General features: G+C 40.0%; 1 protein-coding gene across 2 annotated transcripts; it reads right to left on the reverse strand.

Annotated features, from left to right (window-relative positions):
• Window positions 1–5,502: 5,502 nt before the first annotated feature.
• Window positions 5,503–51,836, reverse strand: ZCCHC4 (zinc finger CCHC-type containing 4). Of its 2 annotated transcripts, none has more exons than XM_028090027.2 (13): window positions 51,708–51,836; window positions 50,809–50,927; window positions 49,735–49,817; window positions 36,868–37,143; window positions 36,119–36,199; window positions 26,975–27,047; window positions 22,882–23,032; window positions 21,579–21,679; window positions 14,327–14,448; window positions 14,047–14,122; window positions 12,431–12,482; window positions 11,764–11,908; window positions 5,503–7,941 (listed from the first exon to the last, which is right to left on the reverse strand). In XM_028090027.2, exons 1-13 carry the CDS (start codon window positions 51,832–51,834, stop codon window positions 7,791–7,793), a joined length of 1,557 nt encoding a protein of 518 aa, XP_027945828.1. In that variant the 5' UTR covers window positions 51,835–51,836; the 3' UTR covers window positions 5,503–7,790. The 2 variants fall into 2 exon arrangements, with proteins under 2 accessions (XP_027945828.1, XP_027945836.1); XM_028090035.2 differs by having other exon boundaries at window positions 5,504–7,926.
• Between the last annotated feature and the right edge of the window lie 13,183 nt (window positions 51,837–65,019).

Consider the following 65,019-nt stretch of genomic DNA (forward strand, 5'->3'; position numbering starts at 1 on the left):
CCCCATCCCTCCCATCCCCCTCCACTCTAGCAACCCTGTTTGTTTCCTGAGATTAAGAGTCTCTTATGGTTTGTCTCCCTCTCTGGTTTCATCCCATTACATTTTTCCCTCTCTTCCCCCATGAGCCTCTGCCTTGGTTCTCAAATTCCACATATCAGCGGGCTCATATGATAATTGTCCTTCTCTGACTTATTTCCCTTGGCATAATACCCTCTAGTTCCATCCATGTCATCGCAAATGGCAAGATTTCAATTTTTGATTGCTGCGTAATATTCCATTGTATATATATACCACTTCTTCTTTATCCATTCATCTGTCAATGGACGTCTAGGCTCTTTCCATAGTTTGGCTACTGTGGACATTGCTGCTATAAACATTGGGGTGCACATGCCCCTTCGGGTCACTACCTTTGTATCTTTGAGGTAAATACCCAATAGTGCAACTGCTGGGTCGTAGGTTATCTCTATTTTCAACTTTTTGAGGAACCTCCATACTGTTTTCCAGGGGGGCTGCACCAGCTTGCATTCCCACCAAAGGAGGGTACCCCTTTCTCTGCATCCTCGCCAACATCTGTCATTTCCTGACTTGTTAATTTTAGCCATTCTGACTGGTGTGAGGTGGTATCTCATTGTGGTTTTCTATTTCCCTGATGCCAAGTGATGTTGCGAACTTTTTCATGTGTCTATTGGCCATTTGGATGTCTTCTTCACAGAAATGTCTGTTCATGTCTTCCGCCCATCTCTTGATTTGTTTTTTGAGTGTTGAGTTTGACAAATTCTTTATAGGTCTCGGATACTAGCCCTTTATCTGATATGTCATTCACAAATATCTTCTCCCATTCTGTCGGCTGTCTTCTGGTTTTGTTGGCTGTTTCAGAGGCAACATTTCTAAGGTGAGAATGGACTTGCCTTTATTATTCATAAAATGCATTTTTAGGCATTATTTAATGTTCTGGGGTGGCAGTAATGGATAATCTGGATGCTAGGGTGGCGGGGGGATGGGGTAGGCAATATTCATCCACCTAACATTCTTACGGAAATTGAATGCCCATTTTCTTGAAACTTATCCTGATTATGAACCCTCATATAACACATGAGAAGGACTGTTAATAGGGGTATACACTCAGTACTACCAGACAGAGGAGAGTAGTGCATTCACAGAGGAGAATTTCCCAGAAGGTATTATAGCCCAGGAAACAGCATAGCAGTGGAGTTCCACATGTGGCCAGGAAACAGCAGATGATTTTATGTGGCCATAGCACAGGTATACTGGTGGGACTGGGGGACACTGTGAATTATCCAAAGTAGTCATAGGACAAAGTAGCCACTAACACAGTGTTTCCAGCCTTTTCTTTTCCCACTGACCCATAAAGGATATTTTGGGCCTTACTCCTTTTCTTTGCCTTCCCCGTTCTCTAAGGAAAACATTGCTTTGGCAAATTGGTTTACTTATGCTTCTGTGGCACAGAATCAAGAGGAAAAGGGAAGAATACCCAGGTGCTTTTTAAGGAGGCAAGGGCAGGAGATAGAAATGGTATAGGATTGGCTTTGGAATGGCCAGGCAGCTGTCAACAGATTTATGGGGGGAGGGGGGCGCATATTGTTGGTTGCATCACACTGGTTCATTGGTTATTCAGGACCTGAACTCATGTGACAGGGGTGATGACTGGAGGTGTAAAGATGGGCAGGAAGACTAGTTAGGTGGCGGTGGGGGAGTCACAATTCCAGACGTTTCTGAAGTAGAATACTAAGAACTGGTTATTGATTAGACTGAGGGAATGAAAGCACGGGAATAGTCAAGACTAAGGTTGGGATATTTGGGTATGCAGACTCAGGGAACAGAGAAATGGTTGTTGCTGGATCAGAGCAGAGGTAATGAGGAAGTATGAAGGGGAAGGGAGGGAAAGCAGACCAGAGGAGAGGAGTTGAGTGAGGACTATGTTCAGGTGGAAGTGTGTGCACATCTGTGATGACCAACAGGCACCTGGAATGGCAGGTTCGAAAGGGAAAAGTCGGAGCCTGAGCAAAGATGTGGGAATCACTGTATACAAGAATGGGAGATGGAACTATGTGGGATGTGACTAATCTAGGCCATGTGAGAGGCTGTTATTGTGAGAGGTCTATTTTGAAGTCATAAAATAGGTGAAACATACAAAATAAGAAATTGACCGAATTTGCTGGAAAGAGATAAATGTAGAAAATTGGTGTTAGAATCTCTTGCCCTACCATGGTTGCATTTATTAGGTAACAAAAAATCCCAACTTAAAGTGGCAGAAGTAATAACTAGAATGTATTGGCCCATGTAAATTACAAGTCCAGAAGTAGGGCCAACTTCAGGTCAGGCTAGATCTAGCAACCTGGAGTCATCAGGGTGTACATCATCCTAAGTCTGGCTCCCCACGTGGTCACTGGAAAGCTATCAACAGCAACTGGATCTACATGCATCTGCATTCAGAGAGAGAAAAAACACCTCTTCACCAATCACAAGACTGAAGTCCTGAGTTTTGCTGTAATTAGACCAACCCCTATCATGAGCCTACCTGAAATGAGTCACAGGTAAAGGGTATGGAATTATGCCCAATTAAAAGTCCTCCCCAAGAGCTGGAGAGGATTGCAGTCATCTCTCTCCCAAACCCCACGGCAGGCACATGATGGAGAGGATGGGAAAGATCCTGCTGATGCAACCAATCAACACTGTTCAATAGGACAATCAATCACAATTACCCAAGTTTTAAGTACAAAAGGCATTTGGGAGATGGTCCCTCCTGGCAGAGAGTCTAAATTTGGGGTGTTTTGTTTGTCTCTGCAAAAGAAATTCAGAGACCAACTGATGAAATTCCAATCCAAAGAAAGAGGTTCTAGTAAGAGCTGCAGACCCAGTATTCATATGTCTAGAAATTTATCCTAAGGAAACAAAAGATTTGGTCATAAGTATGTTTAGCATAGGGTTGTTTACAAGAGTGAAAAAATGCAAACAACTTAGATGTCCAACCATAAGACATTGATTTAAGTCTGATTTCTCCCACTCCTCGCCCCTACATTCACAGGTGAAGAAACTGGCCCATCTCCTCAGGCTCAGTTTCTTAGAGACCAGCAGCTATTACGCTTCTGTCTGCAGTGGTACTAAGCAACTAAATAGTGTGAGAATCTTGTGACCGTCCAGCTAACGGGATAAAACTCATTCCTCAGAGCTCTGAGATACGCTTGCTCACGCTGGGTGCTGCTTTCCCTCTTGCTGAGTTAACATTTATACTAAACCGCCTGAAATCAAATTGTCAAGATCTTATCTGCACTTGATTGCAATGACCTTGGCCGACCCTCGACTAACGTGACCCCTGTCCTAATGTCCCAATTAAAATCCCATCAAATAAGTGAAATTGGATTTTCCTTTGCAGTCTGGGCAAGCTTTCCTTACCTAGGCAGCTCTAAGCGTATTAGCTTCGTCCTCATGTGGCACAGTTAAGGTTTTGAGACCTCAAGCAGTATATGACATGGCATTTCTCTTCACTCAGTCCCGATTTACGAGCAGCTACCACCTGGTGGGCGAGGAAATGTGTCAACCTGGCCACCTGCTTCCTGGGGTCGTTGGGGGGGGGGGGGGGATCGGTGAAGTCACGTGGGCAGCAGTTGGTTGTCTCGGACGTCACTGTGTGCAATGCACAGCTCTAGGAGCTAGAGAACACACACCACAGTGTCCGCAGGCCCCTGCTACCAATGAGCTTCTAATCTGTACAGGGGAAATAAGCACAAAAAAGTCGATCTAATACAGAGCATACTTTAAGTACCTTAAAGAAGAAGAAATGAAAAGACACAAACACACATATTTTTATTTCACTGGCAAGATATATACTATTCCAGTGGAGACACCAACAAGGACATTGTGAAGGAGATAGCATCACATCAGGACCTTTTGTGGGCTGTGATTTTACTTTAAAAATTAGTCAAACTTCTCCTAGATGCCTAGTATTTTGTAGATGACTTTGAAGGGACCAGACATCAACCTAAGTGTTTTTCTTAAAATAACTTTGGAAGCTGAATTATTCTAAGCTTAAAGGCTGTCAATCTTGCTCACACAGCACATCCCAACCTTAAACACACATCTAAACCCTCAGTATCAAGACAGTCTTCCTACTGACTCTAAATACCTGCCAATATTGTTTAGGTCTGTCTTCCTTTTTTCAGTCCTTATAGGAAAGAGAAAAGACCAAGGGGAGCCTGGGTGGCTCAGTCGGTCGATCTTGATCTCAGCTCAGTTCTTGATCTAGGGGTCATGAGTTCAAGCCCCACATACTTAACAAAAATAAATGAATAAAAATGAAAAATAAATACAAGAAAGAGCAAAGACCAAGTCCTCTCCATATCTTAGGCATGCCTACTGTTAAGAATTGACTCGTATCCTCTAAATCCAAATGCTGAGGCCCTAGCCCCCAGTACTTCAGAATGGGACTGAATTTGGAGATGGGCCTTTAAAATGGAAATTAAGGTAAAATAAGGCCATTGAGTGGGCCCTAATCCAATCTGACTAGTATCCTCGTAAGAAGAGGAAATTTGGATACAAGAGATACCGGGGAATCATACACACAGAAGAAACACCATGGGAAGAGTGAGAAGGTAGTAAGCTAAGGAGAGAGGCAGCAGAAGATCCAAACTTGCCAATACCTTGATCTTGGACTTCCAGCCTCCAGGACTGGGAGAAAATAAATTATTGTTATTTAAGCCGCCAGTCTCTGATATTTTGTTATGGCAGCCCTAAAACTAATGCACCCACCATCTGGAAACTTCTAGAAAATTCCATGCTTTCATCAAATTTTTATTGAGCACCTATAATGCATGAGAGATATAAGATGGTATAAAATGGGTACTGACATTAAGAAACTGAAATCTTTGGGGGAAGTAGAATCTGTAAATCTAATCACAGAATAATACATGAAAAGTGCCTCAAATGTGGTTGCCGAACACCCAGGCTTCAGAGAGGAAGGTACCGGCTGGTAGCGGGGACTCAGGCAAGACTTCCCAAAGAGAGTGGGACTTGGGCCAGGGCCTGAAGGCTCCCTAAGACTTTAATACATGGCATATGGAGGGAAACACTCCAAACAGAAAGAAGAGGGTGAGATGAAAACAGTGGGGCATACTGAAGAAATAAATTAGTCTAAATACCAAACTAAATGTAAGAAAAACCTGAAATCTGATCATTCAGGGCCTACAAAGTAACTCTGGATTTCCTTAAATTTTGTAACGTAAGCAAGAAGGGCAATGAAATTTAGCTGTAATAATTTAAGAAAAACATCCTTTTAAAAAGCTTAGAAAGTTTTATGTGTCAAATTTAGGGATTTTCCTCTATTACTGTTTTGAGTAGGTATCTTAATGTTCAGATATGCAGATTTCTAATTAGAACAAATGACTTCATCTCCCATCCCACTTTACCTCCCAGAGACATTTTTACATCCTATTAGTTTACGCCCTGAGAAAAGAAAATCCTTAAAATTAGTATTAATTGAACAAAGAACAGAATCACCAAATTTCTTTTTTTTTTTTTAAGATTTATTGATTGGCAGTGGGGTGGGGGGTGGGTAGGAGAAGAGGTAGAGAAGCTCAAGCTGACTGCCCGCTGAATGCAGAGCCCAACATGGGGCTCAATCTCACAACCCTGACATCATGACCTGAGCCGAAATCAAGAGCTGCTTAACCAACTGAGCCACCCAGGGGGCCCCAGAATCACCAAGTCTCTTATTTTTAACTTCCTAAGCAGTTAAAGTTTTAAAGTACATAATTCCTGATTATAAGTAATACCCTATTTCAATTCTAAGGAGTACTTTTTTTTCACATTTCAGTATTTCTGAAAACAGGATACCCCTAAAATTTAATACACAAAATTAATGAGCTATGGGGTTCCTCCCCCTGAAAGGCTACAATCACATCAACAGTGCATTTTACAACTGACGGTACCTTAGAACTCAGGAAATGGGGTGATGATAACCCCTGGCCAGCAGGACCCAGTTCTTCAGGAATCATGGTCCCTCAGGTGTCTGAGTTTCAGGGGAGATTTCAAGAGATTTTACCATGGTTTTGGGGGACAACATGAAAGTCAGGTAAAGTCTAGGCCTGTGGCTGAATCGGGGGTGGGGGGAACACTCACAATGATTCTGCAAAGGGTTCATATCTCACCCAGTCACCTCTGAATCCATCCCTCTGATCACCATAGCAACCCACGTGGAAAAGGGGGCAAGGGAAGGGTTTTCTGATGCTTGTTAAGTCCAGGGGGCTTAGCTCATCTTTTGATGCCGCCAGATATACGCCCCTATCCACTGATCAGGGCCACGCTTGTGCCTTCCACATCAAGCATCAAACAGTCCTAACTTTAAGACCAGACAGAATTTCCAGGCCAGATGGGGTGCAGCTCTTGTACCCTCACTCCCAGGGCTCTAGCTAAGCCCAAGCAAGCATGCCTCCAAACCTGCTCTAAAGCAGCTGTTTGGGAATAAGAGAAAAGTCATTATGCAAATGCAAGCAATTCAAAAGTATGCAATCTGAAGGTGATCATGTCAGGTACCTAGCAGAGAAATGGGGAGACGAACTGTTTGTTCTCAGAGTTCAAGCCCAGTCCCTTCCCTGCTATGATCCTGGACCACCAGATGATTACCATGAGGGCTCCAGCTATCTGCTGGTTAACATTTGTTAACATTTCTCACCAACACAACTGAGAGCCAGGCGCATGTGCCTCATTTAACGTCACCCCGAAAACAAGCCTGTGGTATAACTACTGTTATATAATAAAATAATTACATAATAACAAAGAAACAGGCTGCGAGTGAATGACCTGGTCAAGGACAGAGTCAGGAAGGGTTCGTCCCAATAGGGATGAGAGGTTTTAATCCCCAAACTCTCCTGCCTTCTGCTATTACTTTTACAAAGAAATAACCTTACTGCTTAGGTTAAAAGACACTGAGATGACACAGCAAGTCATAACTCTAAATGTCTCATTCATCCTACAACATTTAAATGACTCTATTACATCAAAGGATACTGTAAAAAGTACTTGAGAAACAAATATTTAATAATAAAATCATAATTATAATCTTTATATCTTTAGCTTTGTCAAAACTCTTCCCATTATCTTTGTCTAAAAATAATTGTTCAGGGGAGCCTGGGTGGCTCAGTTGGTTAAGCAACTGCCTTTGGCTTGAGTCATGATCCCGGAGTCCCGGGATCAACTCCCGCATCGGGCTCCCTGCTTGGCATGGAGTCTGCTTCACCCTTTGACCCTGCCCCCTTTGTGCTCAATCTCTTTCTCACTCTCTCTCAAAATAAATAAAATCTTTAAAAAAAAAAATAATTGTTCATTGTACTTTTCTTTGCAAGTGGGGTTTACGTCATCACACAAAGTTTTGATATTTAACTTAAAACATTTCTGGACCTAATTTAACATACTCGTGTTCAATGTAAACAAGACCTCAAGTTTTCACTTTCATTTTTCTTCTGACACTTTCTGCAAAAGAACACGCTTGCCCATTTTTCAAAAGAGGCCAAAATCATATGATTGGGTGAGATTTAAAGAGAGAAAAAAAGGCACACAGAGAGATCTGGTCAACCAGTTCAGGATGCAACACCTCCCCAGGTCCCCAGAGAGGCTGGAGAAGGGTCCATAAACCAGCAAATACCACCTGCCTATTATCTGCCTTAGAAAGGTGCATACCTTTGAAAGCAACAGAATTTAAGTCCAGTGTGGCACTTTCAGAAAATGGCATCAAAGGTTGGACTATAAATCTTTCTTATTCTCAAGTCACTGGACATTTAAGAGCAAAGATATTGATGGGCTCTTTCTCTCCTGTTCTTCTTCCTTGTAACAGATGTATGATTCATGGATTGTCCTTTAGTGGTCCCCATTTTCATCTTATTACTTTTTCTTTGCTTCTGCTTTCTGACAGCTCTGAAAAACAAGGTGCTAAATTATTTTGTAGAATAAGCATAGTGAATTATGTAATTATGTTGGAATTTAATTAACCAGCTGACCAAATAAGAAAACAGAAGGAAAAGAATTTACTGTATCATAAGCATAAATCCTCAAGATCCTAACCATAATAACAAGGAGACAGTGAGAGGCCTGACTAAGCAAAATGCTTGAGTAAAGATATTTCTTTGAAAGACGGTTACTACAGATTTATTTGGGACAAACCCACCACAGAGGTAAAGAGTCAAGCCAGGAAAAACCACTGCTGTGCTGAACCATATGGTAGCCTCTAGCCAGTGTGTGGCAACAGAGCACCTGGGATGTGGTGAGAGCGAGGAGCGAGTTAGAAGTGCTCTAAATGTAAAATGCACACCAGATGTTGAAGAAAGAATGCAAAGTATCTTGGCAATAATTTTTATGTTGATTGTGTGTTCAAATAACATTTGAGATATATATTAAATTTTAAAAATAGGAAAGCCCGTGAGTTAGGAGGTTTCCTTGCTATTGTTTTGGTTTCAGTGCATCTGTATGGCTCAGCTCAGCACTTCGGTCTCCAAATCCTGGAATGACGTTTTTCAGGAAAAGGACCAATACATTTGGCAGTTAGCAGAGGCAGAGATATGAAATAGCACAATGCACAAATGGACAACACTTACAGAGGCCCATCTTATAAGCCCTAAACTAATTTTCCTTTCCTTTCCTCAGTGGGTCTAAAAGTCTGGACAGGTGCCACACAGGATGTCCACATTTTGTGGTCTTTGTCTTCTTGAAAGCCTAGCTTCACAATGAACGAGCTGGAACTCACACTCTGAAGACACTAAACCACACCAGGACAACACAGATCCTTAGCTTTTGGTGCTCTCTGAACTAAGTTACAGACGATCTACAACTGAGAAAGATTACTGGTCTGTTCGTTCACTTTTTCCAAGCCGGCAGAATCATGCAGTTTATCATACGGCACACCGAGGAAAGGGCTGGGGCTGCCAGCACCAGCAAACCTGGAAAATCCCCACGGGTAACTGGCGATATCATAGATTCACTTCTCCTAAACCCCAAGTCCTGGGGAAAAGCTTACTCTTTATCTTTCCAGGACCCAAATCTGCGATTCATAAGCAGAATATAATCCCTCCACGGAGCAAACTCTGGCCTCACTTTTGGTTCACACAACATACATAGCAAGTGTTGGAAATACAAAAATGAGTGGGCATCATCTTTGACCCCAACGATCTGGGAGACTGAGACAAGGCAGATGTCACCTTTCATTTTCCTTCCCCCAACTCTTTTTCTGGGGAAGAAACTGAGGCTATGAAATCCTCCAATGAGGAAGTAGCAGAACCAGCTTGATTCTAGAACCTGTGCTCTTAATTACCTTGATACTATATAGTCTGCTATAAATTATTCAGATATATAATGTGCTAAGCATATTGTAATCACTAAACAAATATTAGCTATTATTAGGGGCACCACATGACTATTCTTCAGAATTTTGCTTGACAACTTTCCCTTTTTCCATATTTAGATTTTGGATTATAGACTATCAGTTCAAAAATAAAACAAATACCACAGCCATCTTTATACTCTTCTGTGTATGTTACGTAAATCTCCTTTCCCTCCAGCCATTATTTTAAGAAGGCTAATGCCCTGGTAAGTGATGACTTAGCAAATTTAATGAAGTAGAATCTCTTGATGGCACAGTCAATGAAGCTGTGTATGTATACAAAATTTAAACACGTTTTCTTTGGCTTTTCCACTTTTAAGAACTAAACATGAACCAGACCTCACTAGTAGATATGTAAACAAAAGCAAAAGAAAATATTCATTTTAATATGAATAAACAAACTTTCCAGAGATAAAGTCTGTCAACGGAGTATAAATTGAACTGCCTGAGTATAAATCAATTCATTGTTTTGTTTTGCCTTAAAATTGAACTGACCTAGTGTTTGTCCTCTAAATTATAGGTATTTATGTACTGATAAAAACGATTAACCACAAGAGGGAGCCAGCACCATTCCAGTTCAGGAGAAAAGGCAAATTAAACTCAAGAAAAACAAGTTAATATAAGAGAGCTATGAGATATCTTTTATGCCACATATGCTAAAAAGATGATTAGAATTATTTTTTACTATTGTAAAGAAAAAAACATTTTGCCTTGTCAATTTCATTAGGAAAATTTTTTGAAAGCAATACCCGAAGGTAACTGTTCACAGGAGTTTAGGAGTCTTTTCTGAGAGAAAAAAGTAATACTATTTAAGATTTTTCAGGTATACTGCATCCTAATGGATTTGCTCCTTGAATTAAACTTGATAAAATCTAATACTGAAAGATACTAAATGGTTTCCTTCAATGAAAACAATAGAATACCACCAAGCCAACTAGCCCAGGCTATGGAGGACCAACAAAGAGCCTACAATACATTACCAAAATACAAATTCAGTTTCCCTGTATCATAAGATCACAGACTAAAAGTCTGAGCATGTCACTAACTCTGTTTGCAACCAGAATTACCCTGTACCTGGTGCAATAATCCCAGACTAATAGCTTATTAGGTGGTCCTCTATTCTTAAAGGTTTCTTTTTTTTTTTAAGATTTTATTTATTTATTTGACAGAGACAGACACAGCTAGAGAGGAAACACAAGCAGGGGGAGCGGGAGAGGGAGAAGCAGGCTTCCTGCAGAGCAGGGAGCCCGATGCGGGGCTCGACCCCAGGACCCTGAGATCATGACCCGAGCCGAAGGCAGACGCTTAACGACTGAGCCACCCGGGCGCCCCTATTCTTAAAGGTTTCTAAGAAAAATCTCTTATAAGATTCTTCAATACACTTCTTAATTTAGAAACTTCCATTTCTACCCTGGATTACTTAGTGGAAATAATTGTTTAAAGTAAATTTGATGAAAAGTAATGGAAAAATAAAACGCTAGGTAGAATTCAAATGGCTGGGCCTTAATGGGAAAAACTAACTGCCACTGACCAAAAAAAAAAAAATGAACAAATGGAAAAGAATTCTAATACAATCATAAATAGTTACAGTAACATCAGATATTTCTAATACTAAGAAATTATTTTTATCACAAGTTATAAGATAGCTCAAAAATTTTATGCTGATCCCAATTCTCACATAATGTTAAATTTGGCTATCTGGTTTTCATAACAATAAAACAAGAAGTCTCAACTATCATCCCTTTTAGTTGTTTTTTTTTAAGCGTAATCATTCACATGAGCCCAGCTGAAATAGCAATGGTTTTTCTAAATATGCTGTTGTCATTGGTATAACTTTGTTCTGAGTGATAACCAACACCAAATATTGGTGGAAGAGGTGAAAATAAGCATAGAAAAAAAGAGTAAAAATTAAAATTTTACATATTTAAATAGTCAATGTTTCTTAGAAGGTCTGATATAATTGAAAGAGATAACTTCATTTTCCGAAGTGTTCACTGTGGGACTACACACTACATTCCAACTGAAATGCCTTCTCCAGCCTCGCCTGCTGTCACACGTCTGCATCTGATCTGTCCTGACTTAAATATCATGTCTGTCAATAGAGGCCGGACTCTCCCCACAAATTATAATTTCACATGAACCACAGGAGATAAAAAGTTAATCAGTTTCTACCTTCTACTTTGGTGATTTTCATGTCTTACCTGTAAAATGTTAAGCTCTTTCACTCATCTTCGTGCCCTCCCACCCCCTCATCTATGGAAACAGTAAGTAACAGTAAAAACAGCAAATAATTCAGCACTTCTGAATCCTCTATTGTATACTTTTGTGGAGGACACACAAGGAAAATTTCTTCTAGGCAATAAAAGAATTCAACTTACTTGTTCACTTTCTTAGATGCAGCGATCTTAGGACAAGTACTACGTTTGTGGTCTAATTCACCACAAATAAAGCAGCCATCTTTAGGGCCCCCGCAAGAATGATCTGGAAGAGCACAGTGACTACAGATGCTACAGTGGATCCAGGCTATAAAATAAAAATTAAGTTTTAGAAGAAGTTCATTTAATACAATTTTTCATTTGATCAACCTTTATGACAGGGAAGCATGAATAGTGTTTACTTCAAATATTGTGACTGGTCTGCATAGCTGGTTATAATTTGGCTAAAGATGCCAAGGTTAAGAGGTTGGAATCCCACATAAAGCAACTAACTTCTTTCTGATACATGGCAACCAATGCAGCCCTTCTTCAATGAGTCATGAGCAGAGAGCCCCACTGACACAGCGGGGTCTGGCTGAGTGACACAAAGCCCTAAAAAAATGAGCCAAACCAAATGCCACACTGGAACAGGTTACAAAGTCATGTCTCCCTATGAAAGAGAGAGTGTGTATTTTGGTAACTGCCAAAATTAAAAAGCAAGTAAATCAATGCAGGTCTTTATATTAATTTTTTTTCTCTCATAAATACAATTAAATAAAAATCCCATTTAGGTGAAGAAAAACTCTGAAATGTTTGCATAGGATCTCAAACACTGAGTCTAAATACTTACAAGGTTTTACACACTTTTTGCAGAGAAAGCAATGGTTCCATTTCCTGCCATCCTACAAAAAGAATTTTTAAATCATGTTTAATGTATCATTAAAAATCAAGTTCTACAATTAAAAATTAAAATGTCTTATTAAAATCTGTGTAAATTATTCATTCCTTACTTCTCACTTTCCTTCACAATTAAATACTTTGATTTTAATCTATGCATTTCTCCACTCAACTCAAATGCCTCCTTGATGGGCCCCAATTTCCTTAACTGGAAAACTAGGGGATTTATCTACATGATCTTGAACGTCCACTCCAGTTCAAGCAACCCAATCGGCACAAAGAAGGACTCGATGAAAATTTCAAGAGAATTAATGATTCATAACTTTTACTTGTCTGTGCAGCATAATCCTTAATGAAATTCATATTTGAGAACTTTATATAATTTAAAAAGATACAGATTATAGGATACTGTTTGGATAATGTTAAATCTGTGAAATAAAACTACCTAGAAAAGTATATAAGACACTTACTTACATGTCCAGTTTAACGGGTCTTATAAAGTACACACTGATGAATCCCAACAGGTCAAGAGCACACTGTCAGGCCCCTAGACGCTCCTGCGGGTAGCCCTTCCCAATCCAGCATTCCTCTTCCCCACCAAGTAACACCTACTCTGGTTTCTGTGATCGTCACTTCCTTGCTTTTGTTTATTTTTACCACTTATGTGGTAAATAATAAAGTTTTGTTTTCCTCATTTTGAGCTTTATAAAAATGACCTGGGCATAATTTTTTTTAAATAAAGAACACAGATAGTATCTAAGCTGATTGAAAATACACGTAATCAGATGTGCTACCACAGTTAAAAACAAGTATAACCAATAATAAAATTGTAAAGTTATGCAAAATGTACCTTATGATAGTTATTAAAATACAGCCTTTCCTTTGGAGAATCATTTGTGCGTATTAGCCAAACTAAACTTCACCTGTTCTTTCTGACTGGATTTAGTTAAAATAAATAGGCCACCTTACGGGTCATCCCACCTCCTTAAAACAATAAGTAGGAGGTATGTCCCTGTCCTTCCTGACCTGTAAAAACTGGAGAGTACTTATCTACTAGGGCTTTGTGCAGAGTGACTCAGTTAATCCATGTACAGCCCTTAGGGAAGGTCCTGGCACATAAAAAGTGCACAGTATATGTTCTTTATTATTTCATCACAATAGGGACGGTATCTCATAGTTCAGTTCCTTATTTGAAACATCTTAATTTTACCCTCAACAAAGGTTAGCACTCACCTCATGCCTTATTTGAAATATTCCTGATTTTAGCAGTCATATAGTACCTCACATAAAAGTGAATTTAGGGGCTCCTGGGTGGCTCAGTCGGTTAAGCATCTGCCTTCAGCTCGGGTCATGATCCCCGAGTCCTGGGACTGAGCCCCGCTTCAGGCTCCCTGCTTAGTGGGGAGTCTGCTTCTCCCTCTGCCCCTCCCCCCAGCTTGCGCGTGTGCTCTCTCTCTCTCAAATAAAAAAAATCTCTTAAAAAAATAACATTAAGCAAATGTAATGAAACAAGTAAGCTAAAATAAAATGAATATATGTGAATAAAAATGCATTCTGTAGAAACTATACCTTGGAGGTACAAGAATTACAGTGCTCACAGTGTTGATTCTCTAGGGAAACATATCGTTGACACAGAGGGCAAAATCTAAGGAGGAAAGAAAGACTTAAGTCAGCTGCATATTTTCAAGAAGATTCACAGAGCAGATAAATGTCACTTGTTATAAAAATGGAGTGTAATCCAAATACAATTCAAAATTAGAGACCAAATTTAAAGGTAGCAGAAGAACTATATGAGTCGATATTAAAAGCATTTTCCTGTTGGATATATGGAGCCCCACTAGGATCTTACCTGTACCCTTCTTCGCTAGGAAGGATTATTTTGTTGGGTGGAATATTGGTGAAAATACGCACAGGAGACTGTTTTCGACCTGTCTTCCCATGTTTATAAAGTGCATGATTATCATAATCTACCTAGAAAGTTTAAAAAATTGAAAAAGAAAATTTACTCAAAGGAGTAAAACATCTATGAAGATTCTTTAACCAATAAAGAACAAGCTGATGCCAAGAAAGGAATTAAACCAAAGTATTTAAGAAGAAATTCTTAAGAGCAAGAGTTTACTTATTAATCAACAAAGAGGCCTCTATAGCAGTGAAATTTCATTATAAAAAAGGTAAACTTTGTTATAAATTCATATTGCCTGGTCTTAAGAGAACAACTATAATCTTTTATCCAATACAACGGACTTCACAAAGAAGGCCTATTATGGAATTACAAGTTCGGCTTTTGACGCTAAAGAATTCCACCCTTGAAGATGTGTGATGCCTCGGTGGGGGCTTTTCATTTTTGTGTGTGAGATGGGCTACTTGTCAGTTCGCAGGTCACTGAGTCTCAGTACAGCCTTACTCTGACGCCCCCCACCATTCACCATTTGACCCCTCACGTCCTGGCCGAGCACAGGGTTGGGGACCAGAGAGGCTCTGCCACTCACCTGTTGCGCCGTGAGGCAAATTTACATAATTCTCACCTGGAAATGGAGGTTACTGAGCCCTGCCTCAGAGATCTGGGAAGGTTACGTGAGACAATGTGTGTACAATGCCCAGTTCAGGGCCTGGCATACGGTAGAGACAGAAAGATGCAGATGAAGGGAGAGCTTCACAGCAACAGTTGTGACTATTTTGGACACTGACCTCTCCTCAAGACCCCTACCTCAGCTTTCAGCCTTGGCAGATCATCCTGAAAGGAAGCTGGAGCTAACAGGCTCAATGTCTATTAGCTTCTTGCTCTCGTCTCCTTCTCCAACCTCTCTGCTATCCACACACGTTCTCACTTTGGTTTTAAGCCTGCTCTGAATCCGCCTGGTCACTAAGTCCATCTTTCTTTAGAACACTAATTCTCCAAGTGCAGGTACTGGATCAGCAACATCAGCGTCGCCCCTGAGATCTTGTTAGAAAAGCACATTATCGCCCCACCAAAGGACCTCATAATACAGACTGGGGGTCAGGCCCCGCAATCTGTATTCTTAACAAGCCCTCCTGGCACACTAAAGTTTGAGAACCATTGTTCTAGATTATCCACAAGAATACGGTGAGATTTTTATGAAGTAAGTAAAGGTAGAACCCAACTTTCAAATACGTTATAATGAACTATTTAGATTCTAAACAAGAATACGCTTAAGAATTTTTCAAAAGAACTGGCTCGCAAGCTAGATCTATTTAATAAACAAAGCACAAAAATGTAAGGACTTACTGACAATGGAAAGAGAGGGCTTTAATGAGAAATTCCTAAGCTCTCCGTACGGCCCTGCCCACGGCTACCACTTTAACAGGTGAACGAGTTCAGGAAGACTGATCAATAAGCTTTAGCAGTGGGGGGAAAAGTAAGTGCCATACAAGGAGGCCCAGCTAGACAAGGGACAGTGTGGACAAACCAAACCAAACCAAACCTGGGGGTTCTGGTTAACTGTCAGCATGGTGAATCCACAGTCTGGCTAACTGTACTAAAGCTGGCATGGGCTCACGGCCGCCCTTATGGAAGAGTGATAACATAACAAGCAAAGGATGAGGTCAGATCACATGTGAAGCCCTGCATTCAGTCACTGCATTTGAAGGGAGACCCTGATAAAACCAGTTCATTTCCACCAAAAGTAATGGGAATAAAGAGGATTTGACGTTTAACATTTTGGGGGAATTTATTCAGAAAAGCGCAAACTAGGAGGATCTGATAGCTACTTTATAACTGAAGGGGTGTCAGTGGAATCGAAATGAGACTTAGCCTTTATTGCTTTGGAGAACAGAAGGAGGACCAATGGTTAGAAGTTAATAGGGAGCATATTTTATCTCAATATGAGAAAATTTTCCAACGATTAGAGCTATTAAATAAATTGAGTTGCCTTGTAAGGCTGCAGGACTTTGCTCGTTGAAAGCATTCAAGTGAGGCTGGGTGACGGCTTGTCATGAATTTAGCAGAGAGGATTATTACAGTGGGAAGTTAGCCTACAGTACACCCCTCATGGTTCTTTCCAACTTTAAAATTCTATGAATATATGTCACCTGTTAGAGGCTAAGATACAAAAGCAGATTTTACTTCAAAATCACCTTAAAATAGTACCATTAAGTAGTTTTTTAAAAATGATTTAAATTCATAATTTTCCCTCATGCACTCCTCTATATAATTTATAAATATATGACACTTTATTAAATTCAACAAAGATATTTTGAACATGTGAGTGTCACAAGAAAAAAAAATTCTTCCCAAGAGAACCTTTCAAAGATCTTTAAATGTTGGAAAAGAGGGCCTTAGGAAGATTTCTAGTAAATGGAAGATTCCATGCAATACAATAGATAGCAGATGGAAGAGAAGGAAAGAAAGAACAATCTCCTTATGGTTACCCAAGGAGTCAGAGAACGTATGTGTCAGGAAGGTGGTTGATTGCTTGATTTTGCATAACCTAATTGAGATTATTATTATTTTTAAATGCGGGTTTGTTGTGCTAATTAACTATAAACATATGGTATGTAAAACGCATGCTGCTAGGGTAAATTAATGTACCTCTAACATACATCCATATTTCATAGCTTCATCCACACAAATAAATGTCCTATGGAAGTGCTGTAAAGCAAACACAATTTTGCAAATTGCCTATCACTAGTAGTAGAGCTGATACACCATTTTTCCATCATTATCTCTGACATTTCACTCACAATGATGATGAGAGGCATTTTCAAATAGAAAATTTCTCCCATGGAACTGATTAATGTGATGAAGTACTGTATAGAAATGAGGGAAAGCAAAGAATCTCTGCAATTCTTAACTTTTAATTTTATCTATACGCAAATTTCTTCTGTGACATGAGACTGAAACCAGTTATACGGAAACCAAGATGTTCAAGTCAACAGACATTTATTTTGCACCTACTATGTTCTAGGCATCCGGTCGGGAAACAAAGATGAAGACAGAGTACTTGTATTTTCCTAACTCCCTCGGGATTGTGTTCTATTTAATTTCAGTGCATCAAAAGATCGCCATCGGTCAACTTCCACCAGAGCAAAAAGGTCTTTTAGTCATATTCCCCATATCGCACTTACCTCTTATTTAAAATTATATCTATATATATGTATATTATGTATATATTATGGCCCTTGTCACTCCAAACCCATTAAATGTTTGTGTTTAAGAATTTCAGCTGTCATCCTGTAACTTGTCAGAAATTCCTGTCAAAATATCTTTACTTCTGAACATGAAACTAACCTCGAAAAACAGTTTTCTACACAGGATGATTTTTTGAGGGATAGCTTTAAAAAAAAAAAAAAGCCTCTACTTCTAACAATCCACACAAATGTCCCAAATGAAGTAGGAACAAGAGATCATAGCATGTTCCTGGTGGAAGGAAAGTGAGGAGATCTAGTTCAGATATGGTAAATTCAGGACCTGAATTCTACCACGCCCAAACCCGGCCTGTGGCAGACATCACTAATCAATCACACACTACCCGCCCCCCCACCCCCACCACCGCCCCGCCACTGAGCCTGGTATTCTCCAGAAAGTCACTACCAATTTATCAGGCTTAGCACTAAAGCACTAAAAGTGAAACTTATCTGCCATCTCTTTCCTGATTCAATCATTTTATTTTATACGTAAGGAAACAGAGGCCAAGAAAGATAAACTGACTTCTCCCTCTTAAGATTAAAGAGCCTCTAAAAGGCAGTGTGCTAGGACTCACACTTTTGACTCTGGGTCAAAATTTCTTTTCCTTATCACATCCTTCCTTTCTAATCTGCCCTCAAATAAAACTCTTGCTTTCCTAGGTCTCTGATGACTGTTTTATTCTGTACTCATCAAGTGCCTTTATCACTGAAGAGTCTACATAATTTCTATTTTATGAAGATCTGCGGCATTTCTGCCTCCCTCTTACCTGAAAAGTATTTCAAAAAAAGAGATTTAGTGATTTTGGAGTTTTTTTTTTACTGCATTGTGGTTTGGAAGCTTATAATCATCTTAGGCAATGTGAGAAAGAAGGTCTAATCAAGGTGTATGGCAAAAGACCTGTGAAGGAGGACAAGAGACTTTCAAATTTTTCATTTGATGAAGGCAGCTAATATACAAAAAAAGAAATTACTACAAAATAAGGTTAAAATAACAAGAGAAAGAAAAGGAAAAAAGGAAAAGTTTCAGAAAGAATAATAATAATAATAATAAATCCAGAGAAACTTTCAAGAAAGAAAGAAAGAAAGAAATTAGGAAAAGCATGAAAGATCATCAAGGTGAGGTACAACAAATAAGGCTCATGAACACAATAGGAGATATGGTGAAATCAGTTTCTCCAACTGAGCATGCAATGGGCAAGTAATGTTCTTATCTTTAGTAGAAATCAGGAAAAATGAATATCTGTTTTGTTTCACAGATTTTATTCTAGTTTTTCCTTTCAAAGTTTGGCTTTCTCTTTTTTTTTTTTAAGATTTTTTTTTTTATTTATTCATGAAAGACAGACAGAGAGAGAGAGGCAGAGGGAGAAGCAGGCTCCCAAGCAGCAGGGAGCCTGACGTGGGACTTGATCCCAGGACGCTGGGATCATGACCTGAGCCGAAGGCAGACGCTTAACCATCTGAGCCACCCAGGCACCCAAAGTTTGGCTTTCTCTTTACTAAAAAGACTGCTTTTCACCTTGTCTGATACCCTGTCTGATAAAGCATAGTTAGAAACTTTCTTCACCAGAACACTGAATTGTATAATTATTTTTAATAAGCTTGGACCTTGGAACTATTTCTCAAAACTGAGACTCCAGTATTTCCACAAGTTCCTTTCTAGTAACACAGACCGTCGAAACAAGCCATGGCTGGTTTCTCCACATGAACCTCTCTCATCCACTCTACTCTGGATCTGCCTTCTTTGGCCTCCTTGCCATTTCACACTCTTGCCTGCAGTGAAAACTCATTTCTAAATGTGCACGGAACAGTTTTCCGAGGGACCCTATGTTTCATATACTATACAAAAAAAAAAAAAAAAAGCCCCGAAGAAGAGTTTTACCCGCACCCAGGGACTATCTGAATGGTCTGGACAGTGCTGAGAGCAATAACCTTTGGTCTACATTTGCTGTGTGTTCGGGACAAGGCTAAGCCTTTTCATGTGTTGTCTCATATAACTCCTAAAACCTTATGAGGCAGGTATAGTATTACTCTGCTCTTTTAACAGGTCACATGAGCTGCAGAGAGTTAGATAAAATGTGTAGGCCTAACTAGTACGTGGCAGAACCAGGATTAAAACCCAGTTCCTTTTCAATTCCGGAGTTCACGCTATTTTTCACTCAACATGTGTAAGGCACCTACTCTGTGCCAGACATTGTTCTAGATGATTATTCACTGTCGAAGGCAGCAAGCGCTCCTGCCAACTGAAAATAGTTTATTTAGTTAACATCTTTAGGATATGTCTGCTATCTCTGCACTGCAAATGTCAATACTAGAAGTACCCCTCAGACAAGAAACAGAAAACTATGTGCTCTAAAAAGGAAAGTAAACCAGATTTGGGAAGAATAATGATGTGGATTTTACCTAACGCAGAGCTCAAGAAGTCAAGGTTAAAATGGCTTGTGCTATAAACTTTGGAAAGTAACTGTTATATGGTTCAGTAGCCATAAAAATGTCCATTAAATCTGATAACATAATTTTTGGAATTCTATTTCAGTTTTGGAAATTTATTTTAAGGAAGTTATGTAAAATATGGAAAAAATTATGTGAATAAGAGATGATTATGGCAGTGTTACTTATAGTACCTTAAAGGTGGAAGCAACCTGTGTGTCTAAGAAAAACAATGCTAACAATTGATAATATAATCTGCTAAGAAATAATTTGAAGGGATTAAAAAGCAGGTGCCTGGGAGGCTCAGTTGGTTAAGCATCTGCCTTCGGCTCAGGTCATGATCTCGGGGTCCTGAGATCAAACCTCCCATTGGGCCCCCTGCTCAGCGGGAAGCCTGCTTCTCCCTCTCCCTCTGCCTGCCCCTCCCCCTGCTTGTGCTCTCTGTCAAATGAATAAATAAAATCTTAAAAAAAAAATAAAGTGATTAAAAGCACAAAGCTTATGGAGCTACATTTAAAAATGTACACTTACTTACATAAGACAGTGAAGAAAGCGAAATTTGGACTCATCTGCTATGATTACAAACCTGTAGAACGTGTCAAATTAGGATATTTGCTACTTGGGGTGAATGGCAGGTAGGGGTTTGTCCTCTCATTTTTTTGGTAACATTGTTTCTTTCAGAATTTCTAGGTAATTTTCCTAATAGTAAATGCCTTCAAGATTAGAAAGATGAGATCCAAGTGCTAGCTTGGAACAGGCAGTGAAGACATGTTCATTTTCAGTTCCAGGGCTGAAAAGCCTTCATCAAGGTAGTCCATTGCTAAGAAAGCTCAAACAGAAAAATGTCATTACAAAAGAGGAAGCAGTGGCCACTTGGCAGCCCCACACAGTGCTGGTGACAGGGCTTAACTTCAGAACCCAAGGAAATGAATAGCAGGAAGTGGATACTAAAGCAGCAGGAGTTGAGGGCAGAGGTGGGAGGGAGGGCCGGTCAGCTCCACCCGGACATCAGCGCTCTCGCCCCCACACGCAGGCCTCAGCCTTTCTGCTCCTCTGCCACCTGCCAACCTGGACACACCTCCCTTCAGAGCCGCCAGCATCCTCGGAGTGGTACAGTAAAGTGTACTTGACATTGCACTGACCAGAAAAAGCGACTGACTTCTCTACAACCTCTGAACAGACAAAACTATTCATAACAATGACTCTGGGGTCAGTTAGGTCAGTGGGTCTAAAACCTACCCGCGCTGCAGGGTCACCTGGGAAACTCGGTAAAATGTGCTTTCTTGGGGCTCTACCTTCTAATTTTGATTTAGTAGGTGTATTTTGGTACCTAAGAATCTATATCTTTAATAAACACCCCTAAGAATTACGTTTAGGAACCTCTGGACTAAGCAATACATGGTACAATTTTAGTGTTTAATACAGCTTATGATAGTTTAATTTCCTAAAATCGATGGACAGTCTGATCAGAGTATTTATTTAAGAGGCATATCCATCAACTGTGCCAGAAAACAAAATATTTACTATACCTGGTAATCCAGCATGCAGAAGCTCGGAAAAAACTGACGAATTCGGGATTCAAAAAAATAAGGGAAAATCCAGAATATGGGTAGTTCTTTGTGACTGCTATCTAATGGACCACAAAAAAGGAAAAGAAAATAAGAAATTGATATTTTAAAAAAATAAAAGCTGTAACTGAAATACTTCTAATACTGGGAGAAATTGCAATTGTTCAATGTACTTAAATCATACAAAAGAAGAGAACATTTACCAGAATGCCATTTACAACTTGACCTTTCCCAAAAGTCAATGGAAACATTCTTTTACATCTAAACGCAGGTATAAAGGGTATATAAAAGTGATCCTTACACGCATAATCACTATATTCTAGGTAAAGGCAAAGATATCACTAATTAATTAACAATCCCATTTTACAGACAGGGCAACTGAAGCCATAAGATTTAAGTAATTTGTTCTTCATTGCTTCCTCAGTTAACACTGACTTTATCCATTCTGATCAGTGGACTTAAGAACTGAAAATAAGTGGAATACTTAACACTGAGTCATGTTTTAGATTTCTTTTGCATTCTGTCTCCAAAGCACACTATTTATGTAGCACAATAAAGGAGAAGCTCGATCACAAATTCCTGACACTCTTACAGTTTATCAATTTGCAAGCTGGAAACTAAAAAGATTGTACCAACTAATTACACAATTAATTAAATAAAATATTTTGAAGGCCTAAGCCACTTTAAGCTGAATAATAACACCCAGCCACTAACCCACCTCTACTATGTGGGTGTCTATTTGTCACTGATAACCACTGTAAGGCTAGTGCATAACCGATCTTCCTACCTAAATCTTGGCACAGTTTAGAGCTCTGAGCCAGAGGCTGGGCACCCTCTTAGAGCTGTGCGCAAGACTTTAGGAACATGGAATGTAAGATCCATGAGGGCAGGAATATGTGTCCGTCTGGTTCAGTACTCTATTTCTAGCACCTAAACAGTACCTGTTACAACAGGGGCCACTCAGTAAATAGTTATTGAATAAATGACAACAGTTTACTGCTATTCTTCATAATGTCCCCTTATGCTCACCTACAAGTCATTTTGAGAACACGTGATTAGGATAATACAAAGTGTATCATGATAATGAAGTCTGCCACATTCTCAAATAAGCCTGTTAAAAAAAAACAAAAAAAACAAAAAAAACACAAGAACCCAAGACATGTATATTTTATCAGAGCTCTGATTCACTGAGCTCTGCTAATATTTGACAGGAAGTAGATACACAGATACATGTTTATTCTGCAGTAAGTAATAAATTACACACCTTGGCTTTGACCTTCTTTCCACATAGCAATTAACTTCTTGAATGTAACAGCCAGAGGTTCAACCAAGCCACCAAAAGGAGGATCTGTCACCATAATGACTCCCTCACCTTTATCTTCCTGTAAAAATGTTCTGCATACTTCAAGGGCAGCCTGGAACAAATAAAAATTCACTTCTAAATGAGGACTAGAGGGAGGCACTCCATCCTATTCGGAGAATGCATTAGGCTCACTCCCACTGTTTGTACTGAAACTTCACCCATCCTGCCACCCCAGAGTCCCTCAGTGACATCCTGAAGCCTCTCCCATTCAGCCCCCAAGAGATTTTATCTTTTGGGTTCCTTGATAAGCGGGTTTTTAAAATTGCAAATTCAAGCACCATCACTATCAGAGGACTACACATTTCAAATGGTTAAATTAAAAAACTAAATTTAGTAACCTGAGAGAGAAAAACTCATTACCCATGAAGACTATCTAAAATGCTTAATTCAATCCCACAAACAGAAGCGGGGACTGAGCTAAACACTGGAGACACAAAGACGAGTAAGACCTATTTTTTCCCTGTCCGGTTTGTCCACCACCACGAGTTCACACATTACCAGTCACCCTCGCACACGCTGCTGAGCAGCAGGTACCGGACAGACGTGTTCGGACACGCACGGTAAGTAAACGAATGAAAGTCCATAAATAACAAAGCTTAGCCAGGCCATGAAACCAGGCTATTAACACATTTTCCCAACAGACCAAGTGAAGTGTTTTTAGTCATTGTAAAATTAACATTACGCACTGTCTGTTTATTATTTTCTGCTTCAGGAGAAGAGATAATAAGAGATATACCTATAATACCAACTCCAGTCCCACTGACTTTGTAGTCCTTTTCAAGCACTCACCTATAAAAGCAAATCAGCACAGTATACAAAATAGCCTACGACTTTAAAGTTTAATGGCATTTTAAACTTTAATAAACCCATATGTACTTTATAATAAAATATATATTACTCTACTACTAAATCAATTTAGAAGACTCAGTTGATGAGAGGAAAAACGACAACATCCTAATCCGCTTTCCCGAGGAGAGTCTTTATTAACTTCCTACTGGAAGTCCTAGAGCAAGGGATGGTGTGTCAGGAAGGTTAATCATTTTTCAAGTGCTGCCTGGCACTTCCTTAACCTGCCTACATGAACAAGGACTTAAAATACAGATGATGTTACTGAAAAACCTTCCAGTTCTTAGACTTAAAGGTAGGAAAAGAAAATAAACAAGTAAATGAAACCTACACTCTTAGCCAAATTAAAAAACCAATAGAGTACATTTGTTTCCAGGTAAGAATCAACGGTGTGACGTCCAGTCGGGACCTGCTGAGGGTCCTGATGTTGACCACCTGTGGAAACCAGATGCTTGCTTATGCCGCCAGTGTCAACAGTGCCTTACCTCTTCCCTCCATCTCAATCATCACGAAAAAAGTCCTTGGTACTTTATTATTTTTTTTAAAGATTTATTTACTGATTTGTTTGAGAGAGTGTGTGGGTGCGCACACTAGCGGGGGAGGGGCATAAGGGGAGGGAGAGAGAGAAGCAGACTCCCCACTGAGCAGGGAGCCAATGCGGGGCTCAATCCCGGGACCCCAGGACCACGATCTGAGCCAAAGGCAGACGCTTAACCTACTGAGCCACCCAGACGCCCCAAAAGTGCTTGGTACTTTAAATAACCATGCCCTGTACATACTTCAACCTCCCTGATCATTAAGGCATATGACATTTTCTATTACCTGAAAGACTATATGATTTTCTATGAGAAAATCCTGCAAAAGGAACTCCTGCTTTTTAATCCCGTGGGCTGTGAACTGCTTACGGGCCTCAACAGAAGCTTATATCCCCCAAAGCACCCTGCACACCTTCATAGGCGCCTGGTAGACACTTAAATACTCAGTGATTGGTAAGTAGATGGTAAGCCTCCACTGAAAACCTTGACTCAGGAACTAGGCAGAAAAAGGGCAGATAGTAAAATCATCCAAGACAATAGTTTACTGTAGATCAGTCTCTATGGTCACATTGCTATGTAGAGGCTGCTCCTAAAATATAGAGAAAGGAAAAGCCGAGCTAGACGACTGTTTTCTTCTGGGAAAAATAAAGTGGAGCTCAGTCTTGGCAGCTTATTCCAACCATTATTTTAGAAGCTTAAAAGGTAATTCCATAAGCTTTCAATAAAAGTTAAAAAGAATTTTCTAGAAAAAGGCTAATTACATGTTACATTCTTAAAATATAAACAACGGTTAGCCAACCGTTAGGTATTCAAACATCATTTCACTCTTATCTCACCATTACTGTTCAAGATAGAAAGCAAAGTCATGGTATGAAAAACAAGCACATAAACAAACCCAACCCACTACTGCAGCATCCACCAGTAATACAGACATGGTTATTTTACCTACTCTGACGCCGGCCCTGACTGCACCTGCCCCCTGACCACACCCTGGAGCTTGAGGCCCCAGAGTTTCAAGAAGCCATTCTGAATACCTCTACATCAATATTCCACCTGCCCCACAAACTCAACATTTCCAATTTTCACTTCCAACCTTTCCTATCCTGTTTTGAAGAATGAAATACAAAGCCAGGCTGGACCACTAAGTCATCTTTGACTTCTCCCCCAGGACACTTACCACCAAGTCTTCCAGTGTCCATCTGTGAAATGCCTACTGAACCCACCTCTCTCATTCCCTCATCACCACTGGCCTAGCTGAGAAGTCCACCATCGTCTGTTGTCAAGTGAGTTTGCAATTCCTCTCTCCTTCACATTCATCTAATCAGTTCTTAAATCCTAGAAATTATTGACCACATAAGCCCTTCGGAAAACTAACTATGTCTAATTCTAAATTGCTATTTATTTCAATACTTGGTTTTCATGGCTATCACAGCTAAAAAATATATATTTCAATGCGGACTGAGTCTCATGGAAGGAGTGCATCCTTGGCTAGACTGAACCAGGAGACTGATTTTCCAGTCCCAACCAACAATTTAAAATTTGTTTTCATTTCCTAGATACGTAGTTTTTTAGTTTTGCTTGGTTTTTGTTCTACCATTAATTAACATCTTAAAACACAATATATACTTATACATGGTTTACAATTTTTTAAAAAATTCATACACGTGCATATATGGATATGTGCTTCAGGTAGTCTTGATCATTTCAAACAGTTGCGGCCAATTCCTGTCAGGTGTGATTACTTGGTTAGGTATAGTTTTTATTTTGTAATACAACTGGCAAAGAGCTCAAACTAGGAGAAGTATCAGCTCTGCTATGCTGTTTATTTACAGTGACATTACTAACATCATATTATTGAAAGAAGCTACCCCCTGCTACCCATGGACGGCCTCCCTCATTATCACCATCCCCCCACCAGAGCAGTGCATGTGCTGCAACTAATGAACCTACATTGACACATCATTATCATCCAGAGTTAACAGATTAGGGGTCCCTCTTGACCCCGTCTAATTTTTAAGAATTAGTTTAATAAAACTATAAATCCCCTTAACTGGGACATGACATTTACCAGGGAGGCAGACATCAAACAACTACCCAAAGAATTTTTTAATTATAGTATCATATAGCTACAGAGGAAAGCCTGACCTTGTCTGGGGGTCAGGGGAGGCTAGAGAAGGTGACTTGTAACAGAGCTTTGAAGGACAAGGTGAAGTTAACGAAGACGAAGGCAGAGGGAACGGCATGGGTAAAAGCCCACTTGGCAGAAAAGCCAAAGCCAGGCCCAGATGAAAGCCATACACCTGGAACACAAACACAAACCCCAGAGCGGGAACAAGACAGACTGGGGGGTGGCAGGGGTCAGATCAGGCAGAGCCCTGGGAGCCTTGGTAAGAAAGTGGGTCTGTATCCAAAGAGCAGTGAAAAGTCACAAAAGAAGAACAGCACAGTTCACTTCTAGATGCTCGTTACACACTCAGTAGATGAAGAAAAAAAAATGCCAATCAATAAATGGTGGAACAGCCATGATTCGATCTTGAGGGACTCTAATAAGAGAGGAGGTACTCTGGAATTCGTTCTTCCACAATAAGAAGGATAACGGTTGTAATTCTTACCTTTCCATCAAAGAAGTGATGGTTAAACATGTTATAATGGCAAAAGCTATCTTCCATATAAAATTGTGAATACCTGTAAAATAATGTATTACTGTAGTTATTTGTCCAGTTATGGCTATATAGTAAGTAAATACAAACTAAATTTTAAAACTATGAGATCACACCTTTAATAAAAGCAATTTCATCATTCCTTAGTGTTTTGGAATATAAAGAATACTTCCCCAAAATCTCAGGGAGTCAGTCACAATGAATGAATATCAAACTTCAGTTATGTTCCCAAGTTAATAAGCCAATGACAAAACTACAGAAGACTCACATATAAAGTTCACATGTTCCTTCAGACCACAGAATAATACAGAAACAATGAGAGCACTGATTGTTATGCCATTTAAGTTTGAGATGGGTTGGCAATTAAAATACACCTCATACTTAATAATTTTAAGAAAAACACTGAATCAACATTTCTGCTCAACAGCTGTTAATTATTTTCTTCTGTGGTTAAAAAAAATTTAATACAAAGCATTTGTCTATTGCAGATTAGCTCAATAAAATATGCTTCTCAATATATAAGAAAAATAAGTACGTGCCTTTCATATTTACTGAATTAGTGCCAGGAAAGAGAGATATTTACTTACTGATTGAACCATTTTATTCTTCTAAGATACTACTTTAAAATGCAATCAGTAATGAATGAGAGTACCAGCTTTGGGCATTAACATTTTATAAATTTTTGCTAATTTACTAAAAATTTATAGCACATTATGATTTAAATTTACATTTATTTGATTTCTTATAAGACTGAGCTTTCTTTACACCTTAATTATCTGTCTCCACGCTTTCCCCATTTTTACATATACGGGTCTTGGTAGTTCTGGCTGAATTCTGAGTTTTTTGTATAATGTTTGTTATCACAATAGGATTCTGAACTTACAAAATTTTGCTATAAACAATTCACATATGAACCACATCATCCTTTTATAGAATTCATAATCTAGTGAAAAAAATCAGGGACACATGCTTTTTACACAACTTATTTAACCAAATTGTGAGAGCAGCACTTTGCTTCTACTTCTACTCCTCCCTTACCGTCCATAACTGTCTTACCACCCATGGTGACTATTTCATCTAACGGGCAGCCCTGCTTTATTCTCTTCATATTACACTATGGTTAAAAGTACAGGCTCTAGGGGTGCCTGGGTGGTTCAGTCGTTAAGCGTCTGCCTTCGGCTCAGGTCACAATCCCGGGGTCCTGGGATCGAGCCCCGCATCGGGCTCCCTGCTCCGCGGGAAGCCTGCTTCTCCCTCTCCCACTCCCCCACTTGTGTTCCCTCTCTCACTGTGTCTCTCTCTGTCAAATAAATAAATAAATAAATAATCTTTAGAAAAAAAAAAATACAGGCTCTACAGTCAGATGGTCTGGTTTCAAACACTGGGTCTTAGGGCACCTGGGTGGCTCAGTTGGTTAGGCATTCAACTCTTTGATTTTGGCTCAGGTCATGATCTTGGGGTCGTAGGACTGAGCCCCCACAAAAGGATCTGCACTCAGCTTGTCCCTCTCCCTCCCCTTCTGCCCCTCCCCGTGTTCACTCACACGCTCTCTCTCTCAAATAAAATCTTAAAAAAAAAAAAAAAGCCTGGGTGTCGCACTTAGTACTTATGTAACCTTAGTGAGTTATTTAACCTATTGAGCCTGAGTTTCTTATCTACAAAATGGAAGAAATAATAGTGTCTACTCCAAAGGACTTGGTAAATACAAGTGAGATAATATATGTAAAGTGCTTAATACAAAGCAGCTACATACCATATACTGAAATGTTAGGCATCACTATTTTAATAAATATCAGCTATAAAGATTTATGTCTTAATGCTCCTCATATTAGGGAACCATGTTTATGTCCAACCAAAATTTCTCCTATAATCTAAACCCCTTTCTTCTTGTTCTGTAGAGACAGAACAGCTGTTCATTCTAAGTACCATGTCCCTTAATATCATTTGAGATACTGTCAGTACATCTGCTAATTTCATAAAACATAAATTTGCACTGAAGAAATAAAAGGTTTAGATAACTGAAAATACATTTAAACTATAGACTGTAACCTGATGAACATTCCAAAACCTGTGGGAAAATGTCAATTACCATTAGTAAACAAATGTCTTCCTAATTAACTCAATTCCAAACAACTAATATAGAGATAGCAGTTATTTTATATATAGGTATATCTCAATAGTAGTACTGCCGTGGATCAACTATCATTTGAGGATTTTCTTCTTTCTTATATTGCTTTGTAAGTGTGAACAAAGGAAAATACAATCCCTTTTAAAATATATTTCTACCCCCTCTCCACTTTTTCGTATTGCTTCTCAAAGACACAATAGTCATTTTTTAAAAATTAAAAAAGAAATTTTATTTACATAAAATTCAGCACAGCACACTTGTCTAAAACATTCTGGGCAGCAGTAGGCAGAGTCAGAGAGAAAAAAGCCAAGATTTCAGCTCTGAGTTTCCATCAGATACAAACAAGGGAGCATAATTTTTCATATTTTAAATTATGAAAAATCACTGAACATTACCCTCTTAAAATGAAATTGGCCTCGAAGAATTATTCTCTCTATTGAATAAGGCAAACAAAACCAATCAGAAATGCATGCACTTGAAAACTGCAAAAGGACATTCATTTAATTTGGCCATTCATTCTCTTTAAATGAGAGTCAGTTACCAAGTGTGAAACATGCTCTATACACAGGAAATGTAATCAAGAGCTGAATAAAATTAGTCCATGAAATGAACCTAAGAAATTCATTTTTTTGATATAACTTTATTTGGATGATAGTTTGCCAAATAGAGTTTCACATCTTTCATGCTAAAATTAGAGCATATAAAAATCCATCTTAGCAAATGTTAACTTCATATTTTAGACCCCCTGAAGAGGATATTTATAGCATGTGTAACACTGGAGTTGAGGTAGTTAGTTCTCTGAAGCCTTGGACAGACCTTTTGTAGGGCAACAACAAACCAAAGTCAAAGTGCCAAAAGTTAACTACTCACTGTCACTCTATTCACATAGGAACTTGTTCCTGATTTAATTGTGGTCCTTGTGAGAAATCTGAACCAACTCCATACCCCATAATATCGTGAGTATGGACAACAGACTCAGTTGATTCTGGCCACTAATGTGTTTCAATAAATGAGCTCACTCTCTTGCTCTCTCTCTTTTTTTTTTTTTTTAATTTTTGGAGGGAGAGCAGTGGGAGAGGGAGAGAGAATCCTAAGCAGGCTCCACACCCACCACAGAGCCCAACGCTGGGCGTTGTCTCACCACCCTGAGATTATGACCTGAACTGAAATCAAGAGGCGGACGCTTAACCGACTGAGCCACCCAGGTGCCCCAACGAGCTCTCTTTTAATACCCAATGTCAACCTTTTACAGAACTGACTCAGCATAAAAGAAGCTAAGCTAACTAATACAACCCTTTCAGTTTTTGTTTCCACACATCCACAGAAGTTTATTGATATGAAAAGAAAAAAAATATCAGTATATTCAATAAGTTACAAAATAACTTTATCTACATCCCCTACTCTGTGCAGGAGATTTCAATATACAGGCCCAAGAAAGGTAAAACTACAAGACATATAGCTTAAATTAAGAGTTAAGGGTCTATGTAAATCTTTCAAATTAAAAGTAATTCAGCTATGATGAAAAGAGTTCTGGTGAATGGTTGCACCCAACAGTGTGAAGGCATTTAACTTACTTAACACTACTATACATGTGAATAACTAACATGGTAAATTTTAACCTACGTGTATGTCATCACAATTTTTTTAAAAAAGTAAATCAGTACACTAGCAATGAACAATACAAAATGAAATTTAAAAAAACAATTTAATGTATAATAGCAACAAAAAGAATAAAATATTTAGGAATAAGTTAACAGACGACATGCAAGATCTGTACATTGAAAACTACAAAATATTGTTTAAACAAATTAAAAACGACCTAAATAAATGGAAAGACCTCTTATGTTCAAGAACTGGAAGACTTAATATTTAAAACTATTCCCCAAACTGGTACAAAAAAAAAAATGCAGCAAAATCCCTATAAAAATTCCAGCTGGCTTTTTTGTAGAACTTGACAAGCTAATCCTAAAATTCATATGGAAATTCAAGGAACCCACAACAGCTAAAACAATCTTGAAAAAGAATACAGCTGGAAGACTCACACCTGTAATCAAGACAGTGTGGAACTGGCATAAGGATAAACATAGATCAGATGAAAAGAACTGTGAGTCTAAAAATAAATGCATACATTTGTGACCATTTGGTTTTCAGTAAGGTACCAAGACAATTCAATGAGAGAAGAATAATCATTTCAACAAATGGTGCTGAGGTAACTGGATAGTCACATGCAAAAGAATGAAGGTCTTGGACCCCTACCTCATACCATATATAAAAAAATAACTCAAAACGGATCAAAGACCTAAATGTAAGAGCTAAAATCATAAAACTGTTCAAAGAAAGCACAGTGTAAATATTCACGACCTTGAACTTGGCAAGATATGACACCTAAAACATGAGCAACCAAAGAAAAAGGAGGAAAACTGGACATAATCAAGTGAAAAGACAGCCCACAGAAAGGTAGAAAGTATTTATAAATCATATATCTGGTAAGGGTCTAGTATCCAGAATATATTTATTCTTTCAATTTAACAACAAAAAAAGACAAATAACCAATTAAAAAATGAGTAAAGGATTGAATAGATGCTTCTCCAAAAAGATAAACAAATGGCCTATAAGCACCTGAAAAGATGCTCAGCATCATGAGCCATCAATAAAATATAAAACAAAATCACAATGAGATACCACATTAGAAAGACAGACAATAGAGGCACCTGGGTGGTTCAGATGGTTAAGCATCTGACTTTTGATTTCAGCTCAGGTCATGATCTCAGGGTCATGACCTCAGGGTTGTGAGATCAAGCCGTGCATTGGGCTCCACGCTGGGCATGGGGCCTGCTTAAGATTCTCTCCCTCCATCTCCCTCTGCCTCTCCCCCTGCCTGTGTGCACTCATGCTCTCTCTCAAAAAATTAAATAAATAATTTAAAAATACAAACAGACAATAACAAGAGCTGACAACAATATGGAGAAATTGGAACACCCATATATTGCTGGTGGAAATGTGAAATGGTAGTCACCTTAAAAAACAATTTAGCAGTTCCTCAGGAAGTTAAATGTACAGTTACCACGTAACCCAGCAATTCCAGTCCTAAGATAAATACCTGTTATGGGCTGAACTGTAACCCTTCAACATTAATCTATTGAATCCCTAGCCCCCAGTATCTCAGACCATGACTCTATTTGGAGACAGAGCTTTTAAAACAGTGACTAAAATAAAATGAGGTTATTAGGGGAGTCTGTGATGCAAGATGACTGGTGTCCTTATGAAAGAGAAACCGGGGTTGTACACACACAGAGGAAAGACCATGTGAGAACACGAGAAAAAAGCCAACTGCAACCAAAGGAGAGAGGCCTTAGAAGTCACCAAACCTACTGACACCTTGATCTTGAACTTCCAACCACCATAACTAAGACAATGAATTACTGTTGTTTAAGTCACCCAATCTATGGCTCTTTTGTTATCGCAGCCCTAACAAATTAACACAATACCCAAGAGATAATAAAACCTACATTCACACAAAACTTGCACACAAATGTTCACAGCTGCATTATTCAAAATAGCCAAACGTGGAAGCAACACAAATGTCCATAACCTGATGAATGGATAAACACAATTTGGTATATCCTTAAGATGGAGTATTATTCAGCCATAAAAAGGTATGACATCATGAACCTTGAAAATACTATGCTAAATGAAAGCTAGATACTAAAGGCCACATACTGTATGAGTCCATTTTTATGAAATATCCAGAATAAGCAAATCTATAGACAGAAAATAGATTAGTGGTGGCCAAGGGCTGGGAGAGGGTTTCAGAAAAGAGGGGAGGTCAGTAATTGGGACCACTTTGATGGAGACACCTCCATCAAAGATGATGGAAATGTTTTGGAATTACGTAGTGGTGATGGTTGCACAACTTTGTGAATAATACTAAAAACCTCTTTTTTCTATGTGAAATATGTCTCAATTTAAAAGACAAAAATATGCCTGATACATAGTGGGGAAAAAAAGACTATCTGATTCTTACTTTTTAAAATGTTTATATGCATAAAAAAGGTCATAAAAAAAACATCCACAATGTTTTGGGTGACAGAATTAAAGATCATGTCTCTTTAAAAAGCTTAAAAAAAAAAAAAGTAAACCAGAGATCCTTGAAATTTGAACAAGTCAAGATGAATCACTGATTTTTTTCTAGGTTGTGTATAAACCAGTCCACCACAACTAGCTTAGAAAAAGCTTGACTTGAATGAAATCAGAATACAAATTATATGGTAACTTCAAAGAACCATACTATGAGATAACACTGTACCATTTTCACTGAGGTGAAAGTCCCAAAGGAGGAAGGTGAGTGCTACCGACAACTGAGACTCATTATGTTAAATAATTCGGTTTTGGACATGTGACTTGTGTGTGTGTGTGTGTGTGTGTTTGTGTGTGTGTGATGCACCTATGGTCAGAGAGGGGTTTCCTTTGGTGAACCCACTCCACGTGTGGGCACCCTACCTGCCAGGCCACATAGGTGGTTCTGGAACAGGCATATGGCCCCCATCAAGCCAGTCCTTCCCAGGAGCTGTGCTGCTGGGGCTCTCAGGAAAGAGAGCCATGTCTCCTGGACAGTTAAGCTGAGACTACAGAAGCTGAAAGCTACTGCTGCCAAAATCCTTGGCAGGGAGCATGAAGTAAACTGGAGCATAGAGCCAATCCAGAGAAAGACAGAACGAGAGGTGGAGAGAGAAAGACAGAGCCCAAACAACAATGCGCAAGGCCCAGGACCTCGCCTGCACTGAGGCCTGCTATATCCTAAGCTCATCATGTGAGCCAATACGTCCTCTTTGACATAAACAGATTTCCAGGGCTCCAATGAAATGTGCCCGATGAAGGAGTGCCTTATTCTAAATCTATGAATAACCTGCAAACCCGTTACTGACTCATGTGAATCTTCATGGAATAGGCACGGGGGTAGACAGAGACAGGGAGAGACGTTAGGACGACAACAGAGAAATGGGCTATATTAAAAAAGGCTTATATACAAGTTCAAAAGCAAATTTACTTCCAGAGGGTATCTTAATTTTTGGAGCCACACTGACTGGGTTTGAATCCTGACTTGGCCACTCATCACTGTGAGGTCAAGTTATTTCACCTCTTTCGTACCTTGATTTTCTCGTCTGGAAAATGAGGAGGGTAACAGCACCTACTGTACAGGGGAGGCTTTTGTGAGGACTGACTGAGGTAGAGCAGGGTTTCACAGGGGACTAGCACTCAATGCAAACACCATTTATTGTTTGTATTGTTACGATAAGAACCCCAAAGTTAAACTTCTACCTTTAAAATAATACATTTACAATAATTTAGCAGTCATTCTTTAGGAAAGGAATGTAAAACAAGAATCTGATATATCTATTCAGTGGAACGTCAATACAGCCACAAAAGGAGTAAAGTACTGTTACGTGCCATGAGCTGGATGAACACAGCAACATGTGAAAGAAGCCACAAGCAGAGGTCACATACGACAGGATGCCATGTATGGAACACACACAGGACAGACAGACCCACAGAGACGACAGCAGATCACTGATCATCAGGGGGAATTAGGGAGAGGGTTTCTTTTCAGTGTGACAGAAACGTTCCAGATGGGGGTGATTACTGCAAAACATAACAAACATACCGCAAACCACTGGCATATACACGTTAATGGGTTTTTAAACCCTGGTGGGTTTTCAGGGTACTGTATCTCAATTTAAGAAAAAAAATTGAGTTTCTCTTTAAAAAGTCTGTATTATCACCATTGGAATTCCGTTGTGCCAAGCATCACTCATGTTAAGCAGAGATTAGTGAACTGTGCTAGTCCTGTTAACAGGGAATGAAAGGCTACAGAAAGTGTGGCTTCTTTCTGAGAAATGTAGCTGCTTCTACTAGACACCCTAAAGTTGACCTGGAAATCTAAAAAAAATAAAAAATAAATTATAAAAGCTGTACTTCTTGTTGTGACTTTTTACACTTCAAAAATCTGTCCACCTTGTTTTTAGAGAGAAAGCACATGTAATTTCATAGGTTCTCTCCAACAAATACTGGAATATTGGCCAAACAGACCCTGTCAGATTAAATAAAAGGAAACACAGTACCTGCCTCCTTCAATATACCGGTAAAAGATACTAACAACACAGTGTTTTAGAGTCTCACCACAATCTGTGGAATTCAAACAGCTACGGAAAGCAGTGAGACTACTCCAAGTTTATAGGATCCCGGAGACTGTGGATGGACACATATGCTACTAAATTACCACCTAAAGGGAACCACAACTTGTGCTCCTCCAACAGTCTCATCTCTGTTTGTCCCAACACGTCAGATGCCATTTAATTCTGACCCTCTCCCACAGACTCCATCTGTTTGCTAACCCTCTGCTGCAAGACCTGTCTATTCCCTGGTTGCACTCCCTTGACCTCAGGCTATATCCAGTGAAAGACAATATGCACATCATCTGGTAAAATATATTAAAATAAATTACAATGAATAAAATGTGTTAAAATAAAATTTATTAAAAGAATGAGAACAAATAAAATGAATTAAAATGAATTAACTAATTAAATATTAAAGTAAATATATTAAAACATCACGATGAAATAAAATCCTGGAATTTATCTTTGAAAAATAAGTGTATGAGAAGAAATTTCATTCAGTAAGAATTTATCTCTAAATTACAAGCCCAAGTCAATGAGACACATTCACTGAAAAAATTTAGGAAGCACACCCAGCAAGAAAAAAAAAAAAAAAAAAAAAAAGAAATCCACTGCCTTCCTGTTTGAAATATGGAAGATTACAAGGGCAGTTTATATGACTAAAAAGGTGGCTTCTAACCAATTACTACTTCTGGACATTAAAGGATTGTAATAGGTAATAAACAATAAGAGAAAAACATTAAACAGAAACAGGAGACAACGAATAAGAATAAATATCATACTTTATAAACCTACCTAAAATCAATATCCAATAAAAGGCTTTTAACGTTAGACTTCTTTTCACCTGATGCTTTCAACCTGATCAGCTCATGCAACCTAAAACAATTAATGAAAGCAAACTTAATAAGGAATTACAAATGCCACAGATAATAAGCAAATAAACCAAAACAACCCCGGGCGCCTGGGTGGCTCAGTTGGTTAAGCGACTGCCTTCGGCTCAGGTCATGATCCTGGAGTCCTGGGATCGAGTCCCACATCGGGCTCCCCGCTCAGCGGGGAGTCTGCTTCTCCCTCTGACCCTCTTCCCTCTCGTGCTCTCTGGCTCTCATTCTCTCTCAAATAAATAAATAAAATCTTAAAAAAAACCCAAAAAACAAAAAAACAACCCCATCAATGTTCTCCTGGTATTTCTAATATTTCAATGAAACACTGAAAAGAATTTGGCAGATATAACCAAGGTTTCAGTTTTTTAAATATTTTTTTAAAAGGTAGAACTTGCTTGAAAAGGAGAAGTCTAAAATTATAAGCAATTAAAAAATCAAATCAGAAGGAATCTCCTATCATATATCAGAAATCTATAAAGATTTCTCTCAAATGTAATATAGATTACAAACTCCTCAAGAGAGGGACGGTGCTTTATACTTCTCTTGTATATTTAAAACTGCAACGCTATGTCCCAGAACATAGTAAATAACTACTTGATAATTTTTTCTTACAGTTTAAATACTGGGCATAGAAGTTTTTTAAAAAATCATATAACATACCTTGGTGTTCCAACACACAGTACTCTTGTGAATCCAAGGGTAGAAAGTAGGTCTACCAAGAACTGACAGCTCCGATCAGCAAACAAATACTGGGCATTTGTCTTCTTGTTTTCCAATGGATAAAGAAGCTGACTGGGCCTTTTCAACTGGGTGATAGAAATATCGCCTACTACTCGATGCTCCTGATGCTTCTCCCAATCGTCTGGCAACAGCAGTTGCTGACATCGTTGACAAAACTTTCTCTGAGACAGGGACAACGCAATAAACTTCGAGTACCTTCAAGACATAATTAAACACAAAGTAATATATTTTAAGTTTGTGGTTTTAAAGACAATTTGTTTGCTATTTTTAGTATGCACAAAGTACTATTACTTCCTTAAGAGTACCATGTAAAAAAGCCAAGGTAAAAAAAAAAATCTGTGGAATGTTGGCTAGAATTTATGTCCGGCTGCATACCTACAAAGTAGAAAAGAATCAGCAATTTTATAAGAACTGAGATGCTCCAATTCAGTCACTGAATGAGGATCAATATCCATTTAAAATGTGAACATAATATATTACTTAAACAACTTAGTAGTAATGGAGACTACTATCACGTTTAAATTTATTGACAAATCCATGTGTTCTAACTTTGAAGTGTTAAATAGTCTGGCTCAATGTGACAGTCATTTTCAAATGAGAAATTAAGGTCATTCTTCAATTTTTTATGGCATACTTAGCAAGAAATTACCTCCTAAAAGAAAAACTGTTCCTACAAAGTTTCTCTATTCTTAGCAGCACTGAGGAAAGCAGTTCTGAAAAAGCTCATCCCCAAAAAAGCAAGACAATATCCAAAGCCTTAAAAAAAAACCATACTGAGCCCATTTGATCTCTTTCAAGTCATCCTCCTATCTGATTTCAAAGTTACCACTTTGGTTTTTTTTTCTCCTTTCATTTTATTAGAGATAATTAGAGAGAGAAAATAATCATGGTACGTTATTTTAAAACTGCTGATATTGTATATGCTGTACCAGATATGAAATCAGAGTAAGAAAACCAAAGAAAAACAAACAACAATATTGAGGCCTACAGCAGGTCGGCAATGTCTAAATCTAAGCATGTCAAATAGTGCACTAAAGGATTCTTAACAGTTTAAGAAGAGTCACAGAGTTTCAACTGAACTAACCTCTAGAACTGCACTGTAAAAACTGTGAACTTCACATAGAATCAAAGTGGGTTTTAAAACTTTTTATATCTAAGCACAGCTTCACTTCAAAGCACCCAAGGCAGTGACAAATCGATATTCTGAATGGCTACAGCAAGAAATAAGCTTATCGTGCCAGTAATTTAAATGTTTCTATTTCCATGATAACTGTGCTTCTGACAGCTTTATCTATGGCTGGGAAGAAAAGGGAAAGCGGTATCAGGGGAAATTTTATAGTAATTCAAAGTAAGAATGTCAGTAGAGAAAAGGGCCTAAGACATTTCATGTCTTAGGAGACATGAAATGCAGTAGAAAGAACCAGGACATTCTCCAGCAACAGAAACACTGAATTTACCTTTCGTTATTAAATGCTAAGGGTCGAAGACCTCCATATCCAGCCATGATAGAGTCACAGAGACTAGATTTACCATCATGGCCCTCAAAAATTTTTTTAAACAGACAAAGTAACATAATGGACAACCAGAAGCCCAACAGTGAATGAGAGAAGGGACCAGATGAGGGAGTCTACACCTGCCCAGTTTACTGCCTGTGGAGAGCCAGTTACCAGGGCTCGGAGAACCCAAACACAGCTCAACGATCTGATGAGGCAGAGCTGAGAAATGGTGGAGGCAAGGGCGGCTAGAATTCACAGGGCCGAGTACTGGAGAATACATACATGCGGCCCACAGGCCTTTCTGGACAGGACACTGAGAAAGAGCTGCATGGTTTGCCACGATTCCCCTCATGTCGGTCGCTGACGACTGAGCAGCATGTGCATGTGAAGAAAGAACCCAGAGCGAGGGAGAGAAGCACTGGAAAGGAGCAGGGAGGACAATCGCCAGACACCCAACAGGATACAGAATGGTTGTTCACCAAAGTGCCCGAGTGAGAAGCCTCAGAAAGCACAAGCATCAGGTACGGTGCTGAAGAGGGTAACTAACTCGGGGGTGGGGTGGGGGGGGCAATTAGCTCTACCCCTCAAGGTGCTCTAGTCTTGCCAAAAAGCCTAAAGGTGAGCCTTCAAAAGCAAGGAACAACAAACCTTTTCTGTACAGGATCAGCTCAATATTTATTACCAGGCCATCTGGTTTCTCTGTTACACCTACTCTGTGATTGTAGCACAAAAGGAACTACAAACCCAACGTAAATGAACAGGTATGACTAGAGTTGGCCTGCGCCCTGTAGTGTGCCAAATCCTGCTCAAGAGTATCAAACTATAGCCAAGTAACAACTGTGTTCCAGAACAAAGCTCAAAAATATGTAAAGGAATAAAAACTACACAGGATACAAGAAGGTAAAATGGACACTGGGCCAGCACTGAATCAAGTAGTACCACGGATATAAGAAACGGGAAAACATGACCCATGACTAGGGGCAAAATAAAAACCAACAAAACCAATCAGTTCATACTGAGTCAGAAATGACAGAGATGCTACCTATAATCAGTAGACAGAGACATCAGGACAATTTACTGTAACTATACTCCACACGTTCAAGCAGTAGAAAAAAGCATGAGCCTGTTAAGTAAAAACATAGAAAATATTAAAAAGACCCAAATTGAACTTTAAAGATATTTTCTAATTGTCTGAGCTGAAAAATACCCTAGATGGGATTAACAGCAATTTAGACATCACAGAAAAAAGAACAGTGTATATGAAGGCACAGCCTTAGAAATTATCCAAAATGAAACACCAAGGGACCAAAATACATGAAAATGGACCCCCAAGGGAGGTGGGCAGAAAAAATTTTGAAAAAATTATGGCTGAAATTTTCCAAAAATTACATCAAAAGATTCAAGACACTCAGAGAACCTCAAGTACAAGAAACACAAAGAAAACTATAAGATGCATCATAATAAAATTATTCAAAATCAGTGAAAAAGAGAAAATCTTAAAATCAGAAGAAAAAAGACATGTACAGAAGAACAAAGATTAAGAATAATATCAGATTTCTCACTGGAAACAATGCCAAAAAGAAGACAGTGAGGCAATACCAATTCTACACGAATTCTTCCGGGAGACTGAAGAGGAAAGTACAGTTCCCAATTCCTTTCATTAGGCCAGCATGACCTCAATGCCAAACAAGAACAAAAGAAAAGTTATCAGAAAACCAAAGAACAATAAACCTCATAAACATAAACTCAAAAATTAACGGAATTTGAGCAAGTCAAAGCCACAGTATATAAAGAAGGTAACAGAGCATGACTAAGTACAGGTTAGCCCAGGAATGCCAGGCTGCTTCAATGTTTGCATTTGATCAATGCAATTCACCATATTAACAATCTTAAAAATATATATATATCATTAAATGCAGAAAAAAAGCACTTTCTCATCTACGAGAAAGATTCTCAGAAAACTAGGAACAGAAGAGAACTTCCACCACCTGATAAAAGGCATCTGAGAAAAACCTATAGCTTAACACCATATTGGTAAAAGACTGAACACATTCCTCCCAAGACTGGGACACAAGCAAAGATGTCTACTTTTACCATTTCTATTCAACACTGACTGGGATTCCAAGCACTCTGATGAGACAAGAAAAAGAAATAAAAGGCACAGACTGGAAAGGAAACATAAAAATTTTATTCACAGATAACATGATCATATATGTAGAAAGTCCTGAGGAAATATTTTTTAAAAAGTTGATGGGGCACCTGGGTGGCTCAGTCATTAAGTGTCTGCCTTCATTTCAGGTCATGATCCCAAGGTTCTGGGATCGAACCCCGCATCGGGCTCCCTGCTCAGCAGGAAGCTTGCTTCTCCTTTTTCCACTCCCCCTGCTTGTGTTCCCTCTCTCGCTATGTCTCTCTGTCAAATAAATAAATAAATAAATAAATAAAGTTGCTACAACTAGTAAGTAAACTCATCAAGATTACAGGATAGAAGATTAATATACAAAATCAATTGTACTGCTTATAGACTGGCTAATGTGCACATGATCAATCTCAAAAATCACACAAAGTGAATAACCAGACATCATCTATGTAATACAAAAGGAAATATACCCCATTACTTACAAAAGAGTATTGCCCCCTAAAACTGAACTTGAGTCTGATAATAGCACTACAAGAAATACAGGGATAGAATGAAAGTTAAACATTACAGCATGCAATCAACAAATCCAGAATGTGAGGAATTCTATAGGACAAATTACTCTGTTTCTTCAACAAATGATTAAAGATATCAACAATTACAACGCATAAACCCTGTCTGGATCCTGATTTGTAAAACCAATTATAAAATGGCATTTACAGGCTAATCCGAGAAATGTGAATACTAACTTCATGTTATGTAACATTAAAGAATTGTTCATTTTTTTAGGTATTTTAACAGTATTGTGATTATGTTTTTTTCAAAGGCCTTATTTCTTGAGATACATAGAAACGTATTTATGGGTAAAATTATATAATATCTACACTGAAGGTCAGAGTAGAAGGTACAAGTGAAATAAAATTAGCCACATACTGATGACTGATGAAGCTGTGTGTGGGTGTGGGAGATTCTTCATACCATTCTCTCTGCTTTTGTATATGCCTGAAATTTTCCATAATAAAAGATCTTTAAAAGTGCTTTAATGAAAAGGCAAGAATTAAACTCAAAGAAAACAAGCAAAGATGACCCCAGAAAATACTAAGCAAGAAATGGGTTGTACTCAGCCCTAAATCACATGCGATTTGGTTTTTCATTCTTTGGCAACAGGAATATAATCTGGGAGATTTCTCAGAACTGAACAACACGAGTTTCCAGTTTGAAAGGATTTATCTAATCCCCAGCAAAATAGGATATAACAGACTCACATCAAGATAGGTTATCATGAAATGTCACACCTGTAGGAATAGTAAGATTCTAAAAAAAAAAAAAAGACAAAGGGATCAAATGGCTCACAGGTCATTTATGAGATCAGGAATGAACTTTCTGAACTTGAACTTCTCAACAACTGTAATGAAGACAAAAGTAAATGGAACATTGCCTTCCAAATCCTGAGGGAAAAATATTTCCAACCTAGAATTCCATCATCTGCCTAGGATCAACCAAGTATCAGCATAGATAAAGGTATCTTCAGAAATGCAGATTTCAAAATTGTTGGGTGGTAAAAATCAGACTTGTACAATACCAAATTTAACTCTAGAACAGTGTTCCTCACAGACTGGCCATGCACCGGTGCTGGCAGTCAACTGTTACCAGTTCCTGATGAGACAAAGACAGATATCAAGAGTATGTTTAGAAATTTTTGTACCAATTAGAGCACTTTTATGTCTGTTCAAACTAATAAAAAAATGTGGGCTTAGTAATATGTCTTCTCTTCTTTTCATTTTCTTTCCTAGTAATTTATTTTCATTATATTTACAGAAGTATCTGATCCCAATGGGTAGAGAATAAAAACAAGAACATAAAACAAGCAAACAAACAAAAGACTGATCCTTTCACAGAGATCATTTAAGAAGTACTGCTCTGGAGGATGTGAAGCAACCCCGCAAATGTCCCAAGGAAAACATGTAATCTGAATAATTTTATAGTTGGATCAGTGCCATTTAAGAATAAAGGAAGTAAACAAATATTTTGGGACTTGGAAGAACGCAGGTTAGGTAACCATATAATTTGGGTCCTTACTGAAGAACCTAACGGACAGGTGGATGCCAGGTAAAGGGGACATTCCAGACTAGAGCATTTCTGAAAGCCCTCGGACAGATTTCTCTAAGAAGATGAAACCAATGGATTATGCTATATCTGAATGTTCTTAAAGGATTTAGACAACTGGCAGAGAGTTTGCAGTTGAAGCAGTGATAAGCACATAAATAAGCCAACAGCAGCTACAATAATAAAAAAAACCAAGACTATCATTAACTCCAAAGAAAACAAAAAGCTGTGTAGAAAAGAAAAAACTTATTTTAAATGATTTATTACACGGTTTACCTCTGAGCAGCACTTATATGGTTATAATAATGCAAACACTAAAACATGAATCTAACCAAAATTGTGATATAACCATATTCAAATGGGGTAGGAAAAAGGTATGGATGGGGGGGTAGGTGGAGGGGAGATGGCAGGAGAGAAAGACAAACGCTCAACTTTCACAGGAAATAGATAATTTCAAAACTTGATAAATCAAGAAGCAGCAGTATGAGCATGTTTTATATTTCAGAGACAGGAAGGTTAAGTTCTAAAATAATTAGCCAAAAGAGCTGACTATAGTTGCTTCTGGGGAAGGGGAAATGCACAGGTGGAGGCAGGGGTGTTGTTCTTTGTAAAGCCTCTATTTGGTTTTTGAGCCATTTGATTCCATTGCCACATATTTTATTTTTTTACTGAAATTTAATTCATGTACCATACAATCTCCCTTTTAAAGTGTACAATTCAGTGGTTTTTAGAATGTTCATGGAGAACGTTCATGGAGTAATCATCACCACAATCTTATTCCAGAACAATCTCATCACCTCAAAAAGAAACCCTGTACCCATCAGCAGTCACTCCCCATTCCCCAACCCCCAGCCTCTAGCAACCATGAATCTACTTTCTGTCTCAACAGATTTGCCTGTTTAGGATATTTCATGTCAACGGAACCATACAATAGCCACATAGGGATTTTGATTTAAAATTTCTGATTAGGAGCGCCTGGGTGGCTCAGTTGTTAAGCATCTGCCTTCGGCTCAGGTCATGATCCCAGGGTCCTGGGATCAAGCCCCACGTCGGGCTCCCTGTTCAGCAAAAAGGCTGCTTCTCCCTCTTCCACTCCCCCTGCTGGCGTTCCCTCTCTTGCTGTCTCTCTCTGTCAAAAAATAAATAAAATCTTTAAAAATAAACAAATAAATACAATTTCTGATTACTTTAAGGCTTTTATTTAAAAAGAAAAAAACAGTAGAGGACGAATTTTAGCCAAATAGGAGATAAATGAAGGAACTACAGCGAAGGGGCCGTCAGTAAGCACCGAATCCATTTAACCACAGAATAAAAACAGAACAATATGAGTATTATAGTTACAGTATAAAATGAAAATAATATAAATCCAAATATAAGAGGTGGGGTAAGTCGCAGAGAAAGTGGGAGATCATGTAAGTATACTGATTTTCTCATGTGTTAAGAGTCAGAGGCCAAATGATAACATTTAAAACTGAAAAATCAAGTAAAAGCTGTAAGCAATATTGAAAGGCATAAAGGTTATCCCTAAAAAGAAATAATCAACCAAAACTGGATGGTGACTGTAGAGAAAGAGATGAGAAGATGAAATATACAAGTTCATCATTTCTCATTTTTAGATGTATGAAGACAATCTAAAAAAAAAAAACAGAAGGATTAAATATAGCATAAAAAGCTACAAAGGCAACCATAAGAACAAAAAAATAGAAGAAATACACATTAAAAAAAGAGAACATATGCCACATAGTGAAAGAGAGCAGAGAAGAAAACCAGAAAGCATAAAATAATACAGCAAAACCAAGATCAAGCATGCCTGTTATATCCACTCTGCAAATGAGCTAAATCTACCCACGAAAAGAAAGCCCATCAGACTGGATCACAGAGCAAGATCCAGCCATCCCATTTCATCGCTGCTTCTTCTTTTTTTTTTTTTTTTAAGATTTTTTATTTATTTATTTGCTAGAGAGAGAGAGCATGGGCAAGAGAGAGTGAGCAAGAGTACAAGCAGGGGGAGCTGCAGGCAGAGGGAGAAGCAGGATCTCTGCTGAGCAAGGAGCCCGATGCGGGACTCAATCCCAGGGCCCTGAGATCATGACCTGAGCCAAAGGCAGCCTCTTAACCAACTGAGCCACCCAGGTGTCCCTCCATTTCATCGCTTCTAAGACGCATATGCTTTCACATTTTAGCATCTATGACACTGAGATATGGTATGTAATGCCATCAGCCAGACAGAGGTCATGACGTAGCTGGGATGGTCCCCCCACGTGCAAACCTGTCCCAGCCCTTCATGCTGTCATCTCCTCAACTCAGCACGGTGCACTGCTGGAACTACACGCGAGGGTCACTGCCATCACCTACAATTTCAGTCCCCAAAACGCAAAAGTATTATACACGTAGTCGGGAACTAAAACGGAGCAACAGAGCGTACGTTTCATATTAGGGAAGCAAATACTCATTCTTGAAAGAATGACAACAACAATCAAGGGCCTTAAAGGAAAAAAGAGAAGGAAGATCCCCATAGGTAAAGCTGTGTCAGGTTCTGTTACTTAAACACAATCAGAAGGACTGCCTATCTCTCACCAAGTGATGCCCACTGAGGGCAGGAGAAGCTGCCAAATCACCAGGAAGAGATGAAAGACGGTTTGAAACCATGAAGGACCGGGGTACAATTCGCTCATACACAGGACTCTCTGACGGTGCTTAGGACACCAAGTTTAATTACTTTGAAACAAAGGAAAAGAAGAATACTGTTAAATGAACCTCCACTTATATATCTTTGTGCCTTGTCAAAACCGTTTCTCAGAAAGTTTTTCTGCTAGTTTATTAACCTTTTCTTGACAAAAGATAAAGGGAGATCTCTGGCATACTTCTTTCTATTCAAAAGCACATCATAATCATTCAAGTATACTGCTTTAAATTTAACATTCAGAAACAAGGTTTTTTAGAAGTATGGTAGGAAGAACATGAGAGCGCGTAAGGGCTGAGGCTTACTCAGCGCTCTCTTCTCATTGTACTTTCTACACATACCCGGCAGGCAGAAGAAATTCATTCCACTGCATGGCTCAGCATGATTCACAATTTGCAGGCTAGCATTTTGAAATGTCATTTTTATTGATCTCTGTTTGATGTTCCATTTGCCTTTCCTGGAGTAGACGAATTATGTTTATGGCATTTCCCTAATAGCAGACCTTGAAAATCTGAGTTTAAATGAGCTCTGAAAAAACATAACCAAATGAAATATCAACTAAACAAAACTATATGGATGCACATAAATTAATGCTTATTTTAGCATTAAAATATATCTTCTCTAAGACTTCATAGGTCACAATAAGGTGCCAACATACTACATAATAGAATGACATTTCAGGGCGTTAAGAGGCAGCTAAAAACTATCAGGAAGTCAAATCTCAGACACAAGATGTAAATCTGTCAACTGAACACATGAAATATAAAGCATGGTTCAAAGAGTGAGATTAAAAAAAAGAGTATCAAATCCTGTTCTGTAGCGCACCCAGACATCTGCGGAGCACTGCCAGCTCCATAATAAAAATCAAGTAACGCGGGCCAATTTATCTTACTAGCTACCACAGTTCCTTTCTAACAATTTGGAGAAGAAATTATCAATGAAAAGCTATTGTGACTTCAACAGCGACAGATGAAGGTTTGCATTATAGAACAAGAATCATGTTTAAATGCATTTTAATACTTTCAAATGGACTACGGATTTCATAAGATAATTTATGACTGAGTTGTAGAAAGTTAACTTCGAAAACGGTTACAATCTCAAGTAATAGTACATCATCCTTAGGTTCATTTACACACAATGATGAACGGCTAGTCTCAATTTTCTCATCTAAGAGAAGTTAATAACATAGAGTAAGTTAGTAAACTTTTGATTTTAAAAAGCTGCAAGTTTAAATTTTTAGAGGAAAGCCTGCTTTCAAATGTCTTACTCCACAGAAGGCCCCTATACAAGCATGACAGCATCAATCCCAAAGTGAGGCAGCGAAATCAATGATACATTTCAAAAAGCTTCAACCTCTCCCCACCCTTCAAAACCTGTTCAAGTCCTTAAACTGTATTGATCGGCGATGGCATGAGGTAGCTGCGTCATTGCTGACTTTCCAGAGCACTCAGTTTTTCCTATCAATATTTTCTACATTTAGCACACTCTTCTTAGCATTGCATTATCTTTGCATATCTCAACTCCACTACCAGCATTTTAAGTTCTTTTTGAGCCCTCAATAAAGAATGAATACATGGATGGAAGGAAAGAAGGAAGGAAGCAAGTAAGCAAGCAAGCTTGGGCAACAAAATCCAAGGTTATGGGTTACAGATGATTTAAAATGTTGAGAATTATTTTATTAAGACCTGCTCTCAAGAATCAGCACTAGATTACAGATGAAAGTATGACCTCCAAGAAATGACCTTTTGAAAATTCTTTAATACTTCACATTTTAGCCAGTGTTTTTATTTTCTAATTAACATGAAATATGAATTTCCAAAATTATTATCAAAAAACACACCCTGGCAGTACAAAGATAGAACAGTGGTTTAGCTCCAGACTAAAATTTTATTACACAAGGAAACAAGATCACCTAGATTTTCTTATAGAGTTTAACTGAATTACCAATATCCTTGGTAACATAACATAAAAAAAGGCTTATCAGATAAAATCCATAAGGCAAAGTACAAGAGACTATGTATACATTATGGCTACGATCTTGTAAAACAAACTTTGGCACAGGTAAAAAAAAAAAAAAAGGCCAGGAGAAAATACTACAAAATGAACAAGATGATGGGTTCAAAGGGAGAAACAATGGGTGATGTTTTTCTACTTTCTACTTTGTGCAACTTTGATATTCTATTTTATGTCATTATGATAATCTCATTTATCTCTATATAACTCACGTTTTATCTTCTTAAATCTCCTTAAATCATTACACATATGTTAATTACGATCTGCTTTTATGTTTAAAAACAACATTTTAAAATCAGAGGCATAAGTCGGAGTCACTGCTAAGTCATTCTAATAGTGAGAGCTTAATGAAGTCACTCAACTTCACCAGGTCTTAATTTTCCCATCTAAGTGAACCACCTTAGCAAGATTACATAATTCTCCTGTCAAACACAGCACACTAGCCAGCTCACAGTAGTGCTCAATTTACATTAAGTCCCTTGTAAATATTTTTTGTTGTTGATTGAATTTCCATGTAGTAAGTAGTTATCACTGATTAAGTACTTTGGTTAGGAGTGATCAAGTTATCTTAAGAAACAGCCTCCTCCATCAAAAGACTTCATAATGTAACAAGTTCAAGAAAGGTATTTTTAAGAGAGCCCAGTTCTCCTTTCCACTTAACATAGATAAGACCCCAGAATCCTTCTGAACATAGCAGCCCAGGTAACTAAAGGAGTTGCCTTGAGAGTAAAAACCTATTTGTTACCAGCAACCCAGACCAGGGCCTTCTTAAGGAGCTTCTCCCAGCATTTACGAACAAGGCCTACGACACAGGAGAAGGTGGCTTTTCACAGGTCTCCAAAGAATTAAATCTAGGATTCAATTCCAGTCACCCAATAAAGCATTTCAACAATGAAGCTTTTTTAAAAAGAGATGTTCACAACTTCCAAAAATGTTTTAGTTCTTTTAGTATTTCAAAAAAGAAACATGGTAAATCTTCCTAACAGTGGATATGACAATGGATTCCTAGCTATATCATCAAAAGCAAAGAAAACAAAAGCAAAAATCTGATAAATTGGACTTCATCAAATTTAAAAACTCTGGTGCATCAAAGGACATCATCAAGAAAGTGAAAAGGCAATCTACAGAATAGGAGAGTTTGTACAAATCACGTATCTGTTAAGGGCATAACATCCCTTAACATATAAAGAAGTCCCACTATTCATCAACAAAAATTACAATCCTATTAAAAATGAACAAAGGGGGACGCCTGGGTGGCTCAGTCAGTTAAACGTCTGCCTTTGGCTCGGGTCGTGATCCCAGGGTCCTGGGATCCAGTCCTGCTTCTCCCTCTGCCTGCTGCTCCCCCTGCTTGTGCTCTCTCACTCTCTATCTCAAATAATGTAAAATCTTAAAAAAAAAAAAAAATGAACAAAGGACTTGAATAGACATTTCTCCAAAGAAGATACATAAATGGCCAATAAGCACATGAAGATAATCAACATCATTACTCATTAGAGACCCAAAATTCAACACCACAATGACACAACACTTCACAACTACTAAGATAACCAAAAAAACAGAAAATAATAAGTGTTGACAAGGATGTGGAAAAAGTGGAACCCTCGTACACTGCTGGTGGGAAATGTAAAATGGTGCAGCCACTGTGGAAAAGAGTTTGGTGGTTCCCCGAAAAACTACACACAGAATTATGATATGATCCAGTAATTCCACTCCTAGGTATATACACAAAAGAAATGAAAACAGAGACTCAAACAGATATTTGTATGCCAATGTTCACTGGAGCATTATTCACAACAACCAAAAGAGGAAAACAACCCAAGTGTTCACTGATAGATGAACAGATCAACAAGATGGGTGTGTGTGTATAATGGAATATTATTCAGCCATAAGACGAAGGAGGTTCTGACACATACTACAACATGGATGAACCCTGAAAACATGGTAAGTAAAATAAGCCAGGCATAAAAGGACGAATATATGATTCCACTTACATGAGGTAGCTAGAATAGTCAAATCCATAGAGTATAATAGAGGTTACCAGGATTTGGGAAGAATTGGAATGGGGAGTCACTGCTTAATAGTAACAGAGTTTCTCTTTGGGGTGATGAAAAGGTTTTGGAAATAGGTAATGGTAGAAATTGCACAACACTGTGGATATAATTAACGCCACTGAACTGTATACTTAATATTAAAATGGCAAATTTTATGTTACATATATTTTATCACAATAAATTATTTTATTTTATTATTTTTTTAAATAAATTTTTTTAAATGAAAGTAAGTGCAAAGGCACAGGGAAAAACAAAACAAAACAAAAATAATAAATAAAAATGACAACACATCAGCACCTTTCCACACACTGCGTTCGGGATAGAGGAGGCTGACATTTTCGGTTATGAGCTTCTCGGGCAGCAAGTCTAGCTCCTGACAACTGAAAAGGAATAAAAGCACCATTTAATAAACTATCAAACTTGCTATCATCCTAGAAAAACTGGTATCACATTCTGACATCAAGAAGCCAATTAAAGCAGCTCAATGTTGTAAACAAGCATCTGTTTCAGGGGAAAACAAAAACAAAACACATTAAACTGGGAAAGTTCTAGAGTAGTATGAAGCAATACCTAACATATTAAAGCACTGAGAGATTATCTTACACATGGTGATTTTAACAGGTGTGCAGAAGAGTTGTAAACAAGACGGTTTTCTAATAAACCTAACAAAGCTGAAATTTTTCAAGACAAAACTTTCAGAAACTTGAACTGGAGCTGAGTCCTAGAGGATACCAAGCTCATAACTATATCTCTAAGTGCCTTCTTCGGTTATACAGTAGCTGTAATGGATGCTCAATGCAAATGTTTAAAAAAAAATGTTTTTCTGGGGCGCCTGGGTGGCTCAGTTGGAGCCTTAACTCGCTCAGTTAAGCGACTGCCTTCGGCTCGGGTCATGATCCTGGAGTCCCGGGATCGAGTCCCACATCGGGCTCCCTGCTCGGCAGGGAGTCTGCTTCTCCCTCTGACACTCTTCCCTCTCGTGCTCTCTATCTCTCATTCTCTCTCTCTCGAATGAATAAATAAAACCTTTAAAAAAAAATGTTTTTCTAAAATACTGCCTGGAATGATCACAACCTAAACTCTTTAGGGAGAAATTTGTATTTGCAAATAAAAGATCAGCCACCCAGTATTGACACCTCAGAGTCTTAAAAGGGAACGGTCTTTGAGACAGTCGTTTACAACATCAGCACTCAGAGTAAGTTTAGAGTAAGTATAAACTCCAGTCTGTCGAATCAAAAAGCACAGTATCTTCATCTATCTGAAGAGATTTACCTCACTTAACGCTCAAGTTGCATGTTTTTATTGGTTTAGACATTCTCAAATTGTCACATACATCAAAAATTTTTTAAAATGTCTAAAAAGTTGATATACCTTTTCATCTTCCCACTGAAAAAAATTACAGTCTTTTCTATCTCTACAGGCTGAGCAGGCATAAAATCTCCGTGTTTCTTCTTTCCCTTGGTTCACCTTTACAAACAGAAGAGTAGGTCCTAGTTCCAGAATGGGGAAAAAAACATGTCAAACAATAGTCATCTACATCGAGTTCCTAGTTTTCACTGCCCTTAAAATTTGATTTGGTTTTATGCACAATTTGTCATAATTAAGCCCACTGTTTACTTTTTTCCCCCCTATCACATTTAGGCACTGATTACTTGAGGCATAACTCTTGAAAACTAGTCTCTGCAGAAAGAAAATGCCATTGTCAGTTGCTGTCTACACGGTGAATGATCTGGGTCCTGAGACGAAAAATATGGAAGGGATCCAGAGAACGGAGCACTTTGCCACCTCCACCCAGTTATCCTTTCAGTGAAAATCTGAGCTTTTGGAGTCGGATGTGGGCACATCCTCTCTCCACAAATTAGAGAAAAACTGGGTCTGGTTTCTGAGCAATAATTCATGCTATCCTTCCTCCTAACTTTTTAAAATAAAAAGACAGCAAAACAACCAATGAAATCCCCAAGTACTTGGCAATGGATTTACTAACATGCATCCCCTTTGCCTAGACTCTGCCTCTTCCCTTGAGAGGGGAAAAAAAAAAAAAAAAAAATGTAACAGCCACGGAGCAAAAACCACCACAGTGAAGACTTTCTATGACAGTTTCTTAAGTAAACTGAAAACACTACGTCCCCAGGAAAGGGCGTTTTTTGGCATCACACATGGTGAAACCGAGGAAGATACAAATCTGGAAGCCCTAAGAAGCCCAAGGCACCTTCAGGCTAACCTCCGCCCTTCGCGCCCGACAGCTCGGCTGAGCCCAGACGCACACCCACCGTGAGGACACAGCGGGGCGGGTGTGGCGGGATCGGAAGGAAATACCGCCTCCACTCCTGAGCTCGCCTGGCGCCCCGCGATCCCCTCCGCCTCCACTGTTGCCAGCCCATCCCTGGGGGCCGCCATCTTCCCGCCACCGTCCCGAAAGCCTCAGTCCATACCGAGGAGGCTGAGAAAGAGTGCCGCCGCGCCGCGCGAGGACTCACAGCGCCCCCGCGCGCCTAGGAGGAACTGAGCCCCGAAAAGCAGTCCCTTCTGCCCTGGCTGCGACTATGGGATCCCTGGCGGGCGGGCAGGGGTAGGGGTTTTGGTAGTAGGGGCCGGGGGTGGGGGTGTTTGCAGGCAATTTACTGGATCTGTGCAATAAGCTCACCTATTTTCTGCTTTACCCTCAGCACCTCAAGTACCTTCCTCTCATAAGAATACAGCCAGAAGATGAGATGACTTTTTGGAGCAAAGATTTGGTAGGGTTTTAAGACCAAAAGGCAGCATCACCACCACCAGCACCTGACAACAGAGATGGCTGCAGCAACCGCGTTTGAGGAAAACATCCTCTTCTTTTTTTTCCCAAAGTCAGAGTCACACTGTTCTCTTCTACCTCTTGGGCCACGCTACCCGTTGCACGTTATAGTTGCATATTCATCAACATTTATACATCAGAGAGAGAGAGAAATAAAACTCCCTCTTTGCATATGACATGATTGTCTCCTTAGAAAATGCTAAGGAATCTGCAAAAAGAATTCCAGCTGAAATTGAGTTCAGCAAGGTTGCAAGGGTAAACAAACATACAAAACTCAATCATACTTCCATGTACTAGGAATGATGCAATGAACACCGAAACTAGAAATAAAACACCACTTACAACTGCTCAGATAAATGAAATACTTAGGTGTAAATCTAACAAAATATGTACAGGACTTGTATGCAGAACACAATAAAATGTTAATGAAAAATTAACAAAATGTTAATGAAAAAAATCAACGATCTAAATAAATGTAGAGACTGTGTTACTACATTAAGAATACTCAACATAGTGAAGATGTCAGTTCTCCGCAGGTTTAGTGCATGTACAAGTTTAATACAATTTCAGGGGTGCCTGTGGCTCAGTTGGTTAAGCTTCTGCCTTCAGCTCAGGTCATGCATGATCCTGGGGTCCTGGAATGGAGCCCCACATTGGGCTCCCTGCTCGGTGGGAAGTCCGCTTCTCCCTCTCCCTCTGTGATCGCTCTTACTCTTGCTCTCTTTCAAATAAATAAAATCTTTAAAAAAAAAATTCTTGTAGGTACAGATTTGTGATCATTGAAAGACTTCTTTACAAAATTTGTAGTTGAGTTCATGAAATCACACCACCAAAAATAGTCACTGAATCTATATTTTCTGAATCTTTCTTAAATAACTCTGATTCTGTGAGGTGACCTATAGAAGCAGGCCAAACCAGTATGGATTTGCAGGCTTTACAGGTAACCTTCCCCAAACAGTAAAAGTACGACAAGGGTTGACCCAAATAAGGCAAATGAAAGAGTACAACTTAGTGTGAAAGAATGTGAAGGTTTCAAAAATGAGGCAGTTCCCTCTTTTCTGGGGCATAATTTTGGTAAGGAAAAAAACCAAACACCACCTCACCTTATATTCAGACATATATGGTAAAAGTCATGTACTCTGAATATCTGCTGAGAGGGGCATAAATAGGAGCTCACAAGAGTAAGTTGGGAATGTTTCTTTTTATTGTCTACTTGTACACGAAAATCCTTGAGCAGAGGATAGCTGAGGGACATCAGCAGGAGGTTCAAAGGAAACCAGTGGCAGAGCTGGAAATGGGTCCCTGAGGCCGGAGCGCAGAGACATACCCTGGGTACACGCCGTCTCACAGAGCAAAATCTCTGAAGCCGCTAAAATGAGCTCGGATTCAGCGACTCCCCCTCTGGAGGATGTGGACAAACCCCTGAGCTTCCCACAGAGACCAGGAAGACTCACTCCTTACTTGGTAAGTGGGGTAGAAGCACTCCCAACTCCAAAGCTACTGCAGAGAAAATGGTTCAAGCCCAAGGAGTATTTGGTAAGTAACAGCTGAGCGACTTCTCTGTATTCTGTAACTGACCCCCAGTTTCCCTTTGGAAATCCAACCCTCCCCAATTTTAGCCCATGTAGTGGGAGAAATACAAAGGGCCAGAGGGGCTGGCTTGGGTTTGGGCAGATGACTGGGGGCCTCTGCTGGAATGGTTGGGAAGAAAACTACAATAGTTACATTTTGTCATCTTAGTGGCATCTGTCATGTTGATTGGTCACGTGTTACACAGGTTCAGCCTTCCCATCTTGGCTGGGCCAGGTGACTGGCTTGTCTAGGGTTGCCTTGGCAGGGGTAATTCATCTCTGCCTGATGTGTCTCTCATCCCCCTCCTGGAACCGGTGGGCCAGCCTGGAAACGTCTTTCTCATGGGAATGGCCAGAGCACAAGAGTCAAGAAAAAGGGGGGCGCCTGGGTGGCTCAGTTGGTTAAGCGACGGCCTTCGGCTCAGGTCATGATCCCAGGGTCCTGGGATCGAGCCCCGCATCGGGCTCCCTGCTTGGCAGGAAGCCTACTTCTCCCTCTCCCACTCCCCCCGCTTGTGTTCCCTCTCTCTCTGTCTCTCTCTCTCTGTCAATTAAATAAATAAAATCTTAAAAAAAAAAAAAAGAGTTAAGAGAAAGGGACAAGCATCAGGAGGCCTAGGCTTGGAGCTCCCCCATCACTTCCGCCATATGCTTTTGGGTCAGGTGAGTCACGTGGCCAAGCGCTGCAAGCCTGGCAAAGGGCGTGGGTCAGAAGGGGGTGAAGAGGTGGAGCCAGTGTACAATCCCTCCCTGAAGCACCTTTCACTGAAGCAACCATGTGGCTGTTGTCTTTATGGTAGTTACGGTTGTTGTGGTTTCCCACCACTTAAGGGGCACTTGCCTTGGCAGAAAGGCCAGAGCAGAACTAGGAAATAAGAATGTGTGAGGATACCATGTGAGCACCTAGATCCAGCCATGCCTGAAATTTTCACTTATATGGGTCATAAATTCCTCTGTCTCCTTAAGCCAGTTTGAGATGGGGCTGGTTCTATCAATCACCACCCAAGAATGCCAACTCTATGGCTCTATGGCTGTAGCCATTATATGGGATGGATGTATCTGTGTATTAATATTCCTCAAGACCCTTTGCCAGTCAAGACCAGCCAACCCTGCTCTCCATTCTCCCTGCCACACCCCCGTCAGTCTGCCTATCCCCCTCTGCAGCTATCTTTTCTGGCCCTTCTCATGGAACCCTGTCTCCCCACCTGCCCTTCTTCTTGCTGCCCCAAAGCAAGTACACAGACCTATTTTATTATTATTATTATTATTATTAAAGTTCTACACCAATTCACGAACCTGATATCAAGAGTCGCATGCTCTACAGACTGAGCCAGCCAGGCACCCCACAGACCTATCTCTTTTTAAAGGGAAAACTGTCGGGAGAGACCATCAAAAACAAAGGAAATCTACAAAGACTTCACCGTGGCTGTCTCTGCTCTCTGGTTATGGATCCTAACTTCCCTGCTCACAGGGTCATTGCTATGGATTGAATTGTGTCCCCCCCCACCCCAAACCCCGCCAAACTCATATGTTGAAACTCTAACCACCAATGTTATGGTGTGAGGTCTTTGAAATATAATTAGGTTTAGATGAAGTCATGAGGGTGAGCCCCCAAAGAGGAGTGATGCCCTTTATAAGAAGAGAATGAGACACCAGAGTTTGCTCGCCCTCCATACCTCTCCCCCTCCCTTTTCTTCCCTCCCTCTCTCTTTCTCTCTCTGGCCCTCTCTCTCTCTCTTTCTCCCCCTGCCCTGTGAGAACACAGGAAGAAGCAGACCACCCACAGGCCAGGAAGCAGGCTCTCAGCAGGGACTGAATCTACCAGCACCTTGATCTTGGGCTTCTCAGCCTCTAGAACTATGAGAAATAACTTTTTGCTGCTTAAGCCACGGGTCTGTGGTGTTGTTGTGGCAACCCCTTGACCAAGAGAGTCATGCATCCCCTTGACTTTCCCTCTCTGCTTTTATTTCTGAGGGAAAATCTCACCAAACCTCTCCCCACCCCTGGAAAGCATGAACTCTGACAACCTGGTTGGGGAAGGACTTGGATCCAAAGGGACTTCATGCGGTTTTCCTCAGATCTTTGAGAAACAGCAAGGACACCAAACACCCTGAAAGTAAGAACACTTGGATAAGCTACTGAGCCTCGCTAGTCATTTCTGATGTGCCGGGCTTGGCCAGCATCCTGGGGCCAGACAGACAGGAGCCCCAGGGGGAAGGGGCCTCAGAGAACAGCAGAGACAAGGAGCCCCTGGGAACCACTCCAGGAGCTCGGAAGGGGATGTACCAACTCGTCTCTTCCTGCCTGCGCTCGCCCCTCTAGCATGAGAGCTGAGAACAAGGGGCAGGAGAGAATGTGCGCTTAATGTGCGTGACAGTGACTGGTCCTGGGAACACAGAGAAATTAAACTTAAGGGGCACCTGGGTGGCTCAGTTGGTTAAGTGTCTGCCTTCAGCTCAAGTCATGATCTCAGGGTCCTGGGAAGAGTCCTGTGTCTGGCTCCCTGCTCAGCGGGGAGCCTGCTTCTCCCTCTCCTTTGGCTGCTCCCCCTGCTTGTGCTCTCTCACTCACCCTCTCTCTCTTAAATAAATAAAATCTGAAAAAAGAAAAGAAATGAAACTTAAAAATAAATAAATCTATGAAAAGCAAAGCTCCATGGGTGGTGGGTTAAGTAGTGTTCCCCCAAAGATTTGTACCCACCCAGAACCTTGGAATGTGACCTTGAAATAGGGTCTTTGCAGATGTAATGGGTTAAGGATAGAGGTGAGATCCTCCTGGATTCCAGTGAGCCCTAAATCTGACAAAAGTGTCCTTTTGAGGAGCAGAAAAGACACAGAGAGACATGCAGAGAAAGCCACATGAAGACAGAGGGAGGCACAGATGGGAGTCCTGCAGCCACCAGCCAGGTGACGCCTGGGGTGGCTAGAATCTAGGAAGAGGCAGGAAAGGATCATCCCCTAGAGCCTTGGGAGGGAGCATGGCACGGCTGACAGCTCTAGAGCTTTGAGAGAATACATTTCTGTTGTTTAAAGCCCCCCAGTTTGTGGCACTTTGTGACGGTAGCCCTAGCAAAGTAATATACCTCGTCGGGTGCCTTAAGTCCTCCTCCCAGAGAGCCCAGCTCTGCCGTTTATCTTCCAAGTGACTTTGGGGAGGTCGCTATCTGAATGTCAGTGCCCTCGCCTGTAAAAATAACCATGACTACCATCAAGGACTGGGCGCATTGGAGGACATGACAAAAAGAACATGGAGCACTCTGTCAACAGCCCAGCGATATGTACACGTTAGTTATTACACTATTGTTTTGTGGCTGTGCTCAAATGTTTGAGGGACCCACTATAAGGAAGAGAATTCCATGTATTCCAGATCCCAGGTGAGATTATAAGAAGGCAGATTTAGGCTAAAAATGAACATGGACTTCCTGCAGGCAGACCCTGGATTGTAGATTCTTTTGCAAGTGGCCTTTGGAAGGAAAAACCCTGTAAAGAAGTGAGGGGAGCTGGAAAGGGCAAGGGTAGTGCTGAGGCAGAGATGTCGTTGCAGCCGGAGTCGATCCTCAGCCTGATGCACAGGGAGCTTTGGTGTATGACCAGCCCCGTGGCACTGCCTGCTTTCAGGCGAGCCCTACTGTACCCCACCATCAGTCAATCCCAACTCCAGACTAAGAAGACGTCCCCTGTAAGACCCTTAAAGGAACTGACTCCACTGGGAGATTTATCTCCTTATTCTTCGCCCCTTTTCCTTCCTTCTGGTGGAATGCAGATGTGATGACTGAAGCTCCAGCAGCCATTTTGGACCTTGAGGTAACCGAGAGACAGAAGGCAAAAAGATAGGAGGAACTGGTCTGACTACAATTCTTTTATGTGAGAATAAACCCTCATTTATTTAAGCTACTTGTGTGTTTTTTTTTTTTTTAAGATTTTATTTAGCCCCGAGCCCCCAAGATTAGGTTGGGTGCTCCTCCTAGGTGCTCCTGCAGCAGCCCAAATGTACCTCAGTGGTTTTAATTATCACTCCACATTAAAATTGTCTGATTGCTGGCTTGTGTTTCCCTCTACACTGTAAGCCCTTTGACAGCAGTGATTGTATATTCTTCGTCTATCCACGGTACTGACACATAACAGACATTTAATACATATTTACCAATTAAATGGCAACTAAAATCAGACTCAGAAGGGACCACTGAGTCTCTTCATCTAGTGATTCCAACAAGGGCCATGCCATCTCCCAGGGAGCATTTTGGAAATGTGCAGAGGTGTTTTTGGTTGTCATGGGTTTGGGGGGGCCCTACTGGAATTTGGAAGGTTAGGGGTTAGGTGTCAAATGATTTGTAACAGTTGGGACAGTCCCATGCCACTAAGAATGAATTATACTAAGTCTTGCACAACCCTTTTTTAGAATCTGGAAAGACATGTATGTAGGCAAATAACATATTTCTACTTATTTGAACCTAGAATCTAACTTTGATTTACACAAACACAAAATATTTTTGTACCATTTTAACATACCTGAATATGCCAGGAATGCAACTGCTGTGCCTATCAAGGGGGAAATTATACTCTGCTTTTGTCCAGATAGAAAAAAAGAATCATTCACCATTGCGGAAAACTCGCATGAACGATAGCCACATGGCTCATGTTATCTGAGTGCCCCCCAAACAATCCCTCTGTACCTGCCTTTATAGCTGTTACAGTTATCATATTATATCTGTCAGCAACTTCTGGGGAACAAGCCAGTCCAAAGCAAAGGGCTAAAAAGAGCAGTCATTCTCCCCCATGCATCTCAGGTTGGCTGGAGGTTGGCTGATCTAGGCTGGGCTCAGCTGGGCGGTTCTGCTTCAGACTCAGTCTGCTGGGCTTGGCTGTGCACTTGGGTCGGGCTCAGGTCTGCCCCAGGTGTCTCACCATGGGCCCAGGCTGCAGGGCCAGCAGATAGCTGGGAGGAGCTCTTCTCATGATCAGAGCAGAGGTACAAGAGGGCAAGTCCCACTGCACAGCACCTTTCAAGCCTTAATCCTGTCTTGTCTGCTATTATGCCACTTGGTCAAAGTAGGCCACATTGGCAAGCCCAAAAATCAAGGGTTGGAAAAATAAAAGTATTCTTCTGCCTTGGAGGTGGAGGGATAGAGTGAATATTTTTGAACAAAAAAAATCGATTCCAGCTTAGGAGTGATCCTACACGAATCTCCTAATTTAGCTCTGATTTTAAAATGTCCTATATAGGGGCACCTGGGTGGCTCAGTCGGTTGGGCGCCTGCTTTCGGCTTGGGCCCTGATTCCAGGGTTCTGGGATTGAGTCACGCATCGGGCTCCCTGCTCAGCAGAGAGCCTGCTTCTTCCACTCACTCTGCCCCTACCCCCGCCCCCACCCTCCACTCATGCTCTCTTTCTCTCACACACTCTGTCTCACATAAATAAAGTCTTAATAAAAATGTCCTGTATAAGTAAAAAATTCAGTTTTTCCTTACTTATCTTAAATCTAAGTGTACTCATTATAAGAAAGCATGTGCATCTAACTACTTTGTCACAGTGTAACAATGAGGTCATGCTAAGCATTTACATATGAAACACATGTTTCCATATGTGTTTAAAATAAGAGTAACTGTCCTCTTATTTTAAAATATTTTACAGGGGTGCCTTGGTGGCTCAGTCGGTTGGGCGTCCAACTCTTGATTTCAGCTCAGGTCTTGATCTCAGGGTCGCGAATTCAAGTCCCATGTTGGGCTCTGCACTGGGTGTGGAGCCTACTTAAAAAAAGAAAAGAACAAAAGAAAAAAATTTTATATATTTTATTTAAAATTAGGCCTTGAGGTAGATCTATTATGTATGAATTTCCATTTTACGGCAATCAAGGGGGTCTACAAAGCGTTCTTTACAGAAAGAGGACAAAGGGAGAAGGTTGGGGCCACAGACGTAATGCAATATCTTCCAGCTGGGCAAGGAGCAGGCAGTACGACTGAGTCACAAAGACCTTCCTGCGAATCCTGCCCCGTCATCCACAAACGAATTATGTAAGTTCAGACAGGCTGTTTAACATCTCCGAGACTTTCTCCGGCATACTATGGGGATAATAATACAAATCTTCTGGCTTGGCGGAAGGATGGAATGAGATCATGTGTGGGCCATTCAGGATCCTGGCAGGAAACAGAGGACATGCTCCAGTGGGGAAGTGGAGGGGTGTTTTATAAGGGGGCTGTTCACCAGCTTGGGGGCTAAGTTCTGTTCAGCTCCCCAGGGACTGTGCATTCTCTTAGGGCTATTAGCAGCAGGTGCCATTCCCACCCCTGGGTCTCCAGGGCCGAGGGGAGACACGGAAGGGGCAGGCCTACAAGAGCCATGACCTTCAGCACAGGACCTCGGTCAACCATGACAAGCCCACAGGGAAGAAGCTGGGGGGTATATACTCCAACCTCAGTCTCCCCCTTCGGACCCCAGAGCTTTCATCTGTCAGTGGTTCCTACTGCCAAAAACCAACAGAGATGAGATGTGGGGGTGCCTGTTGACGGCGTCCGTGGAGGTCAGCCTGCCAGAGCACAGAGCAGGAGGGGAAAAGTGGAAAGCAGATCTGGATGGGCAATTAGAAGATGTCCAGCATGAAAAACACTCAACACAGCCCATGGCAAAGTAAGGACTTTATAAGTGGTAGCGCTGTTAGATAAACACTCACACATACACACATAACATACATGCATGGGAAACTCAAATACCACCCCAAATTATGAATAGAACCTCCACTAGAATCTAGTTGACCTTGGAGGGGAAGGAAAAAAATCTTTTTCTTCTACCCACCTTGGGTTCTCTGGCTGAGGCCCCAACATTAGACTAACAAAAGACAGATTAACAAGAGAAAAAACAAGCAGAAGTTCATTAGCAGGTGTGTCCAGCATACACAGGGGAGCTTGGAGATGAGTGTCTCAAAGGGCTGGTTAGAAATGGGGCTTAGATAGCACCTTCACAAAAGAACAGTGTATTTTTAGAGACATGACAAAACAAAGGAAGAGGATTTTGAACTTCCCAAACTGGGGGAAGGCAAGGATATGGGGAAACAATGGTAAGGAAGGGTCTAGAATTGTCTGCAGTAAGTTCTGTCCTTGTAGGTGTGTGTGTATGGGGGGTGGAGGGGGTGGCATCTTTACATATTATGTCCTGCTTTTAGGCAAATATAGGGGGAAGGCAGAGGGCTCTTCTTAGATCTGCGTCCTCTCAATTGCCTTCAGCTCAAGATCACCCTTATGCCAAAGTGCCATATTTGGGAGTGGCCTATTCTGCTACCTTTCAACCTTACTTATCTTAACCTTACTTATCTTAAATCTAAGTGTACTCATTGTAAGAAAGCATGTGCCATCTGACTACTTTGTTATAATGTAACAATGAGGTCATACTAAGCATTTACATATGAAACACGTTTCCAAGTCCGAGTCAAAGGCTTTTTCTTTTTTTTAACTGCATTCTTCTACAGATTATGCTAAATTTCTGTATCAACAATGAAACTTGCCCTCTCCGAACCACGGGTGTTTGAAACTTAATAATATTTATCCTTGAAACGTATCAAAGGGGATGCTATCCGGAAAAATGAGCAGCATTTTAGCTAGTGATTCCGGAATTAGGCATTTCCAACTCCTCTCGCGCAGCACGGATAGATAGTGTAGCTATAGATTTTAACTTGCTTAGAAACTATGCTGGGGGCGCCTGGGGTTAAGCGGGTCAGTCGGTTAAGCGTCTGCCTTCAGCTCTGGTCATGATCTCAGGGTCCTGGGATCAGCTCAGCATTGCGCTCCCTGCTCAGCCTGGAGCCTGCTTCTCCCTTTCCCTCTGCCCCTCCCCTGGCTTATGCTCTCTCTCTTTCTCCAATAAATAAACATCTTAAACACACACACACACACACACACACACACACACACACACACCCTATGCTAGGGAAGTGGCGACCTTGGTTTAAACCAGTACCTTGGTTTAAATACAGTTCCTGATTACCTTTAAGTAGTGCAATTTAAAAACAAGCACTTGAAGGATAGAATAGCTCTCTGGATTGATCCCAAAGCCCCACTGAGATAAAAGGCCTTCGTATTTGTCCTGACAGGCATTCAGGCATGAGCGTCTCTGAATCCGGTTAAACCGGTTCCCTGGCAGCCAAGGGATCAGCCCTGAATGTGTGGACGACTGTCTGACTCTTGGGAAAGGCAGGGCTATCTGCTTTTCCCACTCTTTCCGCAAGCCTCCATGGTTTCAGAAGCCTGAACTGTCAGGTGGAACTGTGTAACAGAGCCAAGGAGCAGCCAGGCTTCTCGGAGTCAAAGGAAAAATGAACGCCTCTTTGTATACAGAGTAGACTCACTGCTTCTTTTTGATTTCACATGCTTTCAATTTTCAGGTCTAAAAAACCCACAGGCAGAAGTAACAGCCATCGACAGCCACGTGAGCATTTAACTGGCTGGAACTTGGCGTCAGGATTTGAAACAAATAACCTTTTGAGATGTCATTTAGTTTCTTAGAGGATCAGGTTTGGAGAAATTGCTTACTTTCATCCAGTGACCTCAGGTGCCTTTCCCTCTCACACACCACGGAGAGCTTGAAGATAGCCCTTTGAATCCAAATCTGTGGCCAATGCTCCAGGAAAGATGTTTTTCAAATCCATATATTTGCACGTGCACATACTCTCTTTATGCAATAATCCAAACCCATAAACACAGATATAGCCTTATTTCATCATCTAAAGCCAAAAATCCAAAAATGCCATTAATGCATACAGGCAGATGCTTGGATAGAAACCCAATCCATAACTATCAGAATTTTTTTTAAGATTTTATTTATTTATTTGACAGAGAGAGAGTGAAAGCACATAAGCAGAGGAGAGGCAGAGGGAGAGGGAGAAGCAGGCTCACCGCTGAGCAGGGAGCCCGACGTGGGGCTCCATCCCAGGACCCCGACGTGGGGCTCCATCCCAGGACCCAGAGATCATGACCTGAGCCGAAGGCAGCTGCTTAACCAAAACTGAGCCACCCAGGCGCCGCTAACTACCAGAATTTGTACCACACTTTTCACAAAATGTGTCTTAAATGTCCTTGTTACAAACCTCTGAAGTTACCATTAGCTTGTGTATTTTACATGTGGCGAGAAAGCTGGTTTGGGAAATTTGCAAGTTCTGTCCAAGGACACAGAGCTAATAAGGGGCAGAGCCAGGACTTAAACACAAGTCTATTCCAATTTAAAATTCTTAGTCAAAAGAGAATCGTGGCAGACTTTTCATTTATTGAAGATAAGCAACATTAGAACATAAGTTTACAGTATTTTGAAATGACAAAAGTCAAATCTATTGCATTACTTGGTGTTAGAATAAAAACTCTAAAGCTTAAGGATTTACTTTCTCAAAGAACTCTTTACATGGATTTTGAAACAGGCTAAAAACTTACTGAATAAAATGATTCTGATTAATAATGCAGTTTGCTTAGATAAATTCATTTTTGTTATATACTTACATTGTTCAATCCATGAGCCCACTTAATATTTAGGGGTCTTCCTATGAAAAGCATCGAGTAATAGCAAAATAGCTCACAGCAAAGAATGAAAGCTCACAGAAGTGAAATACAGCTTTGTTGTAAGTTATGAATTTTATTCTTGAGATTTTAGGCTTAATGAATATCACTCATGACAATATTCTCTTGATATTGTGACAGATTAGTACATTTGCTTGATGAAAACCAACTCATCATTATCATCCATCCTTCATCATCATCATCATCATCAAAAAAGAGAGCTAACTTAGAAAAAGTCATTGATAAAGAAGATGGGACAAAAATTAAGTTTTCAAAGAAATGGGCGGGGGGAATCTAACCACCCTCTGCACAGACAAGAATATTTTTTGATTTGTGAACAGAGTTCCTACTGCCATAGCTCTCTGGCTCCTTTGGGACTTCCTCCCCTACCATGATGAATTCTTCAATAAAAATGAGATCTCTTTTATCTAACTCTTGATGTAAATGCAGTATGAAATGTGCAGAGTCATCTACGAAATAGTCTTGTCAAAATGTTTAACCTGAACTGCATCAAGCTTTCCGATCTCACCTCCAGTTTATAGAAAACGTAGGGAATAGAAGATGAAGCTAAACAGTAAGAGGAAATAATTAGACAAATTCAGAAGGGAGGATGTTCCAAAAGTTACTGTTGTGGGGAAAGTGAAAGAACTGTTCTAGATTAGAAGATGGAACAAACAAATGCAATGAATAAAACTTGATTGGATCCCAACTCAAGGAAATCTGTTTCCTTGTTTCATTTCTTAATTTCTGATCCTCCTACCTTTTGCCTCTTTCCGGCCTTGGCTGCGCTGGTTATAGGCTCTCCAGTACAATACTGAGCAAGAGCACCGAGAGCAGGCATCCTTGTCACGCAACCGATCTGAGGGAAAGTACAGAAGGCAGAATAATAGCGTCCCCGAAATGCCCACGTCCTGCTCTCCAGAACTTGGGAACATGTTGTATGGCCAAGGGAGGTTAAAGTTGCTCATGGATTTAGGTTGTGTATCAGCAGGCCTTAAAAAAGGGAGAAAACCTAGGTCATCTGGGTGGACCCAATGTAATCACAAGGGTCCTTAAAAATGCAAGAGGGATGCAGAAGTCAGTGTCAGAGCTATGTGATGAGAAAAGAATTCAACCTCTTGTCACTGGCTTTGTAGATGGGAGGAAGAAGGCTTTAAGTCAAGGAATGTGTGAGGCCTCTAGAAACTGGCAATGGTAGGAAAACAGACTCTCTCCCCTAGAGCCTCCAGAAAGGAATGCGGTCCTGCTCACCCCGATTCTAGCCCGGGGTGATTCTAGCCCTGAGAAACCTGCATCAGACTTCGAACCTGCAGAACTTTAAGATAAAGGATCTGTATTGGTTTTGAGTCACTAAAGTTTGTGCCCATTTATTACAGCAGCAATAGAAAACTAACACAGATCCTTGAGACTTTCCGACAGTATGATGTTTGCCATAGGGTTTTTGTGGATTTGTTGTCTATTTGCTTTTGTATTCCTTCCAGTTTATTTCTGAAGTGTATTTTTAACTCTAGTATTTGCTCTGAGCCCTGTCAGCTCTCATTTTATTTCCTCCTGTTGCTTGCTATCTAATCTGAGCTTTTCCAATATTGATGTTAGCCTTCTTTCTTAAGCTTCTATCATTCCTTGAATTTCTTCATAATTTTTAAAAATATTAGATCACAGATTTCCTCTGCTTTGCCAATGTTTTT

This window comes from Eumetopias jubatus, unplaced genomic scaffold, assembly GCF_037043125.1.
Source record: "Eumetopias jubatus isolate StellerSeaLion01/CBP00866 unplaced genomic scaffold, mEumJub1_p1.0 scaffold_2, whole genome shotgun sequence".
Taxonomy (NCBI): Eukaryota; Metazoa; Chordata; class Mammalia; order Carnivora; family Otariidae; genus Eumetopias; species Eumetopias jubatus.

Coding starts and splice junctions, on each gene's coding strand:
- ZCCHC4 (XM_028090027.2), bottom strand. CDS start 51,834: ATGGCGGCCCCCAGGGATGGGCTGGCAACAGTGGAGGCGGAGGGGATC. Junction 50,928..51,707: donor CGCCCCGCTGTGTCCTCACG/GTGGGTGTGCGT, acceptor TTCTGGAACTAG/GACCTACTCTTCTGTTTGTA. Junction 14,123..14,326: donor CCTAGCGAAGAAGGGTACAG/GTAAGATCCTAG, acceptor TTTCCTCCTTAG/ATTTTGCCCTCTGTGTCAAC.